A 68,783-nucleotide genomic window follows, 5' to 3' on the forward strand; every position below is an offset into this window, starting at 1 on the left:
GAATAATCCTTTCACAATTATTTTAAATGGCATTAATCCCGCTACACACATTGGAACTGGGCTGTCAACCAACACTCAGTCCTTAGGAAACAGAACAGCCATTTGGCCATCCATGTATCCTTCAAACAAGATTAAGATTTAATGACTTAATATCATCAGCTACAACAAGAATAGGGTTCAAGTTACAGATATTCTGGTTTTTACACTAGTCCAGGTCAGGTGAACGGGGCCTGGTCCATGTGTGTGTCCACATGTGCGATCAGCACATGATGAATGTGAGACCATGTAAACTTAAATGGGTTCCGAAATGAATGGTGTTATCTTAGCTAAATTCTGTCCAACGTGTCCAACATGTAGTAGTCGGTATAATGAGCATCTGGGCTGCAGTGTTTGCACCTCGAGCGAATTAAAGGAGCGCGAGTGAGTGCCCCATGGTGGAGCGCCTGGTGTGTAGTGGGGGGTCTGGGCTAAAGTTACAACACGAGACGGCACACGGGGCTCTGTTTACAGGTTTAATATACAGACACACAGGGTGTCAGAGTGAGGGAAGAAGTAAAAGTACGAGAGAAACGAGAGCGGAGATCAAGCATTAAAAAAAAAAAAATGATGAGACCTCATCATAGATAATCTTCAGACAATTTCATTTAAATACATAAATTAGACAAAGATTACAAAGACAGAAATGTAAATACAGATTAGTGTTTTTATGTGATGCCTCTTTCTCAGTAATTTTTAATTTAATGCCTTTGATCTGAGATGAGCTTTAGAAATGTCAGCAGTATGTGGAAAACGGTTTCTAAAAGGCACATTTCCTGTGTAAATGCTAATAATAATTTTATCTACAACACTTGTGTGCATAAAAATCTCAAGTCATCTCTTAGGAAATATAGTAAAAAAAAAATCATATACCCCTTAGACAGTAATGCAAAGACTCTCAAAATGAAGTCATTTAAAAAAAAAAAAAAAAAAAACAGTAACAAAAGTGAAATGCTTCCAGTATTGCATGGCTGAAGAGCTGGCAGGTAGGCAGGCCTACAGTAAAACGATGTGAAACGAAAGATGTGGCCGTATCTCCACCGTAACCACGGTTACAACACATATTTGAGTTTGTTCCCTGAGACCCCGGGCTTCTTCAAACAGGGAGAGAGAAACGCCGAAAAGGAGCTGGTGTGCACAATGGAGCCTTTCATCGAGGAGACATGTGGAGAATGAGAAGGGAAGGTGTGAAAGGTCTGCAGTGGTATCAGATATGGGCCCTATTATGAATTTCAGTGGCACAAATCTTGGATTTGGGTGATTGGATTCCCCCACCCTATTTACTGGCGGGAGCCACGTTTTCTTCTCCAGAGTTCATGAGGTTGCAGCATTCAGGTGGGACGGCGTCTAGCCACTCACTACAAAGCTAGCAGGTCCTCTCCTCTTCCCACAGTCTTTCTAAAATGGACATTCTTTCAAGAGCTGCCAGGCCCGGCTCACACCAGCCGGGACAATGGGGCTCATAGGTTGGTCTCGTCCCAGGAAGGATCGTTCTTCAGAGCTCTCCTCACGATCTTCTCCAGCTCTTTCCTTGCCCTCTGTTCCTCCTCCAGGGCCCTCTTCATCCTCTTGTTGTCCTGTTTGAGGAAGAAGCAAAGGATCATTCACCAGACAAGTTTTTGGACAGAAAAAGGACCCATTTCTTTACCCCAGAAGGGTAAACATGTCAACTTTTGGCAAATACACAAACCTGTTTCAGTTCCTGCACTTCGTCCCTTAAAGCATACACTGTGTCCACCAGACTCCTAAAATATCAAAGGGTGTGCATTACTACGCACAACAGGGAAAACAGTCACAATATTTACAGGCAGATCTTGCTGTGATATATAATTTGTAGCCCGGTTCACAAATATCATGCATCACAATGCTTTAATGAAATTGCGGACGAATATAACAGTTCCTCCCCTTCAAGATACACAGAGGATTAGCGAACAGTCATTTCTTCTCTATATTTATGTATTTCCATAAATCCAAAAGACGCATTAGTGAATGGCTCCCCATGTGGGTTCCTGACTAGAGCTGTAAATGGTGCCTGACCTCTCTTCTACCACCATCTGGCCATTACTCCGAGTCTCCTCCACGATGATTTTCTCCTCCTCAGGAAACAGCATGTGGGGTCCTGACTCCTTACGGGAACCTGTTTCAAAATTAAAAGAGCAGGATGAGCTCTCAATGCTGCATGACTGTGGGTCAGATATGCCGAACAGAAGCCGTGAAAAGACTAATACTGGTGAACGTGATAAAAGGTCACTACACAAACACTGGGCACACGTGATTGGTCATTTGTGGTGGCGGATGTGTCATGCTATGCACACGTGTGATCAAAAGCACAGGGAAAATGACATGATGTCCAGAATGTCCACCACAGGAAAACAGACACATAGACCTTCCTCTCTGGAACAAATCGTCTCGAAAGGGTCACTGTGCAATTTTCTCGGCCAAATCCTCCTCTTCAATCAAGGGGCAAGTCCAGATGAGATTTTAGCCAACATGCATTGAGCAAAATACTGCAAACCTAAAACCTTTTTTGACAGGATGTATGCTTTAAATCATAAAAACAAAATTTATATTCATATGCATTAATGAACACATACAATAGAACAACTAAATATATAAATCTCATAGTAAGAACTATTAAATATGAAATAATACTGTCATATTTTTGGCAATGTGTTTTCTTCCAACATACATAGTCAACTTTCATAATTCAAATATGATTAAATTCAAACAGTTTCTTCCTTATCCCATTTGGTAATGATCCAAACAATCATTCCACTGATCTTTAAAGAGTTTTCGCTGTGCACAGCCTGGCATGCTTCTCTGACAGTTCTCTCCTACACCACTAGAACATTTCGAACATTTCATAGATCACTGCTGAAGAGCCATGCCCTAAGAATGATGCACTAAATGCTTAAAATCTGACCAAGAAGGCAAGGACAGATCAGATAGCAGTATTTTTATGGTTTATTAATTCTATTTTCACTGGGTCCCATATAATTACTGCTGCAGTGCAGGAATACACTGCAATACAATTTCCAATTTTATGCACCACTTACCAGTCATTATAGTCCCAACCACTTCATATGTAGTTCATATATATAATGAATAATCATATTTGCTGGCCATACATCAATAGCAACAATAAAATGTCCGTCAGAATTACCTCCTGTGTCACAAAAACTGACACGTTTTTTGTTTAGACATATCTGAATATCAGAGACAGGACATTGTAATTAATTGATTGTAATTAATTCCTATCCGCAGGAAAAAAAAAAAAAAACATAGGGTCTATAAAACTACTGATCTCCACAGCTACAGACAGAAAAAACAGGGGTGTCAATAGAGCAAGCAAATTGGTTAGTGAAGGACAGAAATAAAGTGCTATTTAAGAAAAGACAAAGAGAAATACAAACCGAAAAAAGGAAGGACAAGGTTTTCTTTTATTTTTTAAAATAAAAATTTAAAAAAGGGTGTGCTTTAGTTTTGATGGGAGATATATGAGCAATAGCTCTTACGCGATGTGGAACCCATTCTGTAACTATGAGTTGTCCATATACTGTCATAATCCGAGTCTTCCGATAGGTCAGAGCACGGTTCCAGACGAGACACGCTGCTACGGCAACCCATACCGTCCACGGACTGGTCAACGTCTATCAGCACATGATTGTGCATCAAGTCAGTCCCCTGCCATGCTGAGAGGTGGGGTCAAAAATAAATGAAGCATACAAACCAAAATGATGAGGGAGTATGGGTAATTGGAGGGTCCAAAAAAGACAACATCAAAATAATGAGTGTATTTAAATTAGGAGAAAGGAGAAAAAAGGTAGGGACAAAAAAATTAAAAAAAATTTAAACAAAGAGAAAGAAGAGGAAGGGAGGGAATGCAAAAGACAATGTAGGGACACAGACAGAGGAAGAAAAAGAAATCACACCGTTAGAACATAAATAACGACCACGTTAGCAAAAGATGACAGGTAAAGCAGCTCAGTAGAGAAAACTAATTAACTGTCAATCATTTGGACAACATACATCAAGCATCATCCTAGTCAACAATATAACTTAACAGGAAGGTGAGAAATCTCTTCAAATCACAAGACAAGAGCAGATTAATCTTCAAAATGATTTGGAAGACACATGTTCTACATTGTGTGGTCCTTTGTGCTTAACCCTATTAAAAACACAGAACCTATAATACAAAGCAAATGTGCCTTTAACATGAGCAGATTAAGCAAATTATTCCATTTACACTTAAAATCACTTTTGCAACCTACCAAAAAAATATAAGGTCAAAGATAAGGACCTTAACTTTCATAGATAGATCATAATAGATCATAACCTGTGCATAAAAGCGGACACATGTTTCTCTTACTTGAGTTCAGCGTCTGGCGGGTTTTGGCACTGGTGCAGTAAGCCTCAATCACCTTCAGGATCTGAGCATCTTCCTCCAGAGCCGCTGTACCTTGAGCAGAGACAGGAAGCAGGCAGTAGAAGAGTAGATGGGTAAAAATAGGTCTATTCATATGAGCCATGTGCAAATCCCAAACAGGACATCACACACCAAACAATGAATAATTACTCCAAATATGAGGGGGGAGGAGGAGAAACTTACTTTTCCTGACAGCAAATTCCTCATCTGAAGGCTTCCTCTCCGGCTTGCGTTTTGGGAGAAGCTTCTTCATACTTTTGGGACTCTTGCTAATATCCTATAAACACAGTGATCACAGTGGGCAATGAAACTCAGAAGCTTGTGTTTTGCTTGTGTTTTTTTTCTGAAATCCTTCAGACTCACATCTTTATAGCCAAGGGCAGTGGAGGGCCGGAGTGGGGGCGCCGGTCGCAAGCAGCTCAGGCTCCAGGGTTTCTGTGTTTTGGGGGGCTCTAGTGGTCCCCACATTGGACTGCTATAGGGAGTGGTGTGAGAGGAAGGGTGTGGCAGGGTGTGGTAGGCTGGTGTGCTGGATGTTACCCGGTTTTCGGAATGTCTGGATGGGGTGAGAGGATGGGAAGGGAGCTGAGAAGAAGAGAAGAGAAAGATAAATACCTATACTATATACGTATAAATTAATGAGATTGTGTGTGTGTGTGTGTGTGTGTGTGTGTGTGTGTGTGTGTGTGTGTGTGTGTTACAGACCGTATGACATGGCACAGACTGAGGTTTGGTACAGGGTGCTCCAGTTGTGTGCTTGGTCTGTCTATACAGATGTTCCAGCCACTCTTGCATGTCCCTCTGGCTGTTACACACCACCTGAATTCGCTCTATCATACTGCCTGTAAATTGTATACATAACATACATATACACAAAATTATACATACATATTGCAAAAACTGCAAATACCCTCCTTTATGTGTAATAGCCAATAGTGTTATATAAATTCCCTGTATGTGCTTGCACTTACTTGGTCAATAAATACAATTCTGATTCTGATATATTCTTATTAGCATTTCTAACTACTAATTTAGCACTTACTTTTGAACTGGGTTAATGTGTTTCTCAGGGACACAACGACTGTCCTAGTATTTGTAATAGTGTTTTTTTTTTTTTTTTTTTTTCTCCAGGGGTCAGCTAGCTGAAAAGCTCAGGATATATTACTAATTCTGGCAGTCTTATTTAAACGGATTACAACTCATTTCACAGGTGACTTACCAGATATCTCAAATGCATTTTTAATGCTTTCAGTGTCCTCTAACCTAGTCACAGACGTCCCAATCAGTGGCAGTTTTCCCTGTAAACCAACCACATGGTAGCCTAGATCATTTAGTCACAACAGAGAGGGTTAGGTATCACCTACTAAAAGAACAAACAAAACTGTCCTCCTTCTAACATTTCACACATCACAGACACACACAAGCAACTGTTCTGCTCCAAAGAAATGTAATCTGCTAAAGTGCTTAAGCCTCACCAAAGGTGTGGACAGATATAACCTCTTAAGCTGAGAGAGGAAGCGCAGGAGGAAATATGAGGAAGGGCAGCACTGTAGGAGTGGAGCAGCACCTCACACAAACCCCTCAAAGGCAACTGCACGCATAAGCATCATGGGGTGTGTATTTCATTTTTTGAAAATAATGATAACGGAAATGCAAAAAGAGTATAGCCTAAATAATCTAAATTCTCAACTAATAAGGTCAAGTGTTGTATATGGTGTGTTTAAGTATGACACACAAAGTTGCCAGTGTTAACATGGCCCCACATCCCTCCCACATTTTTACATTTAGCTGCTATTACAGAAAAGCTAAGCAAATTAAATGACTGAGGAGACGTCCCCTGGTGCCCTTATGATTGTAAATACTGATGTGTGTGTTGTACCTGATAGATGAAGCCACTCATCCTGGAACTGGCAGACAACATCAGGAGCACATGAGGAAACAGCAGGAGATAACGCTCATTTTTCTCCTGCGTAACACACACACACATACACACACACACACACAGGAGAGAATTCACAAGGCAGTTGAAGAAGTAGCAGATGCAGGTTGTATATGAATGCATATATGAATGTCTACTGAGCCAAGAACAGGGACAGCGCCTACACGCTACCAAAGCTACCATGCCTACACTGGAAGGTGGTAGTAGCCTAGCAACCTATGAAACATAAGACCACAACATCACAGGTTCAAACCCCACTTACGACCATTGTGTCTCTAAAACACTTGTGTCTCCAGGGGGACTGTCCCTGTAAGTACCAATATTAAGGATAAGGGAGTCTGATAAATGCCATAAATGTAAATGGGAAATTATTTTTAATGTTTTGAAAGCTCAGATATAATGTTTTTCTCCTCAAATCAAAAGCCAAATGGAATGTGGGACTTTCAGGGACAGCTGGGCCATTGGGGTAGTCTGAATGTAGAATGAGGGTCTGGACAGCCCAGAAGGGGACGTCATCTCACCTCACTGCCAGGGCTGCTGATGGAGACCTGAGACATGTACAGAACACTCCCCAGGGTCCGTATGTCTTCGCCCTCCCATGAGCGGATTGTCTCGGTCAGGATCTGCAGCTCAAGCTCCTTCCTCTTGCGCACTTCCTGGCAATGTGCCTGTCACACACACACACACACACACAAAATATTAAACCTATTTCTCCTCATTTCTACTACACTGGGGAGATCATCATACTACTCATTTCTACATTAGAACATCGAATTAATAAGCCAATGCTAAACGTGCTGCTCCTGTGTAAATTGGTCCAGTACTGAACTGACCAGACCAAACTGGACAGACAGACACAGACTGAGCGACAGACATAGCTGCCTAAAGACCGGAAAATCTCCACGCTATGCAAAGTCCTTACATTTCAAATTGGGGCATGATAAATTGAGAAGAATCGAACAACCTTTTGGGAGGGGGAAGAGAGGCATAGAATGACCCACTTCACTCAAAAACAGACATGAACATACACACCCAACACACACACTCAAAACCCCACAAAAAGAAAGCGATCAGAAGGGTGCTGTTTTCCCCTTAGTCCTCACATTTCTTATTCAATTTCACGATTACAACCTATACTGTTCTTATTGCATGTGCACATTAGCATTCCTCCAAGCAGTTTTACTGTTGTTACCACATTCGGTGCTGAAACAAAATCAAATAATTGTAACTTTTATTCTGCCTTTATGCCTTATGATCAAATCCCTGATGCAACAGTGGGACCGTCAATTTCACCCGAACGACGGGCAAGTCTCTCTCTGTGAAACTGTGATAAACACAACGGCTACTGGAACAATGAGAGAGAGAGAGAGGGGTGGGATTTGTATGAGTCCATGCAGGGGAGGGATTAACCCAACGGGTCCACTGTTGCACACAATCCTGGAGATTAATTCTCTCTCTCCATCATGTGTACACATACACACACAAATCCACACACACCCTCTGCCAAAATTCACCAAGCCAAACCGGCACTACCTCCATCCCTTTGTTTTTGGGAGCAGCAGTCACACATAACCATAAGAACAGCCTCATACACACGCAGGTGGAAACACTCAGACTGCACTTTTCAAAGTTTGCATTTTTTTTGTGCATTGTTGCGCCCTAAACAATATAGTATCAGCTTTCTAAAAAAAAACTAGGCAAGGGAGAAAAACACAAAACTGGATGGACCCATCCATGACCTGTTGACAGTTTCATGACGGCATAAAATAATATTTATGTTGATATTTTATTCATTTTGCTGCCAATGTACCAGTTGTCAACTTCAGCATATTTTGCGTATTTTGGTCCTTCAGGGGATGTGGATGACAGGCAATAAATAAGCGGAATACATTTCAGACAGTGATTAATACAGCAGGGAAACTGGCAGACGTACGGAGAGGTTTTTGAAGACAGTCATGCTCTTCTGTACATCTGGTCGGTCAGGGTGGTGATCCTGAACAAACCAAAGATTTATTTCTTTTTTAACAAAAACCAACAGGCACACATATTTCACGAGCACACAGACACTTGACATGAGGAAACCCCATACCCTATTACTGACTTAATGATATGGACAAGTCTACATCTACACGAGTTTAATAATCCACTCACACACACTAAATTCACAGCGTTCAGTATTAAGAATCATACCTCTATGTGTCTCTCGAGTTCTTTCAGCAGTGTAGGGTATTTGTCTAACCTCATGAAAGGCTTGCTGAGGCCTGTAGTGAGGGTGAGGATGCCTGGACTGATGGCCCCTCTGCTTTCCATATACTGACCGAGCTCCTCACTACAAAAAAAAAAAAATCCTCAGAAATGGAAACCTAAACTGCAGCACACAAAAGTGTGAGTCTGGCTGTGGTTTGGTACCCATGCTCAGTGAGAACGCGAACGGCAGATGGGTGGTTTGAGCAGTAGGCCAAATACAGGCTCTTCATCTCAGCCATGACCTTGAGGAAGAACCCCCCTATCCGCTGCTGGTTTTCTGGGAGTCTGCACACAAAACACACACACATTGTAAATTGATTCATGGATTCATAATTTACCCTGGGGTGACCCTGAATTCATTCTGCAGGTTTACTATCGACCACTAGATGTCGCTGTTTACAAAGTTATGAATATTAGTCATAGTGACTTGGTGTGCGCAGACTCTCAAAAGTCCTCTATTTCAATTGGTGACATTTTGCTGGTTCCAAAAGAGTTTACTCTCTTTACTGACATTTAGGGGTAAAAAGCAAAGGCATATATACCTGGTGCATTCTTCCAGTGACTGGACTAGGGTTTGTTGGAACGTACTGATGTCCTCCAGGTTGCCCTGAATGTGACTGATATCTGCACTACTTAACCTGAGAAAGCAGACAAATTTTGAATACGCAAAAAAAAAAAAAAAACAAGCAATCATAAAGCATGTCACTGACAACCCACTGTACATCCTTATAGTTTATGTAGCACTCAACTGCAAGTAAGCTCGTTTACAATTGGGTGGTAGTAGCCTAGTGGGTAACACACTCACCCAGGTTCAAATCCCACTTACTACCATCGTGTCCCTGAGCAAGACACTTAACCCTAAGTTGCTCCAGGGAGACTGTCCCTGTAACTACTGATTGTAAGTCGCTCTGGATAAGGGTGTCTGAAAAATGCTGTAAATGTAAATGTACAATTCAAACTTGAATTAGCATACACTGAAGCTAAGAAAATATAAGTTAAGCTAGCACCCAAAAAAAAAAATCTAAAAAAAAAACAAAAAAAAAAAACTGTCAAACAGAGATTTCAAGGAAATGCTCTCCCCTGACCTACACTCTTGTGATAGCTGTGGTCTGAAATGAGTTAATTGGTTTGCAATCATGTTTTCTGTTCTGTTGTAATGTACACGTCTCTGGGCTGTTTTCCAGCGTCGAATGCATATTTAGCCTTTAAATAAGATGACATGTGATGTACAGAACACAATATGGCTCAGTTTGTTGGGATACGATGGAAGAAATTACTCTCATTATTTAGCTCTCAGTCAGTCAAAGGGTGTGTCAGCCACAAAAATCTAAACCATCTTCGGCCCAACTGAAGAGAATTTGTTTCGAGTGTGTATACTTCCGCTGCTGGTCTTCACTTCAATCTTTTTACACAAATGCTCAGTAGAATTTAAGGGAACAAGAAAACTGAACACACATTTCACACGAACATACTTCTCAGTAGTTTGAAGTGAGCGCAGGTATGTAGACAGCAGATTCTGGAGTTCCTTGGAATACTCGGTCTCTGTTTCTAGGATGTTCTGGAGCACCTATAATTTAAAAATGAGCTAATTTAAGTGTTTGATTTAGTCAAGCAATTGTGTGTTGCAATGCAAATTACTTTCTACAGCAGAAAAAAAAAGTAAAGAATTCCTTCCTTGAATCTTGAATGTCATTACCGCTAGCGTTCCAATTTCATAATCTATATTTAGCAAATATACAGAATGTCTTCTATTTTATCGGTAATTAAATTCCAGTAAAAGCAGACTAGGGAGTTTTCCTCGCCTCCTCTCCCATCTACTGAAAATTAACAAGTCAGCCTTTTCTTTCTCGCTTCCTCACTTCTGAAAACATGGACGAAATTCTTGACTAATATCAGTATAGTCACTTTGTATTATATAGTGTAGCATTTTCACATAATGCAAAAACAAAAAACAATTTGGTCACCTGTATGTGAGTTTATAGAGCAAGTTAATGAGCCATACATTTTTAGCCTAATGAAGAGAGAAATTCTGCCCATTTCCACTACATGCAGACGTTTGTGCCCACCGTTGGGTATTTAAAAAAAAAATATATATATACAATCCTCTTTGCTAATTTTACTTTTTAGGTCAATAGTAACACAATATTCAGCTTGAAAGTGATTTGGACAAGCAGTGAATCTGTGAGAAGGAGGCCATTTTATTGATGAAACTCACATCGATTAAATTACACACAGGGAGTAGGCTGTTACATTGATTAAGAATGTATATTGTTTTATTGTAATAAAACCAATGTCCTCATTATACCCTTCAAATATTATATAAAAAAAAAAAAATTTAGGATGCCTTTTACACTAATACCCCATCCACTCTTCTCATTTCCTTCCCCCAGTCTTTCCCTCGCTCCTGACAGAATGAGGGCAGTTCATTAAATGCAACCGAATTCAACTTTCTTATGTTTTAAGCCCAATAAGCTGTGGAAACCAACATGGGCAAAGGGGATGAGAAAAAAAAAAAAAAAAAGAAAAAAAAAAAGTCCTTTCCTTCATCACTACAGAGATGATCTGGCCCTGGGCTGGATTTACTGCCAGCTGGTAAGAAAATAATTTCTGGAGAAACAATGACCCAGAGATATAGTACAGCTCAGTAAAGGGGCTAATAACACAATTGTGCAGCAATTACTCATAATTATGATATGTTTCTTGGTAATTTATCTGAAACAGGCACCAAATTTAGGCACATCAACTGGGAATCAACTCATCCCTGGATTACATCAATTCAATAAGCATCAGTACAGTAAACCCAGCAAACACTCAGCGTCCAGAAACTCTCCCATTATCTCTAACTGCGACTTAAAACAGGACAAGAGATGGAGACACAACACGAACAGGCAATACTGAGCCTCCGGCACAGCTGTCCCATTGCCTACTGAGACGGAAACACCGACCTACATTACATTCTGTCTTATATATGCATGCACGCGTGCACACACAAACTAGGGCTAAAACCACAAGCCCTAAAACAACATTACGAATGTTGATTGTGACTGTGTGTGTGTGTGTGTGAGAGAGAGAGAGAGAGAGAGAGAGAGAGAGAGAGAGAATAACAGGGATACAGTTAACATCATGTTTTTCTGTCATTTATTTTAAATTTAAATAGGAAACCTACCACGTTGTAGTAGGTCTTGCTAACAGCAGCAGTGTCGGGTGCTTTAGGGGGACTTTTCGGGGTCCCAGACTTAGGAGATACCGGTTTGTCTGGGGGACAGAAGAGAGAGGGAGAAAATGGGTCAAACGCTGGAATGAAATGAACATCTGGACTCCATTTCACCTTCACTACACAGAAAACTGTACGCCAGGAACTTCTGGATGACCTACAGAGAAAAAGACACACAGAGACGGGGAGAGGTTTGCCAAAACGATAATAAATGAGATCTGAGAAAGGATTCAACCTCGGCCCTGTAAATTATGGCCAATATTTTAAGGTCCTAAGATCAGTGCAAATAATACAAAGATACAAATCGCACGCTGAGGCGAACCCAGAGGCCATCTAGTCATTTCAAGCCTGTTCGCCTATCTGTCCATCTGACACTAACCCCGGCGCTTTTCCTTAATCCCCATTCACTTCTGTGGAGGAGACCTTAATTGGGGGAGACTTAATGGACACACAGGGGCCAGAACAATGGCGGGAGGTCTGCGTCATATTTTAGGACGAGAGAGGAAGCCGCATGAGGGACTTCCTGCCTTTGTGAGCAGATGGAGTTTCCTTCCTGCGTTCCTAACGCAGCCTCCTACCACACTGCTGAAGCATGATGAAATACGACTTTCTTATAAAACACAGACACCCCCGTGTAATAATACCAGAAATCGCTCTATGGGCAACTTGCCAGCGGATAACAGATTATTTTTATATATAGCGTTTCAATGGTTTCCCCGACACAGATTTATAACTGTGGTCCAGAGCCAAAGAGATCGGAATGAATTAATTCTTGGCACTGGCTCCTCCGGTCAGTTACTGCCTTTTATGCCTTAGATCATCCTTTTAATGGATCCCAGATCCCTCGCGGCAGATTTAGGGTGCATAAATCAGCAGGAAAACACAAAGCTGACGGGCTTGCAGGGAAACGACCTGAATACTGCGGTAACAGCGGGGGAGTGCGACACACTCCCTGCGGCAGGGTCGAGCACGAGTCCACGCAAACACAGGGCAGGCCGGCCTGACAAGGGCTGGACACCAAACATAAAGCACAACCACAAGAGAGAACCGTGGCTGCTAGCGTCCTCTCAGCGACATTTCATAGGAAGTGTTAACATCTTTGTCCAGTAAAATGCTAAGCATTGTTATTAGAATGTAAGCATTAGATGTTAGCTTCGTACAGCAGTCACACGAGCACACTATAAAAGTGGTACAAAAGGTTGTCGTGCCATGTTCGTTCAAAGACTAAGGCAGTTTTTTGGAATGTATCTGCTTTTAGAAATTTTTATACATTTTATGAACTCTTCTTCTCATTCCAACTGTTTGCTGGACAGAGAAACAACTGATCCAGGATCAGTCACCCTGCTCTTGCTCTAGTTATTAGTGAATAAGAATTATCCTGTACATCCTGCAACATCTGGCCATAGTGCACATAATCTGGATTAGACAAGATTTAGCACTTGCCTCGTTTTATTGGTAATTAAAACCAAATTCAGAAGCAGAAAGATTGGAATCGGAAATTTAACGCGCAGGAGATGGTCCCTCTCAACACTCAGGTGTGAAAACTCAAGGCTGGAGCCGCCTCCGGACTCGTTTCCACCTCTTCAAATAGGCGCCCACATGCGCGAGAAGAAAGCCAGAGACGCTCACCACTGCCCTTGACCTCTCTGACATAGTTGCTAGGGAACCAGCCAGTCTTGCCACTGAGCGAGCCCTCCCACCAGCCCCCCTCTTCCTGTCTTGTGACGTGGATGATGTCGCCCTTGGAGAAGGACAGCTCGTCCTCATTGGTCTGCTGGAAGTTAAAACGCGCCTTCACCACTATCTGCTGCCCGCCACTCTCAGACATGTCCTACAAACAGAGAGAATTTGCAGTTGTTAATAATCCTGTTAGATCATTAAAGCTTATTAATAAAGTCCTGCGATTTTCCCCTCAAGTCCATATTTTTGTATCACATTGTTCCGTAGTAAAAAAAAAAAAAAAAAAACACTGGTGCTGACCTAGAGTAGAGATTGGTGTGACTGAATATATGGAGGGGTTAATAAGCATACTTATTTCAACTTTACGGACTGACCAGTTCTGTCAGTGCTGATTTATATTGGTATCAAACACAATAAAAGATCAATTAGCCATCAATCTTGCACCAGAACTGTTGCTCACCAGACTGCGGTACTGGTTCTGCGGCAGCTTGAAGGATCGGTTATGGGAGGACTGGAAGGGGAGGGAATCAAACGACTTTATCCTCAGAGAGGTGGACCTCCGGCCTCCCAAAGAGTCTCGGCCCAACCCAAAACCTGCAGCAGGAGCGAGAGTGAGGGGTCGGGAGAAAGAGCAAATGTGAGCCACATTCAAACTGAACAAACCACAAAATTTGAAAGGAAGACAACCATGCAAACTCCACACACACACACACAGACAGGCAGAACAACGCAAACACACACAGAAAGCACACTGTTTCGGTTGTAGTCTCCTACCTGACGTAGCTTTATTCAGCGCCACCAAGAAATTCAACACCTTGGTGAAGTTCTGCCCCTGGAACAAATCATTGGCCTCAAACGTCTGTGAGGGAGAGATAAAAAGTAATCAACGACAGCTACGTTTCATGTTCACGTCTGGAAACGGGATAGGGCAGACACCAGAACTAAAGATGCACACAATAACCTCAAAAACGATCTAAATTAGGGGACCGGAGACAACTGACATTAAGGGCGGTGGTGGCTAGAGGTGAAGGATGTGTGACCTTGTAACTGAAGGGTTGCGGGTTCAAGTCCCGAACAGTCAAGGTGCCACTGAGGTCCCCTTGAGCACCCACTGCTCCCCGAGCGCATTCCAATGTGCCATGAATGCAGTGGACACATTTCATCATGTGCACAAACACTACAATACTGGACATTTACAGATGTTTAAACATTCAAAAAACATCATTGAATAAATTAACAGTATTTTAGCCATTATAGGCAAAATAGTTATACAAAGCAATTTCATCAAATCCTCTTTCACATTCAGTAACTTCCCAAGGCCACGCAGTCATCATATTAGCCAACTACACAAGCACTAAATAAAACAGCTGGCTGCTATTTTACTTCCTAACACACGTGCGTACAATGCTCAGAAAAGAAGGAATAAGTATCAGGTGGCATAATGACACTTCTCTGGAACAAAACAGGAGGCATTGGGATGATATTCACATGTCCACACTTGAGCCTAGTTTCAACAGTTAAACGACGGAAAAGCAAGCGCGGGCATGCCAAATGAAACTCACTAAAGCACAAAAAGAGATCACTTCCTGACTTCCTAACTAAAAGAGAAAAAGAAAAAGAAAAACACTGCACCAACATTATTTCCCAAGACTGAAAGAATGGTCATTATTTTCTACATTCCAACACTCAGCTGTGAACTGGTGAGAATTAGTAGGGTGGTAGTAGCCTAGTGGGTGACACACTCGCCTATGAACCAGAAGACCCAGGTTCAAATCCCACTTACTGGGTCACTTAACCCTGAGTGTCTCCAGGGGGGACTGTCCCCGTCACTACAGATTGTAAGTCGCTCCGGATAAGGGTGTCTGATAAATGCTGTAAATGTAAATCTCAGCACTCTTACGCATATATCCATTAAATTCATTTCAGCTGATGAGTCAACGTGAGTATTCATTTCCATGGAAATCCATTCCAGTAAAGTATGAAGCAATGTTTACTACAAGAGCTCACGTGCATTATTTGATCCAACAATGTTCTACAATGGAAAAATAGGAAAGTAAATGAGAAAATGAGTAGGTGTGTGCTTTTACTGGCAGTGTAAGTGGTTTTTCCAACTGTTGTTCCCACCCATTCAATCAGACAAGCTCACATTGGATGATTATGAAACTGATCTTACTGGTTGCTGTAATTAAAATGAGGAATAATTAGCTGCTCTCCAAACATCTTACATAGCAAAAGCCTCAGATGAAAGCACAAGTTTTCCTGTCTGGCTAAGCCAACATCATGTGGGTCTTCGATGTTGCTCCTCACTACGTGCAGCACAGGCAACACAGGCAGGCACCAACACAGCAGTCAGCATATGCAAACAATGGCAAGCAATGCAAACAGCTAGACAAGAGCCCTCAGTTACACAGACCTGCAGCACAGTGGCCATGTGTTGGATTATTTAAATAAAGCCATAAGCCCCTACTGATGACCAAGCAGTCAATGAGCACATCCCACGAAAGGGCACATCCTGTTTAAAGGTCTTTTTCTCTGGCGAATAGTGCATCAGGCTTAATTTAAATATATTAATAAAAGGCACCTCATTTTAACTCTTAATACTGGCTATCATATGTTACACTTAACAGCACTCATGTAGCTTTTAAACCAGTGACATTGTAGTCCTGTGCATCACACCATCTTGGTCATTTTATTAGCATATATTGGTATCAAAAAAAATATTATTTTATTGAAGTGTTTCACAGTATTGACACCCCTTATACGTTAATTTTGTCTGAATGTTCACAGAATTCTAATGTGGAAGTTGGTTTTAACAAGTGAAACTAGTTTTCTGTGTCCCGTGCATCACATGGCAAGTTTTCAAATTGCTGGTATGGCTTTTGTCACAACTTTATATTAAGTACCCAGTACTAAGACATGCCAAGTACTAGTGTCCTAGTACTGGGGCAGTGGTGTCCTAGTGGTTAAGGAAACAGCCCCATAATCAGAAGGCTGCCGGTTCGAATCCTGATCCACCAAGGTGCCATTGAGCAAAGCACCGTCCCCACACACTGCTCCATGGACACGGTCATGGCTGCCCACTGCTCACCAAGGGGGATGGTTAAATACAGAGGACACATTTTGTTGTGTCACCGTGTGCTGTGCTGCAGTGTTTCACAATGACCATCCCTTCACTTTCGCATACATGTCACACTTGTTAATAGTTTTGAACACTACTATGTGATGCATGAGACTTTTTGATAAGTTACGTTATCCCATGACTACTTTAGTATAAAACATAGCTGGATATTTACACTAATTAGTGAACCACACAATGTACTCAATGAGCCAATGGCTGAACAGGACCAATAGAAGAGCTGGATTTTCGAGAACGTCCTCAGACTTCCTGTACCCAAGATACCAAAGAAAGCGGCCTGAGACAGAAGTCGAGTCAGCAGGAAACTACTATTCATTTTAATAGTTCATACTATGTGATTATGTGTACAACCTCTGTACAGTGGTTGGCATAGCGGGTAAGGAAACCATGTCTGGAAGGATGTCGGATCAAATCCCGAGCCGCCAAGGTGCCACTGAGCAAAGCACTGTCCCCACACACACTGTCCCCAGGCGCCTGTCATGGCTGCCCATTGCTCACCAAGGGTGATGGTTAAAAGCAGAGGACACACTTAAGACAGTGTTTCACAATGACCGTCACTTCACTTTCAGAAAACAAACAAACAATCCATAGAACACTCGACCTTTAACTTCGGACAAATTAATTGTACAAAAACTGGAAATTCCCACACATTCATTGAAACTGATTCTAAAGGACAATCTGAATAGGGCAACATAAGCTTACTGTACTACAACGCAAAGTGGAAAAGCATTAGCACACTGTACAGAAGAAAACTGGTTTGCATGTGAAAATAAGCCTAAATTGAAGGAGTAGACGCTCTACGTGTGCTGGCGTAGGCCGTGGCACGAGCACATCTCTAGCTAAACGCTCCATCATTAATGCTTCAATTAAGCCTTCTGTCCACACACACAGACACACACAGTGTCTGTCTGTTCTCTTTGTCCTCGGGCAGATTAGCATCAGTCTGAGCTGCTACTGTACACACGGGGAGCAGTCAGTAATCTCTTCCTGCCCGTTCCTCGCTCACACACAACTCCACTGGTTTCAGCGCTGTCTCCCATATCTCCCTCTAACAGATTTCTGATTAGGGGTTTGGTTAGGTCGGGGGGTGAAGCATAGTGGGGTGCCACATATCCACAGTCAACAGCCTCCCCACCATCTGGAAGAATTGGGGGTGCAGATTTAACAACAACCAGGGTCACTACACAATACATCACAGCGTTAGAGTTCAATGGCCCTCCGAGGTTCAAATCCAGACCCCGATTCGATCAACATTGGCCTAATACAAATCCCACAACCTCCAGTGGTCTGTAGGAACCAAAATATTCCAAGATGGGGGGGACCATTTACATGAAACGTGACTGGATGCTGCACAAGCACCTCTCGAAAAAATAATTATTATAGTGTAATTAATAATGTATTTATTTATTTTAATTTAGTTTGTTTTCTTTTATTGACCTGGTCATGCAAGGTCACATGATGCAAGTTTTCCCCTTTAAATTGTGGGTAGAAGTTGACTCACATCAGCAACCTTTCCCGCTCATGTAGATTCCTTCTCTACAATATCAGACGAATCCGCCCTTATCTGTCAACCCAGGCCACCCAGATACTGGTTCAGTCCTTAGTAATCTCACGACTGGACTACTGTAACTCCCTTCTAGCTGGTCTACCACTATGTACCATCCGACCTCTACAACTCATACAAAATGCAGCAGCACGACTGATCTTCAACCTTCCCAAATTCTCCCACACCACCCCTCTGCTACGTTCCCTCCACTGGCATCAGGTTCAAAATACTGATGCTGGCCTACAAAGCCAGACATGGAGTAGTACCATCCTACCTCACAGCCCTTATTACACCTCGCACTGCACCTCGTATACTCCGAGCCTCCAGTACTGCTCGCCTGGTCCCTCCATCTCTGAAGGTAAAAGGAAGACATTCATCTAGACTCTTCTCCGTCTTGGCCCCTCGGTGGTGGAATGAACTTCCCCTCGAGGTCAGAACAGCTCAGTCACTGAGCACCTTCAAACGACAGCTCAAGACCTTCCTCTTTAAAGAATATTTAGATTAAATTGTAATTTTCTTGTTGTCGAACTTGTGTACAGAATCTACAACAGAGTGAATAAAATAGATGTATTCATAGTTGGGGGTCCTAGTGAACCAGAATTGATCTCTTCATCGATGGTAACTTGAAAGCACGTTGTAAGTCGCTCTGGATAAGGGCGTCTGCCAAATGCGGTAAATGTAAAATGTAAATGTAGTGGGTAACCAGAAGACCAAAGTCCCATGTTCAAACCCCACTTACTACCATTGTGTCCCTGAGTGTCTCCAGGGGGACTCTGTCCCTGTAACTACTGGTTGTAAGTCGCTCTGGACAAAGGGCGTCTGGTAAATTTAATAATGCAGTGTGCATTGTTTCTACTCCACACTGCATTGAAATAGGAGGCAGTATTTTACCAGACATACGTCAACATGGGAAATTCACAACTGCAACTGGAGACATTTTTCAGTTACACTTCTCATGCCAGACAACTTTGTGTTACAGCATTTCAGGGTTACTCTGTGAGCTGCTGCTAGATGGTTAACATATTAGAATCTCTCTACGACACAGTGCATGCATGTCTTCGAAGTAATGTTAAAACTTATTTTCATGCTCTGTTGATATATTTGTGTGTTTAAAATTCTTACATATGCTGAATTCAGAAGTTAGTTATTCACCCCATTTCATATCAACAGACACACAAACACTGAGCAAAAGCAAAAATTCCTTTACTCTCTTCCTACAGAGTCCATGAACGTGCTACACAGCAGATGGGAGTCGATCACGTCTGAAATAGAGACGACTCGGCTCAGGACAAAAGGCGAACTGTCTGGATTTCCCGCACAACTGGACTGATAAACAAGGCCAGAGTCCAACGTGGGCGGCCCACATCAGGATATGCAACTGGGGGCGGGGCCAGTACTGTACCGAAACATCAGCTTTTAAAACCTCAGTTCTAATAAGAATCAAATCCTTGTTTGTTTTTGCTCCCATAATTAAATGCGATGTGGCAATAAATGCAATTCTGATTTGGCTGATTTAGTTGCATTCAATGTACCATTAAAAAGGTTCTAACCGTATAAGCAAAGGGTTCTCTGGATGAAAAACTATACATTTTGGCTAAATATGGAAACATGCACGCAACAGAAATAATAATGATAATAATATCTTAATATTATAGAGAGAAAGATGAGCCACATATAAAAGTAATACACACCACACGTTAGTAAATAAAAAAAAATTACTGTGATTTCTGTAAAGGACTCTGATTAAAGGCCATGTAAAGTATCGTTCCAAACTAAACAAGTAGCCATCCTAGGCACTCACCACAGATCTGCAATAAGGACATAGTCATTCTAAGTGGAGCTTCCAGTGTCATAAAGCACAAAAAAAAAAAAAAAAAAAAAAAAAAAAAAGGAGTTCAGTTCACAATCATTCCTCGCGTTTTCAGCTAACATTTTATCATGTGTGAAACAAATGATCTTACAGACGTTGCAAATCAAGTGGCAAAAAACGTTTGTCTTAAATGTTGCGTTGGTGAGGCAGTCACAATGTGTTTTAACAAGCCATAAACTTATTAATTTTCAGAACCAATAACAGCATATGCAATGTGCTGTAAAAACCTGACAGCTGATACCAATGTGAACCAGACCATATTCCCCCACAACTGTAATACAAACACAGTTTTATATGACAAGTGAAGTGATTGTCATTGTGAAATACTGCAGCACACAATGCTGTGTATCACAATGACCATCACTTCACTCACTTAAAAAAGAAATGTGTCCTTTAACCATCACCCTTAATGAGTAGTGGGCACCATGACAGGCGCCTAGGGAGCAGTGTGTGGGGACGGTGCTTTGCTCAAGGGGACCTCAGTGGCACCTTGGCGGATTGGGATTCGAACAGACAACCTTCTGATTACGGGGCCACTTCCCTGGCAGGTTTACATTGCTGCCGCTCCATGACCTCTGACCCCAAACCCACCGACCTGACAGCAGGTGACCGTCTGTGCAAGATAATCCAGCTCTGATTAATAACTCAACGATTTCACGTCTGCAGCCTTTGCAATAACAATAGTAATTATGATAACAGTTGAACCAACAGCAATCCTGACACGAGCCACGAGTTTTAAACACGGAGAGAAGAAATCTGGACAAGCAGAGCCCGAGATTAACACCACGAGGCTCGGAACCAACAGAACGGAACCGGCCGCTCACCTCCAGGCGGAACGCGGCGCAGCCTCTCAGGAACTCCCTGATGTTGCGCAGGCACTCGCCCTCGGTCCGCGGATCCTGGTAGATCTGTTGGCGGGGTGGGTGGAGGGGAACAAGCGGCAGCCGTTTAAATACATGATCGACCCAAAAAAAAAAAAAAAAGAACCCACACGCGGTTCCGAGCCGCGGGTTTCTAACGGACCGTCAGCTGCAGGTAGGAACAGGCATCGCGTCGGGAAGTCGGCACCGGGAAACCGGAAATGACGTTTACTTATTTAGTTGCAGGCGTGTGTGTGTGTGTGTGTGTGTGTGTGTGTGTGTGTGTGTGTGTGTGTGTGTGTGTGTGTGTGTGTGTGTGTGTGTGAGTGAGTGTGTGTGAGTGTGTGTGTGTGCATGCGTGTATTACGAATCCGTAACCAATGGAAATGTTAAGAGTGAAACATTATAAAAGCACGGGTGTGTGATGACACAGTAAACGCTTTAAATACATGTATGTTATGTTATATTATATTATATATTGTAGTGGTGGTATTATATTACATGCTGTGATTATCATGCAGTCGATACACTGAAATTCACACAATTTTACATGAATTAACATTACTTGACACACACGTTTAGTGTACAAAAAAAACATATGAACACAACACTGCCACGTTAACGATGAATTAAAGATAAACGTGGAATCTGAAAATGTGAATTTAGCTGAAATGTTCATTCAGAATGTGTTATACGTGTAATATACACGTCTGGAGACTCCAGTTACTCAAACGCGGCCAGACAGTGACGAAATGGTCCACGCGGGACATTTTCCAAAGGAAGGAAACACAGGGAACACTCTTACTTTTAGTTTTGAAGGGTTTCTCTTTTTTTAGAGAAATGGTGGAGCTGCGTAATTCTCCCACTAGAGTTATGCAGGACATCGTGGGCAGTTACAGATATTAAATTACGTTTATTAGAATGTTTTATGCAAAGAATACATATTTGGGGCTATTTTAATCGACGCTGCTTCGTAAATAAAGTCGACGTTTCTTACTTTGTCCACGGACCCGGGGCGCAGCCGCTCCAGCAGCCGGCACAGGACCGACCCATCCCGGAGAGACGCCTGCAGAAAGCCTTCGGGGTCCGAGATGGTCTTTTTGGGGGATTCCAGGACCCCCAGCGTGATGAGCCAGGTCACTGTCTGCTCGGCCGAATTCATGACCACATGTCCGTATAGGAGAAAGGGGGGAGAAAAAGCGTGATACCGCCTCTCCTCCAAAAAAACAAACCCGTTCTTTTACGCGAAAAAGCGCCGGCGTCTATTTTTAAGAGCGATATTTCAGGCGGCCTCCACCTCTTGTCTGGCAGGTCTAGTTTCGCTCCCCGGGTCTCTGCTTGGCGGACTGTCAGCTGATGTTCCGCCATATGACATCATATGGGCTGCATGTAAATCCATGGCCGCCCGGGACTGCCCGGGGTGGGGGTCGCGATCGCCTTTTATAGCTTCGGTCGACCGTCTTTATTCTCCAAGCACACAAAAGGGGAATAACGCGGTTTAAATTAAAGTGGTACAGTGGGATAACGAGCGCTGCATGTCAATAATAACGCGGAAAAAAGCATTACGAAGTTGTGCACGCACACACACTTATATTTTTATAGCAGACACAGTTGACACACGTATCGAATTCGCGCCGCTGGGGATTCTGGTACGTCAGCGCCCTCTTGCGGATCGTGCGTAAAACAGCAGTATTCGTGCCCCTTTCATCCATTTCAAACGGTTTAAAATCGGACTCCCGCCACATGTCTTTGGGGGTGAAATAAGGGAGATTGTTCACTATCTCTTAATAGCATGATACAGTGAGCAGCACACGTTTGCAAACCGTTTTACTGTCTAAAATTGTCTAAAACAGGCCACTACATTCTACTTGTTTGGCAATTATTAATATCCAGGGGCATGCAGTATGGGTGTTTGTGGCACTAGATGACAATCAGTAAAATTATTTGGGGCCCAAAAGCCAGCAGAGCTTTGACCTGCACCACTGAGATCATCTTGACCAGATGGACAGTGGTTAACAGACGGGTAATCAGAAGGTTGCCTGTTGGAATCCCGAACTGCCAGGTGCCACTAAGCAAAGTACTGTCCCCACACACTGCTCACTAAGGTGATGGGTTAAATGCAGAGGACACATTTCACGGTCACCATGTGATGTGCTGCAGTGTTGCACAATGACAATCACTTCACTTTCAGATGGATCACTGCACCCTTGCAAACATGCACCCTGGAAATACAAAATCAAATACTAATAAATATAAACAGGAAATATACACACGTGGACAAAATTGTTGGTACCCTTCAGTCAATGAAAGAAAAACTCAAAATGGTCACAAAAATAACATGAATCTGACAAAAGTAATAATAAATAAAAATTCTATGAAATTTAACTAATAAAAGTCAGACATTGCTTTTCAACCATGCTTCAACAGAATTATTAAAAAAATAAACTCATGAAACAGGCCTGGACAAAAATGATGGTACCCCTAGAAAAGACTGAAAATAATGTGACCAAAGGGACATGTTCATCCAAGGTGTGTCCACTAATTAGCATCACAGGTGTCTACAATCTTGTAATCTGTCAGTGGAACTATATAAAGGGCTCCAGGTAGTCACTGTGTTCTTTGGTGACATGGTGTGTACCACACTCAACATGGACCAGAGGAAGCAAAGGAAGGAGTTGTCTCAGGAGATTAGAAAGAAAATTATAGACAAGCATGTCAAAGGTACAGGCTATAAGACCATCTCGAAGCAGCTTGATGTTCCTGTGACTACAGTTGCACATATTATTCAGACATTTAAGATCCATGGGACTGTAGCCAACCTCCCTGGGCGTGGCCGCAGGAGGAAAATTGATGACAAATCAAAGAGACGGATAATACGAATGGTAACAAAAGAGCCCAGAAAAACTTCTAAAGAGATCCAAGGTGAACTTCAAGCTCAAGGAACATCAGTGTCAGATCGCACCATCCGTCGTTGTTTGAGCCAAAGTGGACATCATGGGATACGACCAAGGAGGACACCATTGTTGAAAACAAATCATTAAAAAAGCCAGACTGGAATTTTCCAAACTACAGGGAGAATGTCCTATGGACAGATGAGACAAAAATTGAACTTTTTGCCAAGGCACATCAGCTCTATGTTCACAGATGGAAAAATGAAGCATATCAAGAAAAGAACACCGTCCCTTCTGTGAAACATGGAGGAGGCTCTGTTATGTTCTGGGGCTGCTTTGCTGCATCTGGCACAGGGTGTCTTGAATCTGTGCGGGGTACAATGAAATCTCAAGACTATCAAGGGATTCTAAAGAGAAATGTGCTGGCCAGTGTCAGAAAGCTTGGTCTCAGTCGCAGGTCAACAGGACAATGACCCAAAACACACAGCTAAAAACACCCAAGAATGGCTAAGAGGAAAACATTGGACTATTCTAAAGTGGCCTTCTATGAGCCCTGACCTCAATCCTATTGAGCATCTGAAACATGCCATCTGGAAAAGGCACCCTTCAAACCTGAGACAACTGGAGCAGTTTGCTCATGAGGAGTGGGCCAAAATACCTGCTGAGAAGTGCAGAAGTCTCATTGAGGGTTACAGGAATCGTTTGATTGCAGTGATTTCCTCAAAAGGTTGTGCAACAACGTATTAAGTTAGGGGTACCATCATTTTTGTCCAGGCCTGTTTCATAAGTTTATTTTTTTAAATAATTCTGTTGAAGCATGGTTGAAAATCAATGTCTGACTTTCATTGGTTAAATTTCATAGAATTTTTATTTATTATTACTTTTGTCAGATTAAAGTTATTTCTGTGACCATTGTGAGTTTTTCTTTCATTGACTGAAGGGTACCAACAATTTTGTCCACGTGTGTAGAATACAAATATTCCCCCACTCATCTCGGATGAAATATAATACTAAATTGCATATTAAAATGTTTGGATATCATGTACTGTTGAAAATGTCCACCCCAAACTCAGGGATCCTTCTACTTCACTCTAGCATGGTTTTATTAAGTGTCATTGTGTTTCCCAAGCAACCATATATCAAGTCATATTTTAAAAACAATTTCTATAAATATGCCATTTCTTTATTGATATTTAATTATTTTCCCCCATCTTTGTTTTACATTTCGACTAATGCCAAGAGGCTTTTTTTCCCCACCTGGATCATTCATGGTAAAAACATCAGCATCATTAGGCACATGTAAGACCAAAGGGAGCAAAGGGTTGCTGGATAGTGGGGTAACGGTGCACTTGGGATTTGGAAGAATTCATCTTGGAATTTTTTCATAAAATTATGTGCATTCCTAGAAAATAAAGATTGAGATTTGGAGCGTGAAAACAGACATATTCAAACAGCTAAAAGAGCCGGTGATTGAGAGATGGTGAGGAACGGTGCTCCTCCACAAAATCCCCATCACTCCCACCCTCAAGCTTTGAGATGGCCCAGTCGCATGCACAGTGAACGGCAAACTGCAGGGCCACAATAATCAAATTTTTAAAAAATGATCAGAAGAACAGGCACATTGGAATAGTGTGTAATTCTCTGTCACTGTTAACAACAGTGGAAATAGTTCGGTTTCTCACAGAAAACACTTTTTCTCTCTTTGTACTCTTATCGTTTCACTCCCCACCCAACAGTAGGGTAGAGGACAGGGGCTTGTGATGCGAGATGGGACACTGCTTTGGAACAACCCCGTTGTGACGCTTGCTGTGTAACGGATGTTTATAAGTGTGTGTGCCCTTAAGTCTTTCGTCAGGGATGTTCTGAGGACAACGCCCCAGACGTAGCCGCATGTTTGTGCTCATCTGAAGAAGGGAGAGAAAAAAAAACAAAACAAAAAAAACAAAGGGAGCAGTCAGTCTTCTCTCCAGCTCAGATGATCTCGAAAGTCTTCTTCAGCTCCATGATGAGCTGCCAGTCAGATTTCTGCATCTCGTCTCTGAACCAGTTCTTCAACGCATCAATGGACTGCCGGGTGATCTGCAAAAGAGAACGCAGGTCACTGTCTGTTCACAATGCACACCCTTTCGGGTAGCCTCTTAATCGTTCCAGTGGAACAGAAATGCAAGGTGGTGGATTCTACATGACTGATATAGAATACTTCAGGGAGTGTTGGTATTCTCTGTTACGACAGGCGTACACAGCATGGGGAAGTGGTGGCCTAGCGGGTAAGGAAGGGTTAATAATCTGAAGGTTCGAATCTCGAACCGCCAAGGTGCTACTGAGCAAGGTACCTTCCCCACACACTGCTGCCCAGGCGTCTGTCATGGCTGCCCACTGCTCATTAAGGGTGATGGTTAAATGCAGGGGACATGTTTCACTGTGCATCACAATGACAATCATTTCACTTTTTATGATTCTTTTATTTGATTGATTTATGTCTTGCTGTTTATTTTAAATGTGCTTTATAAATAAATTGGATTTAATTTTCTGTAAACAGTTTCTCATTACCTTGCTGACAATAATGTCAGTGGCCTCAAAGTGACGCCCAAACATCTTGGGCGACTCTCCAGGAATGGGCTCGATCTTCACGCAGATCTCCTGGCCCTTCTTAGCAGTGTCCACCGGTTTGTGATTCACTTCAATGCTTGTGACAATGCCAATGTCCACAAACTGCACAACAAGCACATAAGGGAACAATTGTCTGGGGCCAGTTCCCACATCACCACCATAAGCAATTAAATTGAGGTTAGACACTCACTGCCTTGCTGGGTACACAGAGGGGCGTGCCCTGTTTAATAACCCCTGCCTCTACAGTGACCCCCATGACGATGGGGTCTCTGGAGTTGAAGATGAACTGGGGCAGAATGCGCAGTTTACATGGGAACACAGCAATGTGCCTGTGAGGATGGAGATGCGACATTAAACGGATACGGCAGACTCTCTCATTAAAATAAATTCACCATAATAAATCAGATTCTTCGAACATGAAAGTAGTAGAGTAGAAAGAGGCCCTTACTTAAATTCTTCTTGTTTCTGTTTCTTGTATCCCTCTCGGTACTTTGTGAAAGCGTCAAACAGGTGGTAGATGATCTCAGCACTGAAGACCCTCACACCGAGACTCTCAGCCATCTCCTGCGCATCCCTCTCAATCTTCACATCAAACGCCAGGATGACGGCATATCTGCACGTAGGTACGCACACAGACACAAAGCAAGTGTCACACCACCAAAACGATGTAGAACAAGAACTCATTTCATGCCACCAGTACTAATGAGAGGGGTCATTAGGGCAGGTCCAAAAGACCTTAAAAGGTGCATTCACGCATGAACCCTAATAATTAATGGCAACAGCTAAGACCAACTTTTACTTTATGTCTGTAAATGAATGTTCATTTGAATTAATTGTGAATCCTTCCATATTTTATGTGCAACGCCTGAAATGATGAAAATGTCTGTTCTGTCATTGGTGTGACACATACTGTGTGTCATGTTCCAGCATGGCAGAGGCCTTCATAACATCCTTCTTGTGCACAGGGCCGATGTTGATGCCTGCGTACTGAGAGACGATGAAACAATTTACAATTACGAAGGTCTGAGTTCCAAAAACTTCACTGCAAATCTTATATAAACGATAATAAAATATACATGTTTTATAATTTAAATCCCAAATAATACACATACAACAATATATTGGTATATAGTTCAATTGCACCATACATCATATTAATTTTAATGCCAAACAATGTTCTAAAACTCACAGGCACTTTTGAGGTGCGTAGAAACTCCAGCAGGGCTTCAAGTGATCCGAGAGTAGATGCCTGTACGTAAACACCCTTCTCCTCCAGCTTAATGGCGTTCAGCGTCTGCTTCAGCTCCCGAATCAGCTCGTCCTGGGGGGCAGACACCACGTACATTCACACCTTGCATTAAATTCCATCTACACACGAGCGCCAAGCACAGATCACTGCCTTACCCGCAGAACGGGAACCTCATCCTCCTTATGTGCCACCAGGAGGGGGAGCCCTGCCAGGGTCTTCTCCAGGTCCTTCCCCAAAATCTTCACACCCTGCGCAGTCGACACCTCCTTGTGTTTTTCATATTGACTCTGTAATGTGGACAGAAACAATGCTCCATGAAACCATGTCATCATTCCTAACCACATTCAAGAAATAAAGGGAAAAAAATAAGTAAAAACAACTGAATACCTTGACCCTCAACTCCTTGAGTGGCGGAGGCAAGAGCAAACCCCTGATCTGGGTTACAATTGGACCTTCTACCCCAGGAACAATGATGGTCTCCCCCTCTCGTAGACAACCGTTGATAAGGATCACGTCTATCGTGGTGCCCATTCCAGGCAAAGCCTTCACCTGAGGAGATGAAACAAAAGATGGACTTTACTACGTGTTTTTATACACACACACACACACACACACACACACACACACATATATATATATATATATATACACACACATATATATACATATATATATATATATATTATTATACTAAATAAATAAATAAATAAAAGGTTTATTGTGGTTTAATGCACTGAAGTCTCACCTCCATCACCTGTGCCCGCAACTCATCGCAGTGGGCCAGGCGGCGTGCCAGCATGCTCTGAGTCAAATCCACCAGCAGGGCGATCAAATTGCCCATGCCATCCCCAGAGTGCGCAGAAGTGGGCACCAGAGATACAAAGGTGCGGGGGTCTTTATTCTCGAAGAAAAGAGCAGCATTCAGACCCTAAGGAGGAAAGAAAAAAGAAAAAAAAAAAAAAAAAAAAGACAAATCAAGAAAAAGGAGAAAAACAAAAATTAAATTCTGAATTAATATTGCAGCAACTAACCTGCTGAGCAAATTCCACGATGGTTGCTTTGGCCCTCTCATCAAACTCATCCTTTGTGTTCTTCTTCTGCTTTTTCAATGTGGCCACAACATCTGTCTCTGGACCCTTCTTCCAGTCATACAGACGGTCAATCTGAGGTCGTGAAAGTCAAAAAATAGTAGAAACACTTCAGTTAAACTTGGATTCCAATCAATCAATCCAAATGAGCAAATACATAGTTCTCTTCCATTTGAAGTATTGTTCAAAACACTCAGGTTCATCTGATCGCCAGACTATTAAATCCAGAAATTTATTTGAAAAGGAAAGAACCTCCTGTGGACTTTCCTTCCCTGGTGTTATAATGATAAACTCTTACACAGAGCTGGAAACAGATGTTTAAAGTGGCCTCTTGGACAATTAAACCTGGCCATCGGGCATCTGTTTCCTGGCTTTGATGGTAAAAGATCTCGTCCGTGCTGGTGACCCGCTGAGTCTGTACAGCAGATAGCGCTCGGCTCACCTTGTTGAGAGCCACGATGAAGGGACATTTCTTCTCCTTCAGCAGGTTGATGGACTCCAGGGTCTGTGGCTCCAAGCCGTGCATGATGTCCACCACCAGAATGGCGATATCACACAACGAGCTCCCTCTGTTCCTCAGATTACTACCGAACACAAACAGAAGTGTCTACAGTTACATCTGTGACATGGTCACTGTAACTAACAGAACTGATTATACCTGAAAGATTCGTGGCCAGGCGTGTCAATAATAAGCATTCCAGGGATCTTAATGTTCTCCCTGTCAAACTGGAGTGCAAACACAGACACAGTTAAAGCCACCGACACAGAAATATTCACAATATCTACTGCAATCGGACAGATACGCACATTCTTCACCATCTTGGTCTGTTCAATGATTGTGTCGAGGGGAACATTAGTGGCACCGATCTGCTGGGTGATCCCTCCAGCCTCACCATCCTGAACATGTGTGTGCCTCAGCTACACACGGTTGGAGAGAAATTCCATTTTCAGACACAGGAACACTAAAGATCGGATGATGATGATGGTGGAGGTGGTAGAAGTGCACTCAGCACACCTTATCCAGGATCTTGGTCTTCCCTGTGTCGACATGGCCCAGCACGCAGACGACTGGTGCCCTCAGTTTGTCCAGGTTGATGTTCTTCAGATTTTCTTGACGCCGTTTCTGCCAAAGAGAAAAATTATGCTTCAGACTGACTGGCTGTCAATCATGTAGACAATGTTATTGCTTGTGTCTGTGTACATTTAGACATGCAGCTTTGGACACTGAAGGACTTCTCTGCAAGATCTTCACACATAACTAAAAAGGAAGGAATAATTTTTTTTATTTTAAGTAAGAGTGTGTGCACCTCAATGCGTTTCTTGGCCTCGTCATAGAGACGCTCCTCTTTGGTGCGGCCATCGTCTGAGTCACTCTCGCTGGAGTCAGAGCTCAGCTCTTTGCCTCCCTTCTTCTTGGAGGTGTCCTCTTCTTCCTGCTCACTCTCCTCAATATCCTGATCCTCCTCGTCCTCTTCATCCTCCTCCTCTTCGTCATCTTCATCCTCTTCGTCGTCATCATCTTCCTCATCACTGGCATTCTTACCCTCTGTTGGGGTGATTTTGGCCTGCTGCTGCTGTTGAGGTGTCTCTTTCACTTCAATGTGGACCTTCTTCAGCTCTGCAGGAACATCAAGTAAGTCATTGAAGCTGAAATTGTACAGCAGCAAGATGATGTAAATGTATATATTTATTTTTGGGATGCCAATGCAATGATATGTTGCAAAGTTCAATTTAATAAATAAATAAAAACACCTTGAACATTTTGAAATAATAGAATAGTAAAATGGATTGTCAAAAGCAGAAAAACTACAAAACATTACCTTTCTCCTCATCACTGGCTATGGCCTCCCAGTCATCCACATCTGCAGCTTCTGCCTTCGGCTCTTTCACTGCAAATAATGACGACTTGATAGTAAATGTATGAATAAAAAGCACTAGGCAACGCAAACTGTGCTATTTAGCACAACTATGAATATAATAATGGCTGGCATAATTTGAATGCATCTTAAGTAATGAGCAATATCCTCCCCCTGGACCAAGTACCTGGCTCCTGTGCAGGCGTGTCCACATCCACATCTATGGCAGCTGTGATTGGTTCTGGGGTTTCAGTCATGGGTGAGGAAACCTCTGATGTTTCTGAGGGAGAAAAAAAAATTGACACCCAATCGCTACGATAAGACATCCCCGTTGTGAACTGGAAAGGGCAACACCTTCAGGAGTCTGTGCAGTGGGCTTCTTTTTCCTCTTGTCAGTGTAGATCGGCCTTTTCTTTGGCATGGAGTCTTTGGATGGCACTTCAACACCTACAACGTGAACAAGAGCAATCAAACGCATAAGGTCACAACAAAAAATTATACTGAACAGGTATGTGACTGAAAATCCAGCCCTCATCACTGCTCTTCCTCACCCTGAGCCTGCAGCAACTTGAGGGTGGCTTCAGCTCGAGCCCGGGCCTCCTTCTGAGTCTTCGTCAGCAGCTTCCCCTCCTTCTTCAGCCTCTCCTTTCGCTCCTTGTCCTTCTGTTTCTTCTTCTCCTTCCGCTCCAGCTCAAGACGCTCCTGTGGGCAGAAATCAAACAGGGAAACATTTAGAAATCAAACTATTTACATTTACGACATTTATCAGGCAGTCCTCCTGGGGCAACTTAAGACACAATGGTAGTAAGTGACATTGTGGTCTCCGTCTTGGCCCCTAGGATATTTTCTTAGCTTGAGAATCTTAACACCTTCCTTTTTAGAGAATCATCAAACTAACATGTAACTGTCTTATATAGTCTGACTTTTTAAAGAAAAACTACAAGCGAGTGAATAAAATGATTGTATTCATAGTTGGGGTCCTATTGATCCAGAACTGATTACTGGTGCACAGTTTCCTAGTGTTACCACCCATTTCAGTGAAATCATAGTGGAACTGACCAGAGAATATAAACCTAATCTGCACCAGCAAGGCCTGTCTTCATGACGAGTAAATCTGTAATCTGCCCACCTGCTCTAGCCTCTGGGCTTCCAGCTCTTCCAGATGCCGCTGTCTCTCCTCTTCCTCTCGTTTGGCACGCTCCTCCTCCTCCTTCATGCGGGCCAGGGCCTCCTGCATGGCCTTCACCGTGGCTTTACTCGGGCCCTTCTTCTTCTCGTCCTTTTCTCCCTTCTTCTTCTTCTTCTTCTTCTTGTCTCCATCTGCCTCCTCTGAAACGAAGCAGATGCGTATAAAACAGCCTGACAGGATCTAATCACCATCCGAGCTGAGGTGTCTGGACTCACCTTCTCCCTGAGCGTCGGCTCCATCCTGCTCCTCAACAGCGGCCACCTCCACCTTCTCCTGGGGCGGAGGTGTAGCCTCCGGCTCGGTTTTTTTAATCACCTCTTTTTTAAGGCAATCCTCTTCTTTCTCCTTCAACTTCTTCTGCTTGGCCCTCTCCTCCTCTTTCTTCTTCCGGTCGCGCTCCTTCTTCTCTGCTTTCTTCTGAGCGGCAGTCTTTATCTTGAAGGAACCCTCGCCTTCCTCCCCTTCCTCATCGCTGTCTGCCTTGGTGGCCTTGCCTTTGGCCTTCTGCTTCTTTTGGGCTTTTCGTCCAGTGAGGGACTCGTCGTCGGAGTCTTCCTCACCATTTCCAGCCTCCCCTTGATCCTCAGAGTCCGAAGCCCCCTTCTTGGTGCCCTTCTTGCCCCCTTTGCGCCGTTGCCTGGACCCCTCATCCTCCGAGTCTGATGCAGCAGCACCAGCAGTGTCAGCAGGCGCCGACGCCACCGCCTTCTTATCTCTGGCGCCGTTCCTCTCCACGTCAGCCGCACTGCGACCTTCCTCGTCCTCCTCATCCTCCAGGCTAGCCCGCTTACCCTTCCCACGGGTCTTCTTCTTCTCTCGTGGAGCAGGCTCGGCCTCCACAGTGTCAAGGTCGTCAGATTTCTGCTAAGGTGAAGTGAATAAGCCACAGAAAAAAAAACCTGCTCTCTCAGACTCAGAGGTCAAGGGTCACTACCTTGGGTGTCTCTTTGTTGGCTTTTCCACTGTGTGCTTCCAGGGACAGCTCCTCAAGCTCTTTCAAAATATCATCCTCACTGGGAAAGAAAAAGGGACAAAGTATTTCAGGCATTTCTGGCGGTTCAGGATTAATCTAACGTGGGTTTGTGGTCAATTTCTCCCACACAAGCAAGATTTAAAATTGATTCTCAAAAGAAGACAAAAACCCGAAATGTGTTGAAGATGGACTTACTCAAACTCCTCCTTCTTGTTGATTCCCTTCTTCTTTTTGCTCTTGCCTTTGGCCTGTTCCTTTGCGGCTCCCGCTCCCTCAATCTCAGCAGCTAGGGCATCGATGTCCACGCCATCATCTCTGCCACTGCCACAACCAAAAATCAACGGATGAGCATCAGACCGGACGCATTTCTATTGTTCCCTAAAACATACAGATGGACAGTCATCCAGACAGAGACTTACCCATGATGCCGCTTCACCAAGACATCACGGAACTAACTAAAAACCTTTGGACAATACAGAATAAAATAGCAACAATAAAACTTTGAGTTAGGAAGCACTCGAACCAGGATCTACGAGCTCTGGAGAGCCCATCTCCTTTATAAAAGTCCCTCCTTGCACACATGTTGCATCAGCAACTCACACAAAGAGGTCACATGAACGGGGCGGCTTCACACGGAGCTGCTTGCCTCAGCACGAACGTGCAGGGTGATGAAACCACTGGGCATCTGGTTAATGGGCCAGGAAGCCCTCAGAAATCACAGAATCCAACGAATGAAATTCAATTTGTTGTAGAATTTGCGTTTCTGGTCACTGCAGTTCACTACACGTGTTTCCTGTTGAGGCGGGACGTTCACACACCATCAACGTAAACTCCCGGTCAGCAATGGCGGAGTGGCTGCCAGTGCCGGATCCGGACCACTTGCCTGATCGGATCCGTGCAGTTCGGCAAACTAATCAGCTGATTCAAAACGTGATTTTATGATCATTGTTCAAGTGGGCAGAACTTTTTTTTTGTATTCCAGGTCGCCCCAATGTTGGTTTATTTGATGCGTTTCTATATGTTGGTTTCAAATGTGAAGCACTTTTAATTTACAAATGAAGTGTGTAATATTGTGAAAGTTTGCATGAAATGCACATATTATTTACATTTAAATGCTTTACTAAAGCAAACAGTAAATACCCAGGCATTTTGTTGAACAGAGGTTAGCTATATTGCATTTGTTCTTTTTCTCCCACCCACTTCATGAAAACATAGACATGAATATAATATATTCAAATAAAACATGGAATTCAAAATAATTAAAATTCTGTAATTCCCATAATGAATTGGCCGGAGTACAGAGCAAACACACGGGTGAGAATTTAGGCCACTAGATGTTAACCATAGCCCGGCAGTACAGATCGGTTGGGTTCAAGTCAGGCGCACATTGCAAAATAATCAACTTAACCACCTCCGGTAGGACCGAACGCGTCCTGCGCTCTTACCTCTTTATCTGCTCAACGTGAGAGGCGGCTAAATTTAGTCCTTCAGGAGTCTCCGAGCGAGAGAAGAACAGGCAGTGAAAGACAGAAGCGGCCCGCAATGACACTTCAGCTCCCGGGTTAAGGAGAGGTGGGTCCTCTCGTAACTTGCAGGAGGTTTCTGGGCTAAGAAAGCGACGAGCAGATCCTAACAACACCCATTTACAGCTTTATAATATTAATAGGAACTAATCTTATGAGCTGTCAAAAAAAAAAAAAAAAAAAAAATGTTCAAGGTCTACTTCATGGATGATATATTTTTCACAGGTTCAACTAAATAAGAAGATACATATGAGAAACACAGAAAACCCCAAACGGACAAACCTCGTCCCTTTAAGCCCCAGAACTGATAAAGATGCTCTGATCACATTCATAATGCAGGATGCAAACAACCTTCATTCAAATCTGGCTGTTCCCTCCACGCAGATTCAATACTTTTTACAAAAGAAAGCGACCCCGAATCAATCAAACAATGAACACGTGGATGAAAGTGTCTTCATTAAAAGCCAATTAAAAGGCCATGATAGCGCCACCAGCAGAAATTAGGGGGAGGGTCAGACAGAGCGCATACGACGACAAAAGCCACCATGGTGACACAGACTGACCTCGCGTACAACAGGCAAAGCAACGCTGGAAGAATGGAGGCGAACACAGGACGCGTTTCAGGCTGAAATGCAACTTTACCTGATCCCGCTTACTACCATTGTGTCCCTGAGCAAGACACTTAACCCTAAGTTGCTCCAGGGGGGGGACTGTCCCTGTAACTACTGATTGTAAGTCGCTCTGGATAACGGCGTCTGATAAATGCTGTAAATGTAAATGACAGGACGCGCAATCCGTGATCAGCAAATAATCGGAATATATCGGTACGTCAACGCATCAGCGGCGAGAATAACTCTTATTTACGTTATTATTTCATAAACGCAGCGGTGATGAGAAGGTTTACGTGGCTTAAAAATGCAAAGTGCTTCTGTGAAGACCGTTCTGATATAACGGCGGGACGTGACGCAACGCGTCACATAGCGGCGTGGCCGCCACTGTACCGCAGCCACTCAAAACGCCACCAGCTACACCGGTTTCGGCGTAACGCTAGCGGCTCGCCATCTGACGGCAAATAACCTGGCGCCCGCAACGCAGCAGAGGCCCACACACGAACTCATGGCTGTCGCCGCTAGCTAGCCCGGCTAACTGGCCGGCTAGCCGCGCACCTTGCGTAAAACACGCGGCCGCCGGCTGGTAGGACGGGCTCGTGGTTTACCCGTCTTCGCCTTTATTCTTCTGCTTCTTCCCCATTGTCCCTGTCGCGTCGCGTTGCTCGTCGTTGCTCGCCGATGTACTCCCGTCCCGGAGCAGCAGCGCATATGTTCGGTCGCACGCGGATTGCGCAGGCGCTCTGCCGAGGGCGCGTTCGGGAGCGCCTAAACTGCGCAGGCGCTCTGCCGAGGGCGCGTTCGGGAGCGCTTAAACTGCGCAGGCGCTCTGCCGAAGGCGCGTTCGGGAGCGCCTAAACTGCGCAGGCGCTCTGCCGAGGGCGCGTTCGGGAGCGCTTAAACTGCGCAGGCGCTCTGCCGAAGGCGCGTGCGGGAGCGCGGAAATGACGTGTTTGAGCGCGTTCGTTCGTGTGTGTCAAAAAGCTTCAGCCTCGTGAGACGATCTGCTGTCCTGACCGCAGGTGTCGCTGTTAACCCAACAAACAAGAGACGTTTCCGCCGCGTCCTGAAGAGGGCGCTGCTTCACTGGTGATTCCAAGTAGAAGTTGAGCTTTATTGTCATTTCAGCTATATACGTGTTAGACGGTACATTGTGAAACGAAACGTTTCTCCGGAACTTGGTGCTATGTGTAATATTTAAACATCGTTACACACTGACACAAAGTCCACGTGTGCGACATCCACAAACCAGGCTGCAGAAAGCGCAAGCTGAGGACACAGGCCGTGCAAGAGTAACATTTAACAAAAACATGCAGACAACAGTGAGACAGACAAGTGAAATGAATATTAAATCAGCAAAGTAAAAATAGTGCAAATACTGCTGTGCAATAACATAAAATTACTCAATATAACAGAGGTAGTGTTTGTGTGTGTGTGTGTGAAAGTGAAGTGATTGTCATTGTGATTTGTATGTGTCAGTCCAGAGTTGGAAAGTCCCTGAGTGTTCAGGTGTCTGATGGCTTGAGGGATGAAGCTGTTCCAGAGTCTGGCAGTGAGGAAATGCTTTTTCCCCTGATGGTAGGAGGGTGCAGAGTGCATGTGAGGGGTGTGTAGAGTCCTTCACAATGCTGGTGGCTTTCCTGACGCAGCGTGTGGTAAACGTCCGTTATGGACATTTGGATCACAAATGTTCCTAAGGTTTTCAACTAAGTATTAAATAATTGGTGATGGTTTTTCAAATCAGAGCTCTAGTTAAATTGAGATTTATGAAATCTGGCATTATTCCACAAACCAAGTTCTCTAACCATGAATGCAAAGGAATTCTATTTCCAATCATTACATGAGCTGTTTTCTTTGAATCAATTTTTTTATTGAATCACTAACGTATAGCTAGCTACCTTTTAACTCCCGCAATGAGATTTCTTATGTTTTAAAGCACACGTCTTGTCATTTTATTCGATTCCATTTCTTCAGTACAAATCTAGCCCCTTGAAACTGAAAAAAGACCTGTTTCCTCCACCTCCAGTCAGATAAGGTGGATTTGCATGTTTTTATTTCAGAACGAGTTGAAATGCAGGCTGGTATTAGGCCTGCATCACATGCCGGCCACGACGTGCTGGTAAACGTCGCTGATCCTGCCCGCGAACTCGTCGTCGCCGGGACGCGTCCTCCGAAAGGCGGCCAGCGCAGCCGCCATCTCGGCGGGACGGAACCGGCTGCCGACCAGCGCGGAGCAGAAGCCCTCCGCCACCCGAGGGGGCAGCCAGCCGGGCGGTGCGTCCGCCGCGCAGCTCTCCACGACGCCGCTCCTGACCACCACGTCCACCGTCACGCTCCCGCCGGACGCGCCGAACGACGTGCGGACGCTGAACCTGGGGGTCCGGCCGTACACCCAGTCCCACGCCCGCAGCTCGGCCGCCGCCTGGCGCACGCCCGGCAGGAACGCCTCGTCGCCCGGGTCCACCGGGAGAACCGGGCCGGAGAAGCCGAACTCGGCGTTGTACTGCGCCGCGACGGCCTCCGTGACGGCGTCGCAGTCCAGGGCGGGGTCCTCGTCCGTCAGGTTGCGCACCGGGGACGGCACGCTGGGGGTGGCGTTGCTGCGGAGGCCGCGGACGCCGCTCTTCAGCACCGAGGCCAGCGCGGCGCGGTCGGCGGAGCAGAGCAGCGTGCAGTGGTGGTACGCGCCGCTGCGGCCCAGCTTGGCGGCGGAGCCCGAGACCTTGTGCGCGCCGCCGAGCACGACGTCGAAGCGCTCGGTGGCGCGCACGTCGAGGCGCGGGCTCAGCGTCTTCAGCGCGCCGGTCAGCACGGCCAGGTTGCGGCGCCGGTCGTACTTCCCCCGGGACGTGAAGAACGTCGCGTTGACGTTGCCCAGGTCGTGGAAGACCGCGCCGCCCCCGCTGCGGCGCCTGGCCAGCGGGACGCCCAGGCGCGCCATCAGCCGCAGGTCGCACTCCTGCCAGGGGTTCTGGTGGCGGCCGATGACGACGGCCGACGCGCTCCTCCACAGGAACAGTATCCCTCCGCCCCGCAGGTCCACGAGCTCGTGGATCCGGTCCTCCACGGCTAAATTCTCATACACGTCCGTGGACGAAGACTTCAGAATGACGCCCGACTCCCCCCGGTCCCTGAAGAGGCTCGACAGCGTGCTGGCGTGCGACGAAGGGCACGAAACGGCGCGCACAAGCGCGCCCCTCCGCAACATGTCGGGAAAAGTTCGAACGTACGCGCGTCATGTATCATGCGACCTCCATAACCTACGGCGACACCAGCAGCCACTTTGAAACTTTGTGCCGGTGGCGTCACTTCCGGGTTATGTGTTGATCGTCATTGATATCAAAATAAAAGACTTTTATAATATACATTTTTATAATAATAAAGTGAAGTGATTGTCACATGTGATGCACAGCACACGGTGCACCCAGTGAAATTTGTCCTCTGCATTTAACCCATCACCCTGAGTGAGCAGTGGGCAGCCATGACAGGTGCCCGGAGAGCAGTGCGTGGGGACGGTGCTTTGCTCAGTGGCACCTTGGCAGATCGGGATTTGAACCGGCAACCTTCAGATTACAGGGCAACTTCCTTAACCGCTAGGCCACCACTGCCCCAAAAAAAACGTTGGACTGCGCCCGGGGTTCGAACCTCTGGCTTGTGGACTGGGAGATTAGACATCCGGTGACAGAGTTGAAGTATCCCCTGAGCTACCCAGCATGATACAAAGCAGCACAGTACATGGTGCACACAGTCAAATTTGTCATCTGCATTTAACCCATCACCCTGAGTGAGCAGTGGGCAGCCGTGAAAGGTGCCTAGGGAGCAGTGTGTGGGGACGGTGCTTTGCTCAGTGGCACCTTGGCGGATCGGGATTCAAACCGGCAACCTTCTGATTACGGGGCCGCTTCCTTAATTGCTAGGCCACCACTGGCTTTTAGGAGAGATTTAAAAGTTCATGACGAAGCTTGTCTCATTTACACACAAACAGCAGAATCTATGCTATTCAAATCATCAAAATTATGAGAAATCTCAAAGCATTTCTTAGTTGCAGTAGATCTTTATTTTATATGTTGTCCACACTCTGGTCATTTTCATGTACCAAGTCCGAGGATTTTAACGATAGAAGATGAGCACAGCGGCCTCGGTCACCTCCTTAGAGGCGCTCCATCCTAACAGAGTGCCGTATCCATCCCAATCAAAGCCTGCGAAGTCTCCACACTGACGAGGCGCTGCCTCAGGGAAGTGGCCACCGCCGCCAATGCAGAACTAAAAAACAGAAAATACATATTTATGACGAGCCATGCTGCCAGCGTCACAGAAAGCAATCTATAAAGCCTACCTCTATAAAACCTATGACATGACTATATTACCAAGGAAGATTGACACAAACCAGCACAAAAAACTAACCAGGAGAAATGAACTGTTTCATTGATTAGAGTGTTCACATCACATTTAAGAACACAAGCTCACATGTTCACAGTTGCATGCAGTCGGCTTGGTTCCGGAGCAGAGGGCCATGGCTGCTCTCTCGGTGTTGAAAGGTCGGAACGTGATGAAGCCAGTCTCAAACTCAGCTGCATTTTACAGGAGGCGACAATAAGACTATTTAGTCCATTTATATTATACAATGGTCATATGTCTTCATTTGGTAAGTCTTGCCTCTTGGGTTGGGTCCATATAAATTGCGAGTGGACTGCTTATCCCCCAAATCATACACCACTGGGATGGACGGCCCATTGTCCTTCTGGCATTCTCCAATTCCATACTTCACAGGAAAGCGCTGAAAAATAGATATTTGGCGGACAGTACTATATGCATATATGCGTTTGTTTTTTTTTTTCAACTCTGGACAATGAACATGTGTTATCTATACCTGGAAGAGTTGATACAGATTTCCACCATAGCTGCTAAGAAAGTGTGTCTCGGTGTGGTAGCGCAGAATGGAGTTTTTGGCCCAGTTCTCTTTGACCTCATTATTAGGAACATGCCATACAGACACATCCTGGGCAGCAATGTCATAATATCCCGGGTTCTGGAGGCCAGGGGATTATAGAGAGCATAACAAAAATGTACAATCGTGGTAAGTACCAAAGACTAAATTAACTGTATTTAGAACATAATTAAAATTTCTAACCTTGAAGTCATCACTGGTGGCACCTTCCACAGAGCCAAAGTCGACCCTGTTGGACCAAGTGCCCTCTCCTTGCGGCCGGAATGCATTGCTGCCTTCTTGGCTTGACCAGCGGTCACCCACACCACACTTGCCGTACAAGTTGTTCTCATGCACACTGGCCACTAGGGTCCATCCGCCCCCAGCAGTGGTCATATCACAAAAGGTCCGGTACACTTCCCCAGCCGCAGTGACCAGATTATACACTCCGTCTAAAACGAAGCACATATGAGCGAGTTAGCGAGTGTGCACTTGACATTATTAAAGTTAACTGACTCTGTTGAAGGCACCTACCTTTAGTTGCTCCAAATTGTTCTTTGGCATCCTTGCAGCTCCTGGCCAAGTGTGAAAGGTTATCAATTTGCTGCTCCAGATCTGGGTTTTTTAACTTCAGATTTATTGGGATTTCAGCATTCAGAATAATGTTCACTCCGTCCACTGCCAAAAGTCAAACATAGAGATGTCTTACATTATAAGTTTTTCTGTAATGTTTCTTCAAGAGTTATATTACAATGTTACAATTGAGCTCTTTACCTGTTTTTGAGTCGCACTGGTATATGGTCAATGAAATGACCATGAATACAGTTATATAGCCCATAACTGTGGGAGAAACATTATTAAGAATAAAATCATTGAAATTATAATAAGTCTAAATAATTCTAGCTATCGATTAAAGTACCAATGTACAATGATCATTCTGCAAGAATTAATATATTTGCTAAATATCTTTACCTGCCATTTTGATGCGCTTATCAGATTACAAGCGTGATCCCTTTGAGTGTCTCTAGTGTTTGGAACATATATAGGGTGCTGTGTGTACACAGCAAATAACCTGAGGGATAAAATAATGGTGTGGTGTAAAATCAAACAAACCATATTTGAAGGACCAATATTTAAAGGAGATCTTTTTACACAGGATGTTGAGATTATTGGGATTGTTTACATTTACATTTACATTATTTACCAGACGCCCTTATCCAGAGCGATTTACAATCAGTAGTTACAGGGACAGTCCCCCATTGCTCAGGGACACAATGGTAGTAAGTGGGATTTCTGGTTCATAGGCAAGTGTGTTACCCACCCTATATATTTAGATGGATTTAAGACAAAACCTTGACAACGGACAATATTTATGAGCTACTTGGTAAAACCATAAAAAAATTCATTCAGATAATGTTTATAATTTATATTAATATATATCATCATCTTGTGTTTACTATGAGCAATTATTATTTACTATGTCAAAATTTGGTCTGATTTAGTGCAGAATACTAAATATCCAGTACTGTAATATTCTAATAATTTATTCTCTCTGATGATGCAAAAATACTGTTGCAAGCTGCGAGTACTTATTTTGAAATGGTTTCGAAAGCGTCACAAAATGCATCAGAGAACGTATTGACTTGGCTTTTATTTTGAAAGAAGTGTAATGGCGAGACCGGAAACATCCTTTCAACCTTTGGATTACATTTACCCACAATGCCTTAGTGCTTCCTTTTCTAGATTCCCTGTTCGAGGTATGCATTAGCAAATGTTGTCACCGTTCACAATCTCTGTTAATCTAACGTAAATCAATCACGATTACGCTGCTTTGACTTAATATATTGCTTAGCAAGACTCTAAGCAAACCTGAGATTGGTTTATTTGTCAGTAACGATGATGATGCCCGATGATTTTGGCTAAAAGCGTTCGTCTTCGCGCCCGTCGATGGAAAGAGCTGTTTATATGGCGTTATGGCGTTCAACGTCCACAACTCTTATTTCGCTGTATTTCCCCGACACTTGACGCGGTTTATCGTCGGAAGCTGCCGTGGGGCGAGTCATGTCGGGATCTTGCGCTACTTGCTAGCGGACGCTAGCCGTGTCGGTCCGGTTCCACGACGGCTTCTGACTGCTGCCGCTCTTCTGTCCGCAGATGGCTCCTACCAAGAAGGGAGAGAAGAAGAAGGGGCGCTCGGCCATCAACGAGGTCGTCACCAGAGAATACACCATCAACATCCACAAGCGGATCCACGGCATGTGAGTTGTCCGCAGAAAACAAGTGAAGTGATTAATTGTGATGCACCGCACAGCACACATCGAAACGTGTCCTCTGTATTTAACCATCACCCCTGGTGAGCAGTGGGCAGCCATGACAGGCGCCCGGGGAGCTTCCTTACCGGCTAGGCCACCAAGTGTATTACTTTATCAGTAATACGTTTAATATTGATGGGTGGGACATTAAGGTTATCAGTAATACATTTAATTTACATTTAATGTGCTCATTTTGCACATGTTCTTCTAGCCTTGTATGTTCTGTAACATATCCACTTACAAGCATCCTACATGACATCCTGTTCATTGTACAGAAAAGTTTGCATTTTCTCTTATAGAAGTCTGTGCAGCATTTAAGTTATTGTTAGAATAATTTAGTGTGTATATATACATATATTTTATGAATCCACTAATATGTGTGAAACATTATTGTACTGACAATAAACCAATCTTGAGTTATTGGTGGGCGGGGCATTAATAATGGAACAAATGTCCAGGTTTGTACATTGTTTGCTTTTTATGTGGCTTGCCTTCTAAAGATTGGTTCCATTTGAAGTCCTTTTATGATTCCAAAATCATAAGGGGGCAGTGGTGGCCTAGCGGTTAAGGAAGCGGCCCCGTAATCAGAAGGTTGCCGGTTCGAATCCCGATCCGCCAAGGTGCCACTGAGGTGCCACTGAGCAAAGCACCGTCCCCACACACTGCTCCCCGGGCGCCGGTCATGGCTGCCCACTGCTCACTCAGGTGATGGGTTAAATGCAGAGGACAAATTTCACTGTGTGCACTGTGTGCTGTGCTGCTGTGTATCACATGTGACAATCACTTCACTTTATTATTTATTATTATTATTAAATGTCTTGTTGCAGCTCCTTCAAGAGGAGGGCACCTCGTGCGCTGAAAGAGATCCGCAAGTTTGCCATGAAGGAGATGGGCACTCCTGACGTACGCATCGACACACGCCTGAACAAAGCCGTGTGGGTCAAGGGCGTACGGTAAAGTGCTTTTTTGCAGTTGTTTCTGTAAGCTTTGACAATTTGGGGCTTTGAGGTTTAGACCCGGTTTAGATGAATCACACGTAATGGAAGTGAGAATTTAAATGCACTGAAGATGGTTTCGTGTGGAATTTTTTTATTCCAGTACAACAGAGTGAAACTCTTTCTTGTCAGCATTTGAACCAACTACTCCAGTGGTTCTTTTAAAGTGTGGTATTTACGGAGTAAGAAATTGTTCTATTTTTCGGCCAGTTTGTGAGCTGTTGGTTTTAATATTGAACTATTCCCACCCCCCAGGAACGTGCCCTACCGCATGCGTGTGCGGCTGTCTAGGAAGCGTAACGAGGACGAAGACTCTCCCAACAAGCTGTACACGCTTGTCACGTATGTCCCCGTCACATCATTCAAAGGTGTGTGTCCGAGGCTCTCGTGTACCTGCTTCATGGCCGATTGATCGTTTCTGTTTTTCTCTGAAACTGTTTCCCCGATTTCCTTAACTTGTCTGTTTTTCCTCCCTCCCCAGGTCTTCAGACTGTCAATGTGGATGAAAATTAAGTATCTTCATGGCAGATAAAATAAATGTTTCAATACTGACGTGGCTGTGTGGTCTTCCTGCTGTGGGTTCAAATTGACGCTCCTTCCTGGTGCTACTAAATGGGACATTATTTTCATTTAGACAGCCACGGTTGGCACAGATAATGTTTGCAAATGGGGCTGGCCTCATGCACTGCTGACTTCTTAAATATATGTACAGGAACTTTAGGCATGTCAGCTGCTAGGTGTTTCAACGTTACTTGATGGTTTGCTTTTTCTGTACATTTAGGTTTCTGTTGACTTGTGCCGTGACATCCCACTATTCCAAGTGCTGAATGTTATTTATCATGAACAATTACTCAAGACCACTGTTTTGCTTAAAAAAAAAAAAAGCATTTGTACCAAACTTAACCTTTCACCTGCTTTAACTTTTTCTTTAAATAGACAGTCTGTTTAAGAACACTTTAATAGTCCATAAATTTGAAACTGCACAAATATTTACATATGCAAGAATCCCATCGTCTGCATTTAACAGAACAACTGAACTGCATTTACTTCATACATATACATATATTGGTTATATAATGGTTGCACCTTTGTTAAGATGCCAGAAAGATTAGACCACAATGGACCATTTAAAAACTGCAGCTTTATGTTGCCTAGAACCTGCAAATTCAACTGAAAGTCCCCTTATTTTACTGAGTAATTGGTCATGAATCGTGAGGACATTTTTGCAATGATCTAATTATTTTTTTATATATACATTAATAACAAGTTTGGGATATTGTGAGAGACTTGGTGGATGTCATACATACGGTGTTTGTTTCACTTGAGGCATTTTTGTGATAGAGGCAGTTGTATTGGTGTGAAATACCTGGCTCATTTTGTGTTTTCCATGTAATGGTCTCATCAGGCCTTATATTGGAGCCAATACAAAGAGACAAGTTTTCTCAATGTGACATAAATTTCAACATTCTGTGGGTATAATAAAGCTGGTATTGTCAGTAAGTCATTTCAAGTTCATCTTCCAAAGAGCTATGAACACACGACGTCACTTATGTCACCTGGCCATGGCGCGCCTTCGGGTCGCTGGCAGGCAGGCTGATGTTGCTCATGAACTTGTGATGAGACGTCGCTGTCAAGCTGTCATTGCACCATCCTAATGGTGAAAACACCCGCTACTGACATAATTAATTTTAAACTGATAATGCAGTCCCTGGGGATGCCCTGGTAAATGAGGAAGGGCTGATTGTGCGGACAGCCTGACCGCTGATCCTCTGCGGCGGAGGGTTACATCAGGAAGGGCATCAGGGTCAATAAACCCGTAACGGGAGCAGCCGAAGTTATGAGAAGAGTTATTCGCTGTCATCCACAGTGAATGTTGCGATCAAACACACAGAAAGTGAGGATGTTAAATAAGTTACACTGCAATAAAACACGCAGCAAAGTATCACCTCTAGAGGAAGCCGAGTAGAGCAGTTCCTGGGTCAATTAAAATAAAATGAAAACATTGGTTTGTAAACAAGGAAAAACACTTTAATGTTTATGGTATAAGAAAAATGTACATTCAGTGTTATTGAAGCAACTGTGAACTGAGTTTAGTTCATCATATCTCTTATCATTTCAGAATTTATCTTAGGTTTAGGTTTATGTTGACTTATTTTGTGGTGTGACAAATCCCACTATTCCAAGTGCTGAATGTTATTTATCACAAACAATTACTCAAGACCACTGTTTTGCTAAAAAAAAAAAAAAAAAAGGTTAAGTTTGTACCAAACCTGTTCACCTGTTTTAACTTTATCTTTAAATAGACAGTCAGTTTAAGAAAACTGTATATTTAATAGTCCATAAACTTGAAACTGCACAAATATTTACTTATGCAAAAATAGTGAGATATCTTGCACTCTTCAAATTGCAAAGCTTCTGAAGCGTGATCATCGAACAATCAAGCGTTTCATTCAAAATAGTCAACAGGGTCGCAAGAAGCATGTGGAAAAAGCAAGGCACAAAATAACTGCCCATGAACTGAGAAAAGTCAAGCGTGCAGCTGCCAAGATGCCACTTGCCACCAGTTTGGCCATATTTCAGAGCTGCAACATCACTGGAGTGCCCAAAAGCACAAGGTGTGCAATACTCAGAGACATGGCCAAGGTAAGAAAGGCTGAAAGACGACCACCACTGAACAAGACACACAAGCTGAAATGTCAAGACTGGGCCAAGAAATATCTCAAGACTGATATTTCTAAGGTTTTATGGACTGATGAAATGAGAGTGAGTCTTGATGGGCCAGATGGATGGGCCCGTGGCTGGATTGGTAAAGGGCAGAGAGCTCCAGTCCGACTCAGACGCCAGCAAGGTGGAGGTGGAGTACTGGTTTTGGCTGGTATCATCAAAGATGAGCTTGTGGGGCCTTTTCGGGTTGAGTATGGAGTCAAGCTCAACTCCCAGTCCTACTGCCAGGTTCTGGAAGACACCTGCAAGCAGTGGTACAGGAAGAAGTCTGCATCCTTCAAGAAAAACATGATTTTCATGCAGGACAATGCTCCATCACACGCGTCCAAGTACTCCACAGTGTGGCTGGCAAGAAAGGGTATTAAAGAAGAAAAACTAATGACATGGCCTCCTTGTTCACCTGATCTGAACCCCATTGAGAACCTGTGGTCCATCATCAAATGTGAGATTTACAAGGAGGGAAAACGGTACACCTCTCTGAACAGTGTCTGGGAGGCTGTGGTTGCTGCTGCACGCAATGTTGATGGTGAACAGATCAAAACACTGACAGAATCCATGAATGGCAGGCTTTTGAGTGTCCTTGCAAAGAAAGGTGGCTATATTGGTCGCTGATTTGTTTTTGAATGTCAGAAATGTATATTTGTGAATGTGGAAATGTTATATTGGTTTCACTGGTAAAAATAAATAATTGAAATGGGTATATATTTGTTTTTTGTTAAGTTGCCTAATAATTATGCACAGTAATAGTCACCTGCACACACAGATATCCCCCTAAAATAGCTAAAAATAAAAACAAACTAAAAACTACTTCCAAAAACATTCAGCTTTGATATTAATGGGTTTTTTGGGTTCATTGAGAACATGGTTGTTCAATAATAAAATTATTCCACAAAACTACAACTTGCCTAATAATTCTGCACTCCCTGTATTGGGGCCAATACCAAGAGACAACCTTTCTCAATGTGGCATCAATTTCAACATTCTGTGGGTATAAAAAGCTGGTATTGTCAGTAAGTCATTCCAAGTTCCTCCAAAGAGCCATGAACACATGACGTCATTTATGTCACCTGGCCATGGCGCGCCTTCGGGTCGCTGGCAGGCAGGCTGATGTTGCCCGTGAACTTGTGATGAGACGTCACTGTCAAGCTGTCATTGCACCATCCTAATGGTTAAAAAAAAACTCTACTGACATTGTCAATTTTGGGGTAATACATTTTAAACTGATAATGCAGTCCCTGGGGATGCCCTGGTAAATGAGGAAGTGCTAATTGTGCGGACAGCCTGACCGCTGATCCTCTGCGGCGGAGGGTTACATCAGGAAGTGCATCAGGGTCAATAAACCCGTAACGGGAGCAGCCGAAGTTATGAGAAGAGTTATTCGCTGTCATCCACAGTGAATGTTGCGATCAAACGCATGGAAAGTGAGGATGTTAAATAAGTTACACTGCAATAAAACACGCAGCAAAGTTTCACCTCTAGAGGAAGCCGAGTAGAGCAGTTCCTGGGTCAATTAAAATAAAATGAAAACATTGGTTTGTAAACAAGGAAAAACACTTTAATGTTTATGGTATAAGAAAAATGTACATTCAGTGTTATTGAAGCAACTGTGAACTGAGTTTAGTTCATCATATCTCTTATCATTTCAGAATTTATCTTAGGTTTAGGTTTATGTTGACTTATTTTGTGGTGTGACAAATCCCACTATTCCAAGTGCTGAATGTTATTTATCACAAACAATTACTCAAGACCACTGTTTTGCTAAAAAAAAAAAAAAAAGGTTAAGTTTGTACCAAACTTAACCTTTCACCTGTTTTAACTTTATCTTTAAATAGACAGTCAGTTTAAGAAAACTGTATATTTAATAGTCCATAAACTTGAAACTGCACAAATATTTACTTATGCAAAAATAGTGAGATATCTTGCACTCTTCAAATTGCAAAGCTTCTGAAGCGTGATCATCGAACAATCAAGCGTTTCATTCAAAATAGTCAACAGGGTCGCAAGAAGCATGTGGAAAAAGCAAGGCACAAAATAACTGCCCATGAACTGAGAAAAGTCAAGCGTGCAGCTGCCAAGATGCCACTTGCCACCAGTTTGGCCATATTTCAGAGCTGCAACATCACTGGAGTGCCCAAAAGCACAAGGTGTGCAATACTCAGAGACATGGCCAAGGTAAGAAAGGCTGAAAGACGACCACCACTGAACAAGACACACAAGCTGAAATGTCAAGACTGGGCCAAGAAATATCTCAAGACTGATATTTCTAAGGTTTTATGGACTGATGAAATGAGAGTGAGTCTTGATGGGCCAGATGGATGGGCCCGTGGCTGGATTGGTAAAGGGCAGAGAGCTCCAGTCCGACTCAGACGCCAGCAAGGTGGAGGTGGAGTACTGGTTTTGGCTGGTATCATCAAAGATGAGCTTGTGGGGCCTTTTCGGGTTGAGTATGGAGTCAAGCTCAACTCCCAGTCCTACTGCCAGGTTCTGGAAGACACCTGCAAGCAGTGGTACAGGAAGAAGTCTGCATCCTTCAAGAAAAACATGATTTTCATGCAGGACAATGCTCCATCACACGCGTCCAAGTACTCCACAGTGTGGCTGGCAAGAAAGGGTATTAAAGAAGAAAAACTAATGACATGGCCTCCTTGTTCACCTGATCTGAACCCCATTGAGAACCTGTGGTCCATCATCAAATGTGAGATTTACAAGGAGGGAAAACGGTACACCTCTCTGAACAGTTTCTGGGAGGCTGTGGTTGCTGCTGCATGCAATGTTGATGGTGAACAGATCAAAACACTGACAGAATCCATGGATGGCAGGCTTTTGAGTGTCTTTGCAAAGAAAGGTGGCTATATTGGTCGCTGATTTGTTTTTGAATGTCAGAAATGTATATTTGTGAATGTGGAAATGTTATATTGGTTTCACTGGTAAAAATAAATAATTGAAATGGGTATATATTTGTTTTTTGTTAAGTTGCCTAATAATTATGCACAGTAATAGTCACCTGCACACACAGATATCCCCCTAAAATAGCTAAAAATAAAAACAAACTAAAAACTACTTCCAAAAACATTCAGCTTTGATATTAATGGGTTTTTTGGGTTCATTGAGAACATGGTTGTTGTTCAATAATAAAATTATTCCACAAAACTACAACTTGCCTAATAATTCTGCACTCCCAGTATTGGGGCCAATACCAAGAGACAACCTTTCTCAATGTGGCATCAATTTCAACATTCTGTGGGTATAAAAAGCTGGTATTGTCAGTAAGTCATTCCAAGTTCCTCCAAAGAGCCATGAACACATGACGTCATTTATGTCACCTGGCCATGGCGCGCCTTCGGGTCGCTGGCAGGCAGGCTGATGTTGCCCGTGAACTTGTGATGAGACGTCGCTGTCAAGCTGTCATTGCACCATCCTAATGGTTAAAAAAAAACTCTACTGACATTGTCAATTTTGGGGTAATACATTTTAAACTGATAATGCAGTCCCTGGGGATGCCCTGGTAAATGAGGAAGGGCTGATTGTGCGGACAGCCTGAACGCTGATCCTCTGCGGCGGAGGGTTACATCAGGAAGTGCATCAGGGTCAATAAACCCGTAACGGGAGCAGCCGAAGTTATGAGAAGAGTTATTCGCTGTCATCCACAGTGAATGTTGCGATCAAATGCACAGAAAGTGAGGATTTTAAATAAGTTACACTGCAATAAAACACGCAGCGGCTTTTCACCTCTAGAGGGAGTCCGAGTAGAGCAGTTCCTGGGTCAATTAAAATAAAATGAAAACATCGGTTTACGATTCTCACAAATCATGTATGCGTAGCTACTTGAAAGCATTATCGCATCATTAACGCATATAGAATATTGTATAACAGGGCACATTTTCTCAGATTTTGAACCGCGCGGTAAATGTCATTTTTACGCTCCCGTCGGACAGTGTGTGCGCATGCGCGGCGCCTGCGCAGTCCCCCTCTCCGCCGACAGGGGGCGGCGCCGGCGCCGTGGTCATGATGAAAGGGGGTTTGTTCGACGGGGGAGCGCGGGTCCGTCCCTGTCAACATGTTATCTGCGGGACAACTCCAACTTGTAACACATGCGCCGTCTCCGAGGGAAGGCGCGCCCCGCGCGTAATCTACCGGGTAAGAACCGGCGCCGGAGGCGGCCGGGTGGGCCGCTATTCCGGCCTCACGATGGTCGCCTCTCGGCGGATGGGAGTCTTTAACAAGCCGGGGTGGGGGGTGTTCGGCCTTTCCGAATGTTTTCACTGACTGCAGCGTTAGCCACTTAGCATCAGCTCTGTCAGCAGAAATTGCTGTAAATTGCGGTTCTTGGTGACTTTATTTCTACGTTTCATTTCGTTAGCAAGACGCAAAATCCACTAGAGGAGATCCAAGCGTATGGCGTTATTTTTTAGAGTTACAAATGCTAGCTCATTTTGTGCATTTTGAGGTTATTATATATAATATTTTACTTTATTTAATGGATACGTCTAAGTGCTGTGGCGCTCAGGATGAAAAACGTCTCCGTGTTTTAGTTTGCTTTGTGGGCGTTGGTGTCGCGGTCCGCAGAAATGAAAACTTTCCTGGTAAGACGTGTTTAATGAAATAAAAGACATTTTAATTTGTGACCGCACTATACAGAAGAAAAATGGAATGCACGTGTTTGCAATTCTTGATTTCTGTCCCTTTTTTATATTTACATAGTTCCGTGCAGAAAGGTGCGTTTTTATATTGCTGGACATGACCGATATGGAGTGAGAGAATTGCAGTGACTCAGAGGAATCTGCGCAACACCCACTTTCCGTTCTGCTGCGATCAGTGTTTAAATGCAGCCATTTTATTCCTTTGCGATTATTTAAAATTGAATCAATAGTGAGGTATTAACTTTACTTGATGTGTCTGTCTTAAAGGTCCCATAACATGAAAATGTGACTTTGTGAGAATATTTAACATTAATACGAGTTCCCCTAGCCTGTCTATGGTCCTGCAGTGGCTAGAAATGGCGATAGGTATAATGAGAGCTTTGGTCATTCTGGAATTTGTCTCTCTTATGACATCAAAGGGGAAAGGTTACCTGCTACTTCTCATGCTTTTTCAGCCCTGAGAATTTCCAGTTGTGCAAAGCATTGCATTTGCTAAGTCATTGAATGTAAAAATGAGCACAATTTTTGAATTGTACTCTGAAGAACCAGTTGATTAGTTTTTTTTTTTTTCTGGAAAAACACAGACACGACTTTTTGTTTGCGTCAAACATTGTGGTTGGTGAATGGCGTTGATGACGTAATTTCCGCAAATGTCCGCTCACTTCTATAGGCCGCTCTCCTCCTCGTCCCGCCTCTCTCCTCCTCATTAGCATTTAAAGCTACGGTCTTCTGGATCATAGGCAAGCAACTAGGCTACTACCACGCTTATGGTTACCTATTAATGTAAAATATAATCGGAATGCGTTAAAAGCGTCTCCTGTCTCTTCCCCCCGCCCCCGGCGACGCAGGAGGTGGTGGCACGTCAATGTCCGGCAGCTGTGGAGGAAAATGACGCGGTGCCACTGGCTGCTGGTCGGGGCTTGCGGTTGGGTGCTGCTACTGCTCATGTTTGCCAGCAAGTTCATCAACTTCAGCCTCAGAGTGCCTGACGGTGAGTGTTTGGCTGCCCAGCACAGCACTTTGCTAATGAAACAATCGTTATTTTCAATCACAATTGAACATGCATTGAGATTAAGGGTTGTCTGTCGAATGAGATTCTAACATGAAATTCAATGGAACTGATTTGTGAATTAGAATTTATATTTACTCAATTATATATAACTGATTATCATTTTTTTGGTTTGCTCCTAAACACAGTGAATGACTAAAACTTACCTGCTGTATTAGCCCATTTGTATAAATCCATGTTGTGTCTGTGTTCTCAGAATAAGTTTACTTGGGCTGTGAACCCAAGGGGGCGGGGGCTGAGATCAGATCAGATCTGATTGTACAAGATTTCGAGAAATGCTAATCGAAGTCTAAAATCAGACACAGTCTAGTCTAACAGGTATACCAGGAATAAATTCAGTTTGTTTCACTTTTCAAATGGGCACAATCCACAATGAATTAGAAACAATGGCTCTCAATGGGAATTAATTCTTATTTGTTTCAGGGTTGAATCTTTAAATTGAGAATAGAACAGACATTTCTGGAAATATTTATTACTGAGACACTGCAGCATAATATGGCAAACTGAGATCATAAGTTCATTTGTTCATTACAGTTCATAATAATTTATAAGCCATATTATCTAAAGTGAACAAGTACATTTAATAACAGTACATGATAACTTTTTAAAATGCAATTGAATACATTTTAGGACAAAAACAACAATGATGCTGCTGGTATAATTTTTGTTGTTGTTGTTCTTCATGGTTTAAAATGTTACTGCGTTTAGGAAATTGGCTTTGTGCCGCAGAGCTAATATGGCAACACTTTTTACAAAAGCACCGCAATTCAAGCAAACCACAGAAGCCCTGAGTTGAAAGATGACTTACATATGAAGCAGTTGTTTGATTGGTTCATCATTACAGCGATCTACTTTTTATACTTGCCTTTGTTGTTTTAAGCAATGTTCTTACATACTTTTTAGAAATTAAATTGTAATTAAAATGATGAAAAAAAATTGTAATTGTTACTTCTCAAGGAACAATGAAATTTAAGATGCAGTAGACTCAGTATGAGGCATATGGAAAGACAGAAAATAAGACAGACTGAAATAAATAGACTACAAGTAAACATAATATATACAAATAAAACGGGTTAAAAAAGTACAAAAAACAAAATTATTTGATTGCAATTTAATAATTGTGAATACCTTAATTAAAAGGAAGAAAGTCTAAGGAGTGTCTATTTATCTGTTGTAGACTATGGCGGGAATGTTGAGAAGCTCAGAGGAACTGAACCGTCCGTCAAATCTGTCACTCCTCAGCAGCCGATACCTCATACGACTTTCATGGTAAGGGGGTGTCTCTGCTCAGTTTGTCACATGGTTTACGATTTGTTAGTTAGTACCAAAGCCGTAGAGTGCTTTTACCCCTTAGAACGTTTCCAAATGTGGTCCGAATCAGTCTGTGAATTTTGAACATTGTGTCATTTTCCTTTTTGTTAGATTTCCTATCACAAAGGGAAAAATCCAAGCGAACCAAAATGCCTCCCTTCAAATCGTGCGAGAACTTTCTCTCTGCTGATTGAAGTGAAATGATTGTCATTGTGATACACAGCAGCACAGCACACTGTGCACACAGTGAAATTTGTCCTCTGCATTTGACCCATCACCATTAGCGAGCAGTGGGTAGCCATGACAAGCGCCATGAAAGCATTGTGTGGGCATGGTGCTTTGTCAAGGGGACCTCAGTGGCACCTTGGTGGTTTGGGATATGAACCGGCAACCTTCAGATTACGGGTTTGCTTCCTTACCTGCTAGGCCAACACTGCCCAAGACACAAAAAACAATTACGTTTTCATCAAAAGTGTCCCCTTGTTCACACCACATACACAATCTCTTATAGTCATCTTGCAACCAGGGACTCTTCCAAACATGCAGGTAGATTTTTTTTTTGTAGGAAAGAGAATCTCCCAGTCAGAGACCTGATCTTAATTCCTGTTAATTATGTACTCCGTTCACCGTCCTCTGTATATACATGGTCGTTTATAGTCATATGTAATAATGTAGGTCTATCTTTGATCTCAGTCTGCAGCCAGCCCGCCCACCTTGCCCTCTGACTGGCTCTCTGTTGTGGAGAGACGCCTGGAGCTCCTGTCCAGCGTCTGCAGCAACTCGTCCCTCCGAAACCTCACTCATACGCCCGTCAGCAAGTTTGTCCTTGACCGCATTTTTGTGTGTGACAAGCACAAGATCCTTTTCTGCCAGACCCCCAAGGTGGGCAACACGCAGTGGAAGAAGGTCCTTATTGTGCTTAATGGTGAGTGATCAGTCCGAACTGAATATTTTAGTTCATACACAATAGCACACACATCCGCTGCATGGCCCGTAAGGTCTTGGTGTTCCCTCATTCTGGGCACAATTTGAAAACCTTTTGCTGTGTGTTTTTTTTTTTTTTTTTTTTTTTTTACCAAATTATACAATTTGCAAAAATGCATCCCATGTAATGGTAATAGAATGTTATTTTGAATTAGTCTCACTTGCTGTCGTTCTCTTCCTTTTCAACCTCAGGAAAGTTTTCAAAAGTGGAGGACATACCCGAGAGTATAGTCCATCACCATGACAAAAACGGCTTGCCCCGCCTCTCGTCCTTCAAAGATAAGGAGATCAATGACAGGTCTGATGGAGCTTTTGTACTAAACAATTGCAATCTCGCAGTTAGTCTGAATACAACCTCTTGGTATGTTTTTTGAATGTAGGCTAAATTCATACTTCAAGTTCATCATTGTGCGGGACCCTTTTGAGCGCATCATCTCAGCATTCAAGGACAAGTTTGTGAAGAACCCCCGCTTTGAGCCATGGTACAAGTCTAACATTGCACCCGCTATCATCCGGAAGTACCGCAAAAGCCACCGTGATGAAGACGGCAGCGGTCTGGAGGGCAGCGGTCTGCACTTTGAAGACTTTGTCCGTTATCTCGGAGATGAGCCTGGACGGCGGCGTCTGGACAGGCAGTTCGGGGAGCACGTCATCCATTGGTTGACGTATGTAGAGCTTTGTGCACCCTGTGACATTGGCTACAGTGTTATAGGCCACCATGAGACACTCGAGCTGGATGCGCCACACATACTCAAGTCTGCTGGCATAGAGCACCTGGTGTCCTACCCAACCATCCCTCCAGGCATCACTAGATACAATCGCTCTAAAGTGGAAAAGTACTTCTCTGGGATCAGCAAACGTGACGTACGCCGACTCTATGCCCGATTTCTGGGCGATTTTAGTCTCTTTGGATATCAGAGACCCAACTTCCTGTTGGACTGACCGTCCATGTGCTGATGTCACTGCTTATTTTTGTCCTGCAAAATGGTCAGCATTCCTCAATAAATTACAGACAAATTAGATTAGGATGCAGGTTGAATGGAATCTGAGTCCTCGACGAACATTAAAGTCTCATAGGCTTACAGGTAATAACACTCCAAATAACACTATCAGGTTTTTTTTATGCTGTTTCTTTGTGGAAATGATAGATATCATTATATTCTCCTCTTGGTATGGTTACATTTAAGCCTTGTTCAGAAACAACTTTACTCTTACTGAATGACTTCACACAAAAACTTTTTTTTAAATATTAATTTAAATATTATTTTAGCAATACCTTGAAGTAAATTACCAGTATAATCAATTACACTGACACTGATTTCCAGTATTCATGGATCTGTAGAGAAACTGGCATAATATTCTACAGTTTTTAAAGTGGTTATCTGATTGTCTAACAATTGGCAAGTTGTCACTTGCCATGGGCCTGGAAAAGCCATTAAAGTTGTACTGATGTTATTAATTAAAAGAAGAAATAGGACCCACTTGTTATGTGTATTGTAAAGGACCAAAACCTTCCGACAGCACCTACAGGTGGGTTTTTATTATGATGAAGGGCTGTACTATTTGGTGACAGGGATGACAACCAAAGGCTAACCTGTTTAGTAGCTCTAACTGTTTGATACGATGATGCTGAAAATGGGAAGAAAAATTCTGGCAGAGTCCACTGAATAGGTCTGGTCTATGGTGGCATGAAACAAGTTGGCTTGGTCTGGTGAATTATGTTTACATTATAAATCATGTCTTTTAGATCAGTGGTCCCCAACCTGGGGGGGCAGAATTGTAAATTATATTCCTAAACTTTAAAGGTATAAACAGTAATGCACCCAAAAGGATAATCAAATCAAAAACTAGATCTTGGTCCGGGTCTGGTCGGGTTTCTATAATTTTTTTGTTTCTATCATTTTCGTCGGGCTCTGGCTGGCTCTCAACATATTCTTTTAATTTGTGTATGTGGTAAGGAATTAGGGTTGTGGGGTCCTGGCTTCAGGGATAAAAGTTGTAGATCATATAGACAGCCTGAAAACAGATTGCAGGTGAACGCAGTAAAGTAAGAAGACAAGGCGGGAAACTGTTTGATTTTTGCCCTGAAAACCAATTTTCGGGAGGTGGTGAGAGGTCTTCCCAAGGGGATAGTGTGAGACTTGTCCTCCTGATGCCCTTTTGACAGGAAAAACTGCTAGAATCCATCCATCATTTACTATTATTCTAACCTCTTCAGGTAAGTGACGTACAAATCTGAAACAGTTCACAGTCTTCCGACCACGTTGCACCACAATCCCAACTGTATCTGACCACAGTGTCAGTTACCTGAGATGAATTCAGTCAGTAGTTGTTTTTCGCAAATGTTGCTTTCATGAGACATTTCTCATTTGTTGTGAAGTTTGACTTGCATCCCACTAGAAGCTGTCCGATATTTTAGAAGTGTACAAATTGAAATATCAGGCAGTCTATACTAAATAATAAAACACTGGTTTGTCTGGCAGGAACAATTTGCAACAAGAACAACCAGCACCATGCTCAACCATGTGACCATGTCTTCTTAAACCGAATTTTGTGTCTGCAGTGCTCTCTTGTGGTGGCATTTAATATCAAGTGCAGCTTTATACTTAAAAAAAAAAAAAAGCAGTCTTAAAATTGTCTTTAATTTTTTATTTTATCCAGAGCCTAATTAACAGGGTTGAAGTGAGTGAATATTGGACTCTGTCTTTTGCTGCTTTACCATCATTCATAGCCCAGAAACATACTGGCCAGAAGCAATGGTGTGGCTGGAAGGCAAGACTGGTATTCTCTTAAAATTAAGTCCAAATTAAATGTTAGATACCACCTCCCTGCTCTTCCACATTCTCAGCCTTACATGCAATGCGACGTGTATCAAACAGGTTGGAAAAAAATAGAATACCATCTGCCATGATACCATGAGTGCCATGATTGCTGCAGCTTGGTTGCAAGATGCAAAAGTAACGAAGGTTCTATTTTTATGTACAGAGGCACTGGGGAGAAAAAAATGTGCCTGAAAATCTGGCCACCATAGCAACAAGTCAGCAGGATTCTCTGGGACTGTCTGGCTGCCCTTCTGACAGGTGACACCGCAGGGGAGAGGCTGTGAAAGGCTTACGTTTGGGGACAAGATACTTGCTACACATTTTTGTTGGTGTGTAATTATTTGAAGACAAACTTAGACCCCCAGACTTTTAGACTATTTAATCCCCCTCTTGAAAGTGAAGTGATTGTCACATGTGATACACAGCAGCACAGCACACGGTGCACACAGTGACATTTGTCCTCTGCATTTAACCATCAACCTGAGTGAGCAGTGGGCAGCCATGACAGGTGCTCGGGGAGCAGTGTGTGGGGACGGTGCTTTGCTCAGTGGCACCTCAGTGGCACCTTGGCAGATCGGGATTCAAACCGGCCACCTTCTGATTACGGGGCCGCTTCCTTAACCGCTAGGCTACCACTTGTCTTTTTCTTGTCAATGTGTAACAAGTCAGGTGTCACGCAGACTCGCCACTCTTCCCTTTCTCCTCCATTTTCCTCTGGTCACTGGTCACAAATTTGTCCATGGTGGTACGGACAGGTGAGAAAAAGATTAGCGGCGCTTAAATTCGAGCATTCTCATGAGTAGTGACATAAGCGAACATCCATGGGCTCTGAGAAAATATTGCCCATGGATTTTAAATGCACAATTTAGTCTAACATTGATGCAATTTTTAGTGCATTTAAATAAAAGATACTCCAGAGGATAAATGCGGGCAACTTGTCTCACTGAACAGTTAACTTTAAAGATGGCAGAATATTCAGCAATGCAGTAGCACGAAAAAGCTGAAAGGATTCAAATGAAAATGCTATTTCACTTAGGCCATGCACATTGGCTGCATTCCTCAAACTTCAAACATCCTGCAAACAGTGGATTAAACTGGCGTCAGGGCCAGTAAGCCTTTGATTGCTTCCCATGAGATGAAGTGAGCGAGCTGCACCTCACGTGTGACCTGTGTGCCATGTGTCGTGCAAGAACAAACGAATCTTTTTCCATTTCCGTGAACAATTCACTTTTCGCCAAATGTCTCTTTTCGCTCAGTGACATGCAACTTATAGGACCATAATTCTATTTGAATTAAATATAATTTACATAACTTATGTTTATATAACTATTCATTTTTATGTAACTGTAGTTTTTGCAGCCTTGCAAAAGTGTCCTTTTGGATTCAAATGACCTGGATTTGCAAGGCAAATTGAGCCAAAATACTGCTCACATGTAATATGTGTTACATGCTGGCCGTTTAAAGCACTCAGTCACCACAAGATCAGTTGATATTACGCATTAACCCCTGTGACAGTCGCACCTATGAAACGAAGACGTCTTGAAACATTCAAACACGTTCATAATATGAGGATATGCGGCGCCCCCTAGGCCATATATCAAGAAAAGCTTGCAAATACATAGTGGGGCAGTGGTTGCCTAGCGGGTAAGGAAACGGACCCATAATCAGAAGGTTGCTGGTTCAAATCCCGAGCTGCAAAGGTGCCTCTGAGGTGCTACTGAGAAAGCACACACTGCTCCCCGGGCGCCTGTCACGGATGCCCACTGCTCACCAAGGGTGATGGGGTAAAAGCAGAGGACACATTTTGTTGTGTGCTGTGCTTGCTGTGTTTCACAATGACAATCACTTCACTGTCACTTCACACCGCTGCTCCGCACACACACACGGAAAGCTCGCATGCACAACACTTTTGTCTTGCTCAGCCTCCTCAAAGCTCACACGCACATGGATATAAAGCTCTTCACCTCTGGAGTGTCACCATCTGAAAGCAGTGTACTTGCATGATGTACATCAGAGGGAGACTTAGTTCTGATCCAGCTGTGTTTCTGGTTTATGCAGATGAATAAGGGAAACCTCCCATTAGAAAGGAATAAAACGTTTTTAACTAGTTTCATACTTCACACAGTATCTTGTGTAATTTAATCTTCCACCAATTTAATATGTTCAGTTTGGGTTTGATTCTTTTCAGCAGAGTGTCTGTATAATAACACTTAATAACATTTAACAATTTAAATAAACTGAAAAGGCTAAATATTTATTTTATTGTACAATAAACAGTTATAATAAACTTTCATAACCTCACATGAATTTTAGAATTGTGCGTTCCTTTTATAGTATATAAACTCTAGCCCTTAGTTTTCTTTTTTGTCTCTGTAATTACTTTTGCACCTCTTTGCATATTATCACCCCATGCAGTTGTGCATTGGGTTATGTTTAAGTGTTTGCTTTTTAGGGGAAATGTTGTGCATGACTTTGTGCTCTGGAATCTCAGGTTAGCCAGGGATTACAAGGATTAAGGGTTCTTCCAAATCCCACCGGGTTCTCCCATATGTCTTTCTTACAGTCTTTCAAGGTGCAAGATGTGTGTGAGCCTGTCAAGATCATATAAAAAGTTGCACAACACAGTACATCATCATTTACAGTACGTAAGCTATGTGTCAAGGTGGCAGAGTCAGAAATGACCCAGTTTAAAGGCTTCTCATCATGGTTTCTTCTGTGGAGCAGGACTTGCTAAAGAAATTCTTACCTATATATTTATATGCATATAGAATGTGCATTCTTGGTTGGGAAGTTTTAACAAATATCATATTTAAAATTAAGAAAGAATAACAAAAATGTAAATGCTACAATGCTTAACGTGTATATGAAATGCATGCTTTGTTTCATAATGTAAAGGAACTGTATTATATAAAGCATTGTAAGTGGACCGTGGCCAGTTAAACTTTATACAAACACATTTTTATAACCACCATGCGGCTGGTTTTCCTATGTAGGCCAATAAACTGCGTCTTACATAAAGTAGCCTCTTACATAAAACTTTTGCATAAACACAATGGCGGGACCGAAGTAGCGCGGATTCACCCCTGCACCCCTATTAAACTCTTGCTCCCCCGCACCGTCAAACCACCCGCCACAAAAATATAGATTCAAAAAACACTTCGAGCACAGAGACGCTCTTGTTTCTTCTCGCTTTTTAACTCGTCTCGGTCGCGGTTATACAACCATTGTGCCATTATATAAGGCAACTATATAACCCACCAATGGGGGCAGCGGCTGGGCGTCACGTGACAGGCGGGGGACGGCGTGTTATGTGTCGGTTCCTCGGGAAGCAAGTCGCCCGCGTCGCCGCTGCTCGGTCTTCGGACGACGGGAAACAAGGAAAAGGACCGAACTGGGACAACAAAGACGCCTGGCTGGATAAAAACTATTCTCCCGCGGCGACTCGACTCGGTCGCGACGACCGGCGGCGGTTACGCAAACCGGCGGCGGCGGAGCTTATATAAAACACGCGTCCGACGCGCCGAGTGACGTCAGGTGACCGGCCGCCGGTCCGAAATGAAGCGCACGGACCAGGATTCCCCGTCCGGACTCCAGCGACCGGGAGGACTCGCTGTAGCCGCGATATAGATGCAGGAAGTCGGGCTTGGGGACCGCGCGTCTGGCGTGTGACAAGTCGGGTTTTTTTGTGTGTGTGTGTGTCTGTATGTTTGTTTTTTTTATTTTATTTTTTTATTTTTTCCCACCTCGTATTTCATTTTTATTTCTGCTTCTTCTTTCTTCTCGGTGGACCGGCACTTGTGGGATCGCGTCTGTAGGGTTTTTTTTCGGTGACCTCTTGGTTATGAAACATGTTACCCAACCGAAAACCAGGACATCCGAGACCACAAGGACCCACCTGGATGTACACATGTCGCTGCTGAAACTCTTGTTTTCTACGAACGTTGATCTTTTCGTGAAGACGGGGTGCGGGCCTCGTGTTTAGCAGTTTTATTGGGACAGAGGCGGGTCTGTCCGGTTCTTTTTTCTTATTCCCCCTCTCGTCCATTTTATTAAAAAAAAAATGGACACGGGGCTCCAGAACCGCACGGAACATTTCGTCCACGACCTCTCCAACCCCGGGGCGGCCGGCCTGTGCCCCGAAATGCTGGAGGTGGCGGAGGAGGCGTGCCGCGCCGGAGACTTCCACCTCGCCGCCGAGATCTACAGCTCCCAGCTGGCCGACCTCCAGCAGCCCGACCGGGGACTGTGCCTGCGCCGGGCGGACGCCCTGGCCCGGGCGGGCCGCATCTCCGAGGCCCTCGAGTCCTACTGCGTCGCGGCGAACCTGCACCGGCTCCGCCCGGACGAGCTCGGGCCGCTGGTGGACAACGTCGCCCGGACGCTGCGCGACAAAGTGCTCGGCGGCGGCGACGCCCGCGAAGACGAGCGGGCCGCCGACATGTTCTCCTGCCCGCTCTGCGAGTGCCTGCTGTCCGAGCCGACCACCCTGGAGTGCGGCCACACCTTCTGCCGGCGCTGCCTGGAGGAGCGCGGGGGCCGGGAGTGCGGCAGCTGCCGCGGCAGGCCGAGGGAGGGCCACGGCTTCCGGGTCAACGTGGTGCTCGGCGGCCTCCTGGACAAGTGGTTCGAGGCGGAGAGCAGGTCCAGGAGGTTCTGGCTGGAGGGCGAGGTGTTGAGGAGGAAGAGCGAGCTGCCGGCCGCCCTGGACAAGTTCAACAAGGCGGTGGACCTGAGTGAGTTCTTTCTCTGGCTCTACTAGTTAGTTAGTTGGTTGGTTGGTTGGTGAACTTTTTGCCCAGCAGACATTGAGCTGTACACCTACCCTGTAACAGCCCCACTACGGTACAATGAAGGTTAAAGAGCGTTCTGCGCTTCAGTGCTGGTGAGGTTCCGGTGTTAAGGTTTGGTTTTGGTTAGAAGGAGACTAGGTGACCTACTTCCCGCCGCACCGGTGATATAACCGCTGCCACGGTCTGGGAAGAGTCCGAGCAACAAGGAGGCCATGCAGCAGATCAGCCAGCATGTGGCTTTTCTTACTGTATGGTTAACTTCTCTCTCTTTTTAATATAAATGATGAAATAGACGAGTGGGTTTTGTGTGGGTTCACACTCTCCGAATGTTTGGAAACAAACAGAAGGGGACCTGATGTCGGACTCGGCGCGTCATCGCCGCGCCATCTGGCTTTTTTTTCCTGTTCGTCTCTCCCTGTGGACGGTCCGTTAAAACGACAAAGTTGCTTCTTGTGACGAGGGCGTAAATTCCTGCTTGGCCTGCGGGACTTGTGCTGTGCCACGAAATGTAGGTCATGCTGCCGGCACCACCCGTACAAAATGGTTCGAGTCCGTCCGCTCCGCATACGGCCGACAGTATGTGATGTGTAGTCCGTGTCGGGGGGATGCTGGAGAAGTTGAACGAGGGCTCGTCTGCTTGCCTGGATAGTTTGACTGGTTTGTCTTCTAGATTTCTGAAATGAGGAAGTAGTGAAAAAGTAAAGCAGTCTTAAGTGAGAAGTGGTATTTACACACACACACTCACACACTCACACACACACACACACACACACACACATAAAACCTACCTAACTGCAGATTTTGAGATATTTTGGAGCTGACCGTTAAGAAAACTTTTTTTTTTTTTTTTTTTTTATTTAATTACATCCCAACGCCTCGTTCTTGTGTCACAATTGGGCAACTTCAATATCATCCAAATTTTTTGCTAACATTAAGTATGAATTTGGTTGACCATTCATGTGCTGGGAGCTTTTAATTCTGAGATTCCTCAGAATCTCAGCTCACAAAGTCTGCGTAACGTTAATGATGTATGCAGGATTAGAAGAGACAGAGTCTGCCTTCTGGACTTCTATCAATCAATATTTTCATAAAAATAACTTGTTAAAATATATATTTTGTGTTACATATTCATATTTATGGTTTGTGTGGAAATGAGATATTCTGAAGGCAATGTGCTCGATTGATCATCCTTTGGTCCTGCGCTCTGGTGCGACTGCTTCTGTCTGACCTCCTTTTCTGACAGTCAGCCTGTGGATTCTGACCCGTTTATATGTAAGCTGGTGGGACTGCGGATGAGCCGGGCTTTGGCCCGTCCGTCCCGTCTCCGACCCCGTCGGGCCTGCCGCGGCCACCGTGACATCGCATGTGGAAATGAATCTCGGCGTCTCGCACCTCCTCCTCCGGCGAGATGGCGTGTGGGTGGTGTTTTGTTTGAGCCGGCCGTAGCGCGTCGGCATATGCTGTTCCGACTGTTTTTAGCGGCTCAGCCCTCCTTCACTGTTTTCCTTTCTGTGGGGAAGGTGAAAATGAAATTCTCCCTGCTTTTACATCTATGGTTGCCCAAAAAAGTAATTTGTTTATTTAAAAAAACTATTAAAAGTAATCTAGATTTTTTTTTTGTACTTTTTAGTTTTAGGTTTTATAAGGAAAACAGATTTGTACTTTCGTGGAATAACCAACAAAGATCTTCATCTAAAACTTTTTTTATTTTTTATTTTTTGGTGAAATTATTGTACACCATGATTGTAAGATTACGTTTAAAATAACGTATCTGCAGTGTGTGTGTACTGTATTATAGATAAATATCTTATAATATGCTCTTTCATCTTTATTTTATTTGGGTTAGATTTTTATTTTTTATTTTTTTAGGAAGATTTAAAATCTGAATTTTTCACATATTAATCAGCAAGGTTTAAGCCTTATATTGTCACTACAGGGGTGGTCACTAGACTCGTGTCGTCCTGCGTTATTAATGCCTGGCAAATAACGTTCCTTGACCTGACACACTTTCCCATCATATAATGTTGCGGCTCGACCTGCAGTCCTGGCGCTCTCCGGCGGCCGTGTGTTGTAACGGTCTCCAAACGGGTGGATGGCATCACCGTTGCCTAAGCGGAGTGGGTTGGGCTGGAGCCGTGACCTGGATTTTGTGCAGTTGAGACAGAAGACTGGGATCTCTGTTCTTTAAAACTCCGTACTCTCGTTTTCCATGCGGCTCCTGACCTTGCAGTGAATGATTTCTTAGAATTATTATTATTATTTTTATGAATACAATTTCCAATTGCTGTCTGCCAACAGTAGTTTTACTTCTAATCATGAATGCACACAAAGAGAGGATCCTTTCTGTACAGTGACTCTTATCCTGAGAGAAAGCGGGGTAACAGTCCGCTCATTTCTTAGGCTCACTACTTGAAGCCTTATGGTTATGAAAATTTACATTTACAGCATTTATCAGACGCCCTTATCCAGAGCGACTTACAATCAGTAGTTACAGGGACAGCCCCCCGGAGAAAGTTAGGGTTAAGTGTCTTGCTCAGGGACACAATGGTAGTAAGTGGGGTTTGAACCTGGGTCTTCTGGTTCATAGTGTGTTACCCACTAGGCTACTACCACCCTGGGAAAATAGAGGGAAGATTCTATTCTATTTTATTTTTTAGATTTTTTTAATTTCATTTCTTCTTCCCCAGCTGCAAACTAAGGATGAATAATGAATAAAGCCTCCTTTAGTAAGAGTAAAACCTTTTTATTTTTTCTTCTGAACAGCACCCTCCATCTCCAGGCTAGTTGGCCAGCGTGCAGATTTGCTCATGGACATGAAGAACTTCAGCCAAGCTATGCAGGACGGGGACAGCCTGTGCCGGCTGAAACCTTTATGGTCTAAAGTAAGAAAACGCATGGTTGTGCACACACTCGTGACCTGAGAGGAAAAACAAGTTAATATTTAACTTTTTCAATTTCTAATTACTTTGGAATTTTTTTTAGGCTCACTACATTAGGGCAAAGGCATTAAGTGGAGTGGGTCGGGCAGAGGAGGCGCTGCAGGAGTATTTTTACTGTGTGGCCCTCAAGCCCGACTGGTCAGCTGTCAAACTGGAAGCTCAGAAGGTGCAGCACCCAAACTCAACTCAACCCAACGAAACGTTCTTTATTTCCCAAAAATCATTTTATTTATAATAATGTGAGTTACTTTTTTTTTTTTTCTTCTGTGGATGTAGGTCCTGAGTGAACTCTTCTCCTCGGTGTTTGATAAGGACACGGTGATGGCTCCTCTGCCTCCGCTGCAGTCTGGCCCTTCAACGTGGTTGAAGACTTCTGCCCTGCTCAGCTCCCTGCCCTCCTCTCTCAGCAGGGATGGCCAGAGGCCCGGCAGCTCCAAAGTGAGTGGCCACAATCCCCTGCCATCCTTCAGACTGCTGTATTAGAGAAATGAATTTGGAATTAACCAGATTTCGGTTTCAAAGCTCATAAGAGCCTAAATTCCTGAAAATGTCATACCAGCACCAGAAACTTTGTATTCACGCCTTTATTTAGAGAGTTTTTACCATGCGTTTGTAGTTCAGGAGCATTTAAAATTGACTTTTTTTTTTTTTTTTTCATTTTTGTGTCTAGTCAGTGCCTAGATCTTACCCTGCTGTTCTCCCCTGTCTTTCAGGACTCTGGATATGGTTTCACCAAGAGCTCGGAGGCGGGCGGTAGCGGAGAAAGTGCCAACAGCACGCTCTCTCTTAGCAAGTCTGAAGGCCTGTTTAACGACTCCAAAAGCCTGGAGTCTGTCCTGTCTGCCTTACCCGGCCCAGCCGGACTGAAGAGGAAAAGCTCTGCCGAGCCAAATGGCATGGGACCTCCTAGCAAAGTCCTGCGGCCAGGTAGGGATCTCAGCGGAGGTGCCACTGCGCACTCGCTGAGAGAATAAAGGCCTGCTGGGGATGCGGAGACCCCGTGTCTGATCATTGTGTCTGTGTGGTGCAGATGGACCCCGCTCACCTGAACCTCCGACCCCAGGGTGTTCGGCTGGTCGCCAGGTGCCCCCTCATCTCCTGGACAGCGGCGACCTTGAGTGCTCATTGTGCATGAGGTGACAATACCCAGATTTTACACTTTCACACATACAGGTTTTCACGAAAGTCGAGACGAAATGTCACAGTCATGACCATAGATCTATGTAGAAGAAAAGGAGTACTGTAAAGGTGCAGTGATGGGGAGTTTAGTTTGTGTTTCCTTTAGCTTTAACCCATGATGCTTATAAAGGGGCAGAGGTGGCCTAGTTGGTAAGGAAGTGCACTCTGATTGAGGGTTCGAATCCTAAGCCATCAAGATGCTGCTGAGGTCCCCTTGAGCAAAGTACAGTCCCCCTGGGTACCTTTCATGGCTGCTCACTGCTCACTTAGGGTGATTCATTTCATTGTGTGCACTGTGTGCTGTGCTTGCTGTGCATCACAATGACAAAAGTAGTCCAAGGCAAGGTAAACCGGTGAAGCAAGGCTCACCGATGCACCTGCAGGCTAGCTTGTGTTTCATCTAGTTCAGGGGTGTCAAACTCGCGGCCCACAGGCCACATCTCGCAAGATCCCATTATATAGCTCTATTATTAGGCATGGCAATATGAAGCGCTGATAATACACAAACTAGAGATCCCATAATGCAGTGCTTCAGTTGCCTTGCCAAATGCCATCTTTACAATGCAGCTGAACCTGTACAGGAGAAGTTTCCATGTCGATGGCAAATGGGTTGTGAAGAAGCTCAATTTTTTTTTTGTCCTTCAAAGTCACCAAAGCATATTGCTGGGTCATAATAATAATAATAATAGATCTATATAAAGTGATCTCATGAGTTTGGCACACGTGATCTAGTTGAAGAGCCTCTGCAGTTGAAATTGCTGAGAAAGCTGGCCATGATAGAAAGGTGGCACGAAGCACTGGGTGTTCCTGTCTGATGTGTAAAGGGCAAACTAAAGTACATGCTGTTCCATGAAACAAAACCTCATAAGGAACAATAAAACTCCTGAGGCATGAACACGCACAGTCATGCTTCCAGTATTACAAGTAGGAAGCTCGTTTATGAGGAAACTACAATACGGGAAACATGAAAAGTACCAACAATGAAATTGCTCAATATTTTTCATTTTGCCGTTTCCAGTGACTCAAACTGGATTTATTTCTTTCCATGACAAATTTGATTGTGCAGTTGTCCTATCACCTCATTTATTAATCATTTTTTCTACTCAGATTATTTTATGAGCCGGTCACCACACCATGTGGTCACACCTTCTGCCTCAAATGTCTGGAGCGCTGCCTGGATCACAACTCCAACTGCCCATTGTGCAAGGAGAACCTTTCTGAGGTATTATTTCTGGCTCCTCGATGTTTGCAGAAATCTTGCACACATTTGAATGGGTTAGGCTACGTAAAGGGGTCACTAAGTAGTATCTGGTTTGGTAGGTAATTGTAAGGGTTCCTAATGTCCTAGCTTAATTTTTATTATTTGAGGATCTGACATGTACCATTTACATGAACCTAAGAAGCTTGGTCTCTGATGTTTGTGCTCTTGGGTGTACTTGCAGTATCTGGCCAACAGGGGGTACCACAAGACATTTCTTATGGAAGAGGTCCTGCAGCGCTACCTGGGTGAGGAGCTGGCTGAGAGGAAAAAGCTGCATGAAGAAGAAATGAAGGAGCTTTCTAAGTGAGTCTCCACTGGATACTTGATTTAAGACTTTGTAAATGAATTTGTTTGCCTCAAAAACAACTCAAAACTGATGACCAGTAATGTTGTCTTATTAGCAAAACACAGGGATTGAATAGGCCCTGACAGCTCTGCATATTCTTCTGCCAGTGCCTTTTAAATTGTTCATTTTCTGTAAAACTTACCTTAACTTTTTGACTTAACCTTTTGTTCTCTGTAGTCTGAATCAGGAAGTGCCCATCTTTGTCTGCACCATGGCTTTTCCCACAATCCCCTGCCCCCTGCACGTGTTTGAGCCACGGTACCGGCTCATGATCCGCAGATCCATGGAGACGGGCACCAAACAGTTTGGCATGTGCATCGCTGATGAGCTGAAAGGGTGAGCTGATAATCATCTGTATTGTCCACACAATGAGCCATGCCTGCTTTTATACGCACCAGACGGCCACGTGCTGTAACACTATGTGGTCGGCTGCAGTGATGTGATGCAACAGTGTTTTCAGGATTGAGTGACCTTTTGTGTTGTTTTTTTTTTTTTTTTTTTTTTTAATGAATATTGGTCTATATGTATACATTGCTTTTACAGTTTTGCCGACTATGGCTGCATGCTGGAGGTGAAGGATGTGAAGTTTTTTCCTGATGGACGTTCGGTGGTTGACACAGTGGGGGTGTCCCGCTTCAAAGTTCTGAGTCATGGACAGCGTGATGGCTATAACACGGCAAAGATCGAATACCTTGAGGACAAAAAGGTGTGTCTAGATTTCTGGTTTGTTTCAGCATTGCCTAATGCCTAGAGTTTATTGTCGTGTAGCCTGAGCTTGGCATTGCACGAACCCATGAAGTAGTGTGGATGGCATGTGTTGTCAAATGACATGCTTGATACCCTGGAGACCTGGTGTCGAGGCTGGATTGGATTATTACTTGCCTCGTTTTTCATTTTGAAAGATGGCTATGACTAATGATCCAGGTCTTCCGTGGCGCTATGAGCGCTTCAGTGCCAGTGTTCCCCCTGTATTTCCAGACAGATTCCTCCTGTAGCTCCGCTTACATGTAACTCGGCGCAGCCGAACGTGTTTGCATCTGCAATGTTGCATACGCGTGTGGCGTCCAATCATTTCATGATGCCATTTTCCATATGGAGGGGAAATGTTGGGGAAACACTTATGTGAACTGAAATCCCAGTCTTCCATATTAATATGTGTGTGCGTGTGTGTGTGTGTGTGTGTCAGGTGGAAGGAGAAGAACTCGCAGAGCTGTTGAAGCTCCATGACTCTGTGTATGATCAGGCCACTGCTTGGTTCACCTCACTCAAGGACAACATGAAGAACCAGATTCTCAGTCACTTTGGACACCTGCCTGCCAAAGACCCTGACCCTCAGGTAGAGAGACTATGAGACCATATGAACCATAAGGTCTATGTAATTCTGCAGTAAGATGAAAAAAAAAAAAGAAATCAATGTTTTAATCAATTATACATATTATACCTGATATTTGCATTCTCTTAGATTAATTGCTTTTTGAATTACAATATTAGTGTGTTTTTCCTCTTTCCAGCAATTCAATTTAGAGACATTTTCATCTTAACA

The 68,783-nt window shown here is 43.8% G+C and overlaps 7 protein-coding genes across 10 annotated transcripts in view; 3 read left to right on the forward strand and 4 right to left on the reverse strand.

The window, feature by feature from the left end:
* Nucleotides 1-499: 499 nt before the first annotated feature.
* Nucleotides 500-22,533, reverse strand: arhgef7b (Rho guanine nucleotide exchange factor (GEF) 7b). Of its 3 annotated transcripts, none has more exons than XM_028954472.1 (22): nucleotides 21,952-22,533; nucleotides 20,919-21,002; nucleotides 14,317-14,401; nucleotides 14,003-14,136; nucleotides 13,492-13,693; nucleotides 11,815-11,903; nucleotides 10,121-10,215; nucleotides 9,191-9,286; nucleotides 8,811-8,933; nucleotides 8,592-8,730; nucleotides 8,335-8,394; nucleotides 6,923-7,069; nucleotides 6,342-6,428; nucleotides 5,682-5,760; nucleotides 5,168-5,304; nucleotides 4,826-5,047; nucleotides 4,646-4,739; nucleotides 4,406-4,495; nucleotides 3,552-3,728; nucleotides 2,074-2,173; nucleotides 1,727-1,781; nucleotides 500-1,613 (listed from the first exon to the last, which is right to left on the reverse strand). In XM_028954472.1, exons 1-22 carry the CDS (start codon nucleotides 22,114-22,116, stop codon nucleotides 1,497-1,499), a joined length of 2,577 nt encoding a protein of 858 aa, XP_028810305.1. In that variant the 5' UTR covers nucleotides 22,117-22,533; the 3' UTR covers nucleotides 500-1,496. The 3 variants fall into 3 exon arrangements, with proteins under 3 accessions (XP_028810305.1, XP_028810307.1, XP_028810306.1); XM_028954474.1 differs by lacking the exon at nucleotides 21,952-22,533 and adding an exon at nucleotides 21,118-21,154; XM_028954473.1 differs by lacking the exon at nucleotides 3,552-3,728 and having other exon boundaries at nucleotides 21,952-22,530.
* Nucleotides 22,534-25,006: 2,473 nt separating this feature from the next.
* Nucleotides 25,007-35,692, reverse strand: eif5b (eukaryotic translation initiation factor 5B). 2 transcript variants are annotated; one of them, XM_028955368.1, is made up of 24 exons: nucleotides 35,550-35,692; nucleotides 33,006-33,131; nucleotides 32,772-32,850; nucleotides 32,053-32,698; nucleotides 31,778-31,977; nucleotides 31,200-31,350; nucleotides 31,003-31,095; nucleotides 30,836-30,928; nucleotides 30,613-30,681; nucleotides 30,100-30,410; nucleotides 29,808-29,915; nucleotides 29,600-29,710; nucleotides 29,451-29,518; nucleotides 29,235-29,376; nucleotides 28,736-28,867; nucleotides 28,450-28,632; nucleotides 28,092-28,253; nucleotides 27,860-27,991; nucleotides 27,645-27,776; nucleotides 27,366-27,442; nucleotides 26,904-27,068; nucleotides 26,646-26,784; nucleotides 26,396-26,557; nucleotides 25,007-25,924 (listed from the first exon to the last, which is right to left on the reverse strand). In XM_028955368.1, the coding sequence occupies exons 1-24, from the start codon at nucleotides 35,582-35,584 to the stop codon at nucleotides 25,817-25,819; spliced, it is 3,624 nt and encodes a 1,207-aa protein (XP_028811201.1). In that variant the 5' UTR covers nucleotides 35,585-35,692; the 3' UTR covers nucleotides 25,007-25,816. The 2 variants fall into 2 exon arrangements, with proteins under 2 accessions (XP_028811201.1, XP_028811200.1); XM_028955367.1 differs by having other exon boundaries at nucleotides 32,053-32,701.
* Nucleotides 35,693-36,460: 768 nt separating this feature from the next.
* lipt1 (lipoyltransferase 1) lies at nucleotides 36,461-38,234 on the reverse strand. The gene has a single exon (XM_028955179.1). It carries the CDS (start codon nucleotides 38,147-38,149, stop codon nucleotides 37,037-37,039), a length of 1,113 nt encoding a protein of 370 aa, XP_028811012.1. The 5' UTR covers nucleotides 38,150-38,234; the 3' UTR covers nucleotides 36,461-37,036.
* Nucleotides 38,235-38,979: 745 nt separating this feature from the next.
* On the reverse strand, nucleotides 38,980-40,892 carry LOC114764555 (intelectin-like). Its single transcript, XM_028954265.1, has 8 exons — nucleotides 40,841-40,892; nucleotides 40,643-40,708; nucleotides 40,403-40,546; nucleotides 40,073-40,320; nucleotides 39,812-39,970; nucleotides 39,598-39,718; nucleotides 39,409-39,512; nucleotides 38,980-39,204 (listed from the first exon to the last, which is right to left on the reverse strand). The coding sequence occupies exons 1-8, from the start codon at nucleotides 40,845-40,847 to the stop codon at nucleotides 39,052-39,054; spliced, it is 1,002 nt and encodes a 333-aa protein (XP_028810098.1). The 5' UTR covers nucleotides 40,848-40,892; the 3' UTR covers nucleotides 38,980-39,051.
* A 702-nt stretch (nucleotides 40,893-41,594) lies between these two features.
* Nucleotides 41,595-43,727, forward strand: rpl31 (ribosomal protein L31). Its single transcript, XM_028954266.1, has 5 exons — nucleotides 41,595-41,625; nucleotides 42,023-42,126; nucleotides 43,008-43,133; nucleotides 43,431-43,543; nucleotides 43,657-43,727. The coding sequence occupies exons 2-5, from the start codon at nucleotides 42,023-42,025 to the stop codon at nucleotides 43,686-43,688; spliced, it is 375 nt and encodes a 124-aa protein (XP_028810099.1). The 5' UTR covers nucleotides 41,595-41,625; the 3' UTR covers nucleotides 43,689-43,727.
* Nucleotides 43,728-49,894: 6,167 nt separating this feature from the next.
* On the forward strand, nucleotides 49,895-55,380 carry chst10 (carbohydrate sulfotransferase 10). Its single transcript, XM_028955029.1, has 6 exons — nucleotides 49,895-50,036; nucleotides 51,388-51,530; nucleotides 52,786-52,877; nucleotides 53,613-53,844; nucleotides 54,096-54,201; nucleotides 54,284-55,380. Exons 2-6 carry the CDS (start codon nucleotides 51,428-51,430, stop codon nucleotides 54,843-54,845), a joined length of 1,095 nt encoding a protein of 364 aa, XP_028810862.1. The 5' UTR covers nucleotides 49,895-50,036; nucleotides 51,388-51,427; the 3' UTR covers nucleotides 54,846-55,380.
* A 4,634-nt stretch (nucleotides 55,381-60,014) lies between these two features.
* Nucleotides 60,015-68,783, forward strand: part of lonrf2 (LON peptidase N-terminal domain and ring finger 2) — an 11,101-nt gene continuing 2,332 nt past the window's right edge. The window contains exons 1-11 of the mRNA XM_028955492.1: nucleotides 60,015-61,458; nucleotides 64,279-64,397; nucleotides 64,498-64,620; nucleotides 64,731-64,892; nucleotides 65,168-65,381; nucleotides 65,485-65,590; nucleotides 66,741-66,855; nucleotides 67,076-67,197; nucleotides 67,418-67,576; nucleotides 67,784-67,946; nucleotides 68,427-68,576. Of these exons, the coding sequence (XP_028811325.1) occupies nucleotides 60,786-61,458; nucleotides 64,279-64,397; nucleotides 64,498-64,620; nucleotides 64,731-64,892; nucleotides 65,168-65,381; nucleotides 65,485-65,590; nucleotides 66,741-66,855; nucleotides 67,076-67,197; nucleotides 67,418-67,576; nucleotides 67,784-67,946; nucleotides 68,427-68,576 (2,106 nt within the window). The 5' untranslated portion in view covers nucleotides 60,015-60,785. The remainder of the gene's footprint in view (nucleotides 61,459-64,278; nucleotides 64,398-64,497; nucleotides 64,621-64,730; nucleotides 64,893-65,167; nucleotides 65,382-65,484; nucleotides 65,591-66,740; nucleotides 66,856-67,075; nucleotides 67,198-67,417; nucleotides 67,577-67,783; nucleotides 67,947-68,426; nucleotides 68,577-68,783) is intronic.

Source organism: Denticeps clupeoides, chromosome 15 (genome assembly GCF_900700375.1).
Source record: "Denticeps clupeoides chromosome 15, fDenClu1.1, whole genome shotgun sequence".
In the NCBI taxonomy this organism is placed as follows: domain Eukaryota; kingdom Metazoa; phylum Chordata; class Actinopteri; order Clupeiformes; family Denticipitidae; genus Denticeps; species Denticeps clupeoides.

Excerpts from the sequence above, each read along its gene's own strand:
- arhgef7b (XM_028954472.1), bottom strand. The coding sequence starts at position 22,116 with ATGAATTCGGCCGAGCAGACAGTGACCTGGCTCATCACGCTGGGGGTC. Across the intron at positions 7,070-8,334 it reads CTGTCTTCAAAAACCTCTCC|GCACATTGCCAGGAAGTGCG; the intron begins GTACGTCTGCCA and ends TGTGTGTGACAG. Across the intron at positions 1,782-2,073 it reads CAGATGGTGGTAGAAGAGAG|GAGTCTGGTGGACACAGTGT; the intron begins GTCAGGCACCAT and ends TTGATATTTTAG.
- eif5b (XM_028955367.1), bottom strand. The coding sequence starts at position 35,584 with ATGGGGAAGAAGCAGAAGAATAAAGGCGAAGACGG. Across the intron at positions 31,978-32,052 it reads AGCCGACGCTCAGGGAGAAG|AGGAGGCAGATGGAGACAAG; the intron begins GTGAGTCCAGAC and ends GCTTCGTTTCAG. Across the intron at positions 27,443-27,644 it reads TACGCACCTCAAAAGTGCCT|TACGCAGGCATCAACATCGG; the intron begins GTGAGTTTTAGA and ends ATCGTCTCTCAG.
- lipt1 (XM_028955179.1), bottom strand. The coding sequence starts at position 38,149 with ATGTTGCGGAGGGGCGCGCTTGTGCGCGCCGTTTCGTGCCCTTCGTCG.
- LOC114764555 (XM_028954265.1), bottom strand. Across the intron at positions 40,547-40,642 it reads CCAGTGCGACTCAAAAACAG|TGGACGGAGTGAACATTATT; the intron begins GTAAAGAGCTCA and ends GACTTTTGGCAG. Across the intron at positions 39,971-40,072 it reads CCACCAGTGATGACTTCAAG|AACCCGGGATATTATGACAT; the intron begins GTTAGAAATTTT and ends CCTGGCCTCCAG.
- rpl31 (XM_028954266.1), top strand. The coding sequence starts at position 42,023 with ATGGCTCCTACCAAGAAGGGAGAGAAGAAGAAGGGGCGCTCGGCCATC. Across the intron at positions 43,134-43,430 it reads GTGTGGGTCAAGGGCGTACG|GAACGTGCCCTACCGCATGC; the intron begins GTAAAGTGCTTT and ends CCCACCCCCCAG. Across the intron at positions 43,544-43,656 it reads CCCCGTCACATCATTCAAAG|GTCTTCAGACTGTCAATGTG; the intron begins GTGTGTGTCCGA and ends CTCCCTCCCCAG.
- chst10 (XM_028955029.1), top strand. The coding sequence starts at position 51,428 with ATGACGCGGTGCCACTGGCTGCTGGTCGGGGCTTGCGGTTGGGTGCTG. Across the intron at positions 51,531-52,785 it reads CAGCCTCAGAGTGCCTGACG|ACTATGGCGGGAATGTTGAG; the intron begins GTGAGTGTTTGG and ends TATCTGTTGTAG. Across the intron at positions 52,878-53,612 it reads TACCTCATACGACTTTCATG|TCTGCAGCCAGCCCGCCCAC; the intron begins GTAAGGGGGTGT and ends CTTTGATCTCAG.